General features: G+C 41.9%; 1 protein-coding gene and 1 long non-coding RNA gene across 5 annotated transcripts; both read right to left on the bottom strand.

Moving 5' to 3' along the window:
* Positions 1 to 51945: 51945 nt before the first annotated feature.
* Positions 51946 to 55912, bottom strand: LOC111924364 (uncharacterized). Its single transcript, XR_002861628.2, has 3 exons — positions 55880 to 55912; positions 54777 to 55069; positions 51946 to 54153 (listed from the first exon to the last, which is right to left on the bottom strand). It is a non-coding gene; the product is annotated as an uncharacterized LOC111924364 (long non-coding RNA).
* Positions 55913 to 62187: 6275 nt separating this feature from the next.
* Positions 62188 to 68836, bottom strand: TMEM74 (transmembrane protein 74). Of its 4 annotated transcripts, none has more exons than XM_086880316.1 (2): positions 68741 to 68836; positions 62188 to 67541 (listed from the first exon to the last, which is right to left on the bottom strand). In XM_086880316.1, exon 2 carries the CDS (start codon positions 67396 to 67398, stop codon positions 66433 to 66435), a length of 966 nt encoding a protein of 321 aa, XP_086736442.1. In that variant the 5' UTR covers positions 67399 to 67541; positions 68741 to 68836; the 3' UTR covers positions 62188 to 66432. The 4 variants fall into 4 exon arrangements, with proteins under 4 accessions (XP_086736442.1, XP_086736447.1, XP_023776310.1 ...); XM_086880321.1 differs by having other exon boundaries at positions 68737 to 68800; XM_023920542.2 differs by lacking the exon at positions 68741 to 68836 and adding an exon at positions 68159 to 68467.
* Between the last annotated feature and the right edge of the window lie 3253 nt (positions 68837 to 72089).

Below are 72089 nucleotides of genomic sequence, written 5' to 3'. Positions count from 1 at the left end.
CAGGAGAGCTTTAAGGTGGGACCCATGCAATGAGCTTTGCAAAGCAAGCCTAATTTGTCTGGTAAAATGGGTGATGGGCTTGCATGTGTCTCCCTTGTACTGAGGTGGTGGATTAATGTGCACAAAGTATTGTAGGGCAGGTTAAAAGGATCTGGTCAACCCCCCAGCCTGCAGCTGGGGGAAATCCAGGCCCACAGCTTAATGCAGAAACTTGGCTCTTAGAGAGTTTTCTCAACTAGGAGCACATATGCCATGGGGGAACCTTTTCTTGATATTATGTTAGTTAATCTTGGGATTTGTTCAGCAGGTTTCTTTTCATAAGGTCCCTGCTCTACACATTTCCTTCCACCCCCTCCACTCTCCCCAGCCATAGGGCTGATTCAGGTTGGCTCTAGCACAATAGCACTAGTCTGGAAAACTAAATTAGTCTGAACAGCTCCTAGTAAACTAAACAAGACACAGCACAACTGTGCAGTCATGCAGTGTAACTGGTAGCACACTTTCTAGCCAGACCTGGGCTATGATAACCATTGTTTCTCCATGGAAGCATGTCCATGGAAAGAACATCCCTGAGAGTCTGGGGAACAGGGAAGCCAAGGAACTGTTCCAAAAGCCAGAAGGGATGAGAGGAGGGAGGAAGGAGAGAGGGGCAGGGTACAGCTGCACTGACATGGGCTGTGCTGTGCAAAGTCAGAAAGCACTCTGGCACACTGTATGCAATAAAATAAGCAACAGATATGTGTGCATTTAGGGACAAAAAATTGTCCTCTGGTTGTAACCTGATTCTGTTCATTGAGACTGTATTTAGCTGAGATATCTTGTGCCCTTTGTACTATGAAGCAGCCTGCCAGGCTGAGACTCCACTCTGTCATTACTTCTGCAGACAGCAGCACCTTATGGCTGTCACACATAACCAACACATCACCTCCCCACATCTTTCCAAGTTTTCACTCCTAGAAAAAGGACTGAATTTTCAGAGCGAAAGAAGGATTGAAGATGCCTAGCCTCTCTAAGATATGACTGGTCCTATTTAACTGCATGGCTAAAGCTCACCCTGTGTCTTTCACCACCTCATGTCTTGATATCTGCACGCTTTTTGATGAATGCAGCCTTGCTCTTTGCTTCCATTGAGCATATTGATGCATGGGTCATCCTTCAGCCTTGTTGCTTTGACTGTAACACTTGTCTCTGTAACCCTTCTCTGGCCCCTCTTTATCATTTAAAAAATAAGCTCCTTTCTCTCAATTTGTAAAACCTTTCCCAACTTAATCATCACCCTGCCCATTGTTCAGTAAAAAGGATTACCCCTGTGAAAGGTGCCCAGCCAGACACAGCCGAGCTGTCTCTCTTGCTGCACTGCAGCAGGGGCAGGGCTCTATCCACATCCCCATTCCTTACAGCCATATGCACATCTTCATTTTACCTGCTGCCTATGGAAAACTAAATGAATGTGAAATAGCACTGACTATCCATAGCTCATAGTTATACTGCCTTGCCAATCTATATCAAGCCATTGCCTTTGGCTTTAAATTAATGGTTGAAAAAATGAGGTTTGCAAATATGTTTAACTCTGTCAGAACTATAAATTTTAATAGGACATATGAAAATCAATTTTTTTTTCTCAATTTGGGTTTAAATTCTTCTAGAGGAGGGTTGGTTTATTATTTAAATCAGACAGGTCTAGGAATAAATTCTAAGGTGTTACTGTAGCACAGATTATTTTTAAAAAATAATAGTACTTGAAAAAATACCTGACCCTACTTCATTCTGCAAGAAATTGACCTATATTCTGCTGTCTTACAGTGTTTGTCTGTTTTTCGTATGTGCTGTTATACTTTTGTTGGTCTGGAATAGAAGGATTTGACTACTATTTCTGATTTCAAAGTAGGTGTTGATTCCAGCAATTTCCCAATAAGTCTTTTCTGAATTTAAAATCAAAACAGAATCTGGTTCAAGGATATGACTGCGAGGAAATGGTACATATTTTCTCTTTTTTACATCTGAATGCAGATAGAAAAATTTCTTTTAGAAAAAGTTACTTAAAGAAAAGATGATTTTTGTGGCAAATAGATTTCTTGCTGCTTGCTTCCTTCTTTTGCAATTACAATTAATTTTTTCAATGCAAATAATGAACCAAAAATCATACAATATGTATGATATTTTGCTAAAAATGGAACCAGTTGCCTTAGAGATTTGTAAATGTTGGAATAATATATGAGATCGTCTTTCCCAGTGCCCTGTAAGCTTAGACTTTTTCATTGAGAGATGTCAGCTAAGGTGATTATGCTGTGAGCAGACTAAGCCTTAGGATTTCACAGCAGATCTCAAACATATTTAGTAGGACTGATTAGCTCAATTTAAACTGGACTTTGGTATTTTTTTAAAAGAAGAGCACATTTATATTTTTTATAGTGTTTCTATAGGACCAGTTCAAGGTAATTAAATGGAAAAATAATGTAATAAATTCTTGGAAACAATCCCTATAAATATTGGTTTATCATTTGGCATTCTCCTCTCATTTCCACCGGATACCACTGGGATTTGTATATCCGCTTCCTTTATGTTTCTAATTAAGAAACCACGTCAGATTTGTGGAAAACCTACACAATCTGTCACTTTGACTGCTGAGGAACGGTCATGCTTCCCTGACCCCTATCCCCATCCATCTGAATAGATCCAATTTCTTTGATTTATATCAAATAGAATTTCATTGGTGGCTACTGCATAAATCTACAAAGACTTTCACATTTTGTTTCACCTAAACAATGATTGGGTGGAATGTGTCTGTCTAAAAGTGACCTTGCTCCAATATTTGAACTTTGGCTTATAACAGGAGAGAAAAGGGTTTTAGTTGTTTTTACTCCCAAAGACTAAAAAAATTCATCACTGAGTTTTCCATGGTATTTGGTTCATTTAAAGTTTTTCACCCAAAATCTGACATTCTGTCATGCTTAAAATGCAATTTATTCCGAAAACAGCCTTAATAAATGTAAGAAGACTAATTCGGATAGGGTTATTGCTATTTTATAAAGCCACGTTTCTTTGTAAAAACATGCCTTCTGCCAGCACTACACAACTGACAAAGCTAAGCTGAAGTGCTTTAAACATTTGAAGACATTCAGTTAGCTTCCTTATAAATGTTGAGATGAACATTTTCTCTTCTCTGGGCTGGATTTTCAAGATGCTCAGGGCCCAGAGGCAGGAGGATTGCAGGGCTGTAACAGTGCCTTGCACTCCATCCCCACATCACATTCATAAACCAAAGCCCAAGGGCAGACACCAGTTCCAGGCTGTGCCCACTCTTTTCATGCCCCACGCTCCTGCCTGCTGGCACAAGTCCTTGGCCCTGCAGTGTGACCCGATGTTGCCTGGGCAAGTGCTGCATGGGGTGGGAGCAGCCCAACAGCTGAACAGCATGGACAGCTGCCTGCTGGAGCTTGAGCCTGACTCCTGGCCCGACTTAATTTCCCCAGGTAGAGAGTGTATGCTTTGGGTCCCACAGAGACAGGGCTTAGGGCTGAGGAAGGAACAGAAGGGGTGATGCATCTCCTCTCCGCTGCTCCTTGGCTGCCCCCATGTCTTCTGACACTCGCATTTTGAAGTGATACGTTACATCACTTAATCATATTGTAATTGTTGGCTTAGACAAAGCATGTGGACACCCAGATTGTGGTGTGAATCTTGATGTGATGCTGCCTTAAATCCTGCCTTCGTTTGCCCTGATCTCCGGTATGTCTGTGAGAGATCTGACTGGTGAGCAAGGATGGCTTGGCTGCCCAGCACTGAGTGCCTGTGTGCACACCACTGTCACCTGCAAAGAGGAACCACACTGTGTTTCTGGAGCAGCACAGTGTCTACAGGTATCTCTATGCAAGTGAAGTAGGCTGCAGCCAGGGCTCCCCCTGCCTCAGAAAATTTTGGAGGGCCCCTTCAGCTGATGCAGGAGATGTCACAGGCTGGATATCACTCCCAGTGCACAGCCCAGAATTCGACAGTATTCACTGTATATAATAGTCACAGACAGCAAAGCATCTGAAACATTCAGTGTTTCTACCTTAGAGTTTTAGCCACTACTCACCTCACCACAGGGACCACATTTATCATCCACAGCAATAATTAGGGTTCTTTTGGAACCAAAACCCATGCTCGTTTATTCTTGCCCACCCTTCAATTGCAGAAGAAGTTGGGGTATCTGCAGAGACAACCTGCTGAACCCCAAAACAAGCCAAATCAAACTACGGCTCAGTTTAGCTTAATTACAATTTAGTCTCCTCTGGACTGATTTGAATCACACAGTAAAACCCAGCTTGCCATGAGGCATTTTTTGTGAAGCCTTCCGAAGCACTTCTTTTTGCTTCTAAAAAAGAATATTTAGGTAAATCTTTGGTATTTCTGAAGATTCCTTTTCTCCTTGGTGTTTTATTCAAATACAGTGGTTTTGCATACTCAAATGCCTTCCTTTTGGTCACTCTAGGGCTAACTCCCATCCCAAAGCACTGACAAATATCATTTTTGCTAGAGCAGGGTTTGCTGCAAGAAGAATTTTTGTAATGCAAGATTTCATTACAATAATCTGGAAAAGTTAAAGCCTATCTATTGTTTTTAAAGTGTGTAGAAGATGGATCACCACTGGGTTCCTCAGGTTCCATGAACAAGCTTCCCTGCCAGAGGTTACTTATCTGATATTTAGCATCCTATCACTCTCATTAATTATGGGTACTGCAAAATTCCTCATCTAAATTAACACATTACATGCAATTACTTACCTTCTGGAGTTCTGTATCATAAACTGCACATTTTAAGATGTTTGAGATGATACATAAAATTTTTTATTCTAGTGTTGTAAGTAACATCTCCAGCCACTAAACTGTAAGGTAATTTTAACCCTTATGTTTTTCTGACTCTGTTAATTCCCTTAGTGTCTTCCTATGTTGGTCATATGTCTTCTGTGTCTGATGCTGCTTCGCAAACATACACATTATTGAATTTTGACCAGCAACAGATCACAGGTTTTATCAAATGGCTGCATGAACATGCCTTGATATTTTAAATACAATTTCTATATTGCAGTCTTTGCATTCTTTAGTCTTTGGCATCAGACAAAAAAAGAGGACAGAAGCAGTAAAGATTAGATGTAGATGTTTCTTTGAATATGCTTCATCTCCAAACACCCGTGGAGAGACCCTGAGCAGCCCACCTAGGGCGATACAGCAACAGCCAGAAATGGCACAGAAGCTCTTGCAGATGCTTGGGAACGGTGTTTGAAGTTGCTCAGGAATGTGCCATGTGTGCAATCTGCCTGACAGATGCTCAGCCACCAACTGTGCCTGATGAGACACTAAAAGGGTAAGGCAGAGAGAGGAGCAGAAATACAAACATGAGGTAGACCTTGTGTACCACCGTTCATGTACCCTTGCCCTGGCACCTCCTGCCACTGCTTGGTCTGGGAGCCACTGGATGAACCAGTGGTGCAACTTCCTGACAGTTTAGAGTTTTTTTAGGTGCTGTTTAGGTTTTTTTTTAGGGTGCTGCACTGCCCAACCCTCCTGCATGAGCAGAGTGTCACCGGGGGCCAACATTACAGGATGGAATACATCCTCCTCCAAGGGACAGGTGTCCCTGATACCTGCTCCTTAGTCCCAGCCACAGGGACAATGTTTCAAGTGGAAGTTTGCACATGGCTGGAGAGAATCCATGGAAATCTTGGTAAATGCTTTGCCATTTTAGGTACAGATGGAGCTTTTGTTAATGCCTTGGGGCTGGGTGATGGAAGCTGAGAAGATTTACTCTTTCTTTGCTGACAGAACTCTGAAATATTTGGATGAGCATGGAGATTACTTCTATCAAGCTGAAAAGTCCAGGGTTGTGTAATATGTGTGGACTCTTGACACTGAGGAATTATCTGACACTTTAGAGGGGAAGAAATCATATATTCAGGACAGTGCAAATGTTATGCTGAAGACTTGAATTTAAGTGCATGCAACAGTGATAAAATAGCAGAGTCTGTATCAAGATGACAAAATTTCTATGTTTGTAATCTCTGTGTAAAAATGAAAAGGCGTTTCCAGTTTACCTGTGGCCAGAGAGAGAGTTTCACCTGAAAACCATTGTGCCCCTGTTTGCCCACAACAGAGAACAGTGGCACTTGACCTTGGAACTACTATGTTCCCAATTTCTGTGTTTATCAAACATATGCTGGCAGGCCACAATCAGAAAATGTAAAGTCTGACCATGAAAACTGTGCCTCCAAACCAAGCAGGTGCAAACTAGTACCTTTGATTTCTGTGTTTGCTAGAAAGTAACCCAAAGCAGGGGAGCGAACATTGCCGCTAGGGCTCACGCCCTCAGCGCCTGGATGCCCAGCCAGCAGCGCTCACAGTCAGCTCCAGGCGGCTGGGCTGGAGCAGGGCCTGACTCAGGGCCTGACTTCCCCCCTCAGCTGCTCTGCAAAGGGGTGCCCGTGTTCTGGAGGACAGCGAGCTCATGCGGGGTGCACGGTGCCCAGGCAGCTCTGCCCCTTCTCCTGAGCCGCAGACCAGGCCGCGGCTGGGGCTCTGGCCAGGATCGTGGGGGATCTCGGGTGGGTGACAGAGCAGGTCTGAGCAGGCTGCTGGGAATCACTGTAGCACAAATAACACCCCACTACTTCTGCAGTTCCCTATGCTCGCAAATTACAGATAGCAACAGCACAAGAACAAAACAGTATTGCATTCTTTACTGGGTAGCTCTGTGGGACACGGCAGCAGTGTATGGAAGCTCATTCCCCATGTGGGTTAGACTGGGTGCTGTGTGTTCTCAACAAGGTGGAGAAGTTGGGCAGTTTGTGGATCAGACCAGGTTTCTGTGGTGGCCACCACAGCAGCTGTGGTTAATTTTCTCTTCCTATTTTACTCTTCCTAAGTTTACTTGCTCCCCTTCTTCATCTCAGGAGGAAATCATCTTCCTTATTGAAGGCTTCAATGCACCTCTGGGCATTAACATAAATACTTCACAAAGATTTTTGTGGAGAATAATACATATTTTTGTTCAAAAGTGTTTTGTCTACATATTTTTCAATACAGAATCATTGAGACATTTTAAGTTTTAATAACAAAAGTTGGACTTCCACCAAATAATTTGTTATTAATTACCTCTAAGCCTGGGGGATTCAAGTAAAGCACCAGAATTATGTCACCTGTGAGAGAACAGATCATGAAGCTGGGAGAATGAGAATTAGGTCATTAAAGCATGCAAAATACATCAACAGAGAATCATGGAGTTATTAAGGTTGGGAAAGACCTACAAAATCATTGAGTCCAACCATTAACCTAACGCAGACAGGTCCAACACTAAAACCATGTCCCTAAGCACCATATCTCCATGCTTTTTGAACACTTTCAGTGATGATGATTCCACTACTTCCTTGGGCAGCCTGTTCCAGAGCTTGACCACTCTTTCAGTGAAGAAATGATTCCTAATATCCAATGTAAACCTCCTCTGGTGCAACTTGAGGTTGTTTCCTCTTTTCCTGTCAATTATAACGTGGGAGAAGAGACTCACTTTCAACTCATGTTCCCCAATATATAATCCCTCCTCTGAGCAAGAATTTGGACAAGGTGACTGTCATAGGTCCTTCCAAACTTTCAAACATCTTCCCATCCATGTTCTCACTCATAAGAATAAAGGCCATGTGAATGTTATGAGTATCTACAGTACGTGTAGTGTTTGGGAGAGGAAGGCTGAAAATGACCTGTTTGTTAGGAAAGCTGCTGCTTGTGATTCACACAGGAGTTGCAGGGTCCATGCCCTTAAGAAGGCTTAGGAAAAAATGGTGTTCAAGAGGACTTCATCATCTGCACAGCTAAACATTTGTGTTGCAGTTGTTTTATCTCAAAAAGTGGAACTGCCAAGGATTCAGGGAGTCCTAGATGTTCCTCAGCCTCACCTTGTCAATACTTTGAGAAATTGAGCAGGCTCAGTGCTTGGTGTGTCCTCATGGCCAAAGAAGCAGGGCAGAAGCACAGCATGTTGCTCCTCTCCAGTAGCAATCCACAACCAGCTGACCTTGGTGTCAGGTCAGAGCCACTAGGCAGGATCTGCTGCTCCTGAAGTGACCATTTGCCCTGCAGCCTATCCCAGCCTGCAGTGAAGAGACTGGGTTTCTGAGGAGCAATAGGCCATGGGATAGGTGCATGACTAAGTCCAGGCATGGAATCTGGCAGCAGGTCAGTCCCTTGTCAGGGTAAGACCCAAGTATGTACCTGTGCCTCTCCTGCACCAGCTCTGCTAGAATGAAAGACTGTGGCCTGGAGAGAAGATATGGTATATTTAGATCCTAGTTGCAGTGGGACCCCAAAGTGGGTTGTGTGGTGTTCAGCCCCCAGTAAAAAGCATGTTGTTTGAGCTGCCCTGTAGCTTGGAACTGTTTAGGTCTCCAAGTCTGCAAAGAAGAGGTAATGGAGATGGTCATTTATGGCACTGCAAAGTCAGAAGACCGTTCCTCTGCTCAGGTGCAATAGTGCAGTCCAGGAGTGATGAAAGGCTTTAGCTTAGTGGTTCATTCCACAGACCTGACAAGCAGAGTGTTAGTGGGAGGGTCAGTGTGCAGTGTGAGTTAGACCAATCTGGGTATCAGCACAGAGGGGACACCATGTCTCAGCCAGGTGGAGCAGAAGGGCACATGACACTTCACTGCAGGGCAGCTTTGCAAGAGATCCAAAGAACTTTAAAAGTCTGTGAGTCTTTGGATGAGACCCTGGTCATACTGCATGATCATGTCAGAGACTAGATTGACATTGTTGAAAAAAATCTCAGCAACCTATGGCATGTTAGTGAAGTTCACAAAGTAAAAATCACCTCTGCCTTTTTCTCAATGGAAAAAGGAGCTTCAGCTCTGTGTCTGTCTGCACACAGTATTGCAGGAGAGCCTGTCATTACTGCATCCCGCATCCTTCAGCACAAATGCTACCATTTCTTTCTGTATATCACTTGGCAACTGAAAGTGCTACTAAAAACAAAACCCACACACTGTTCAATAATTTAAAATTATAGTGGTTAGACTCAAGTATTTATATAAAATAGGAACCTAATATTTACTTGAAAATATTACACCTTCTTCTAATTTTAGTTGCAAACTAAAGGTACCAAACTTCTGATATCAGCCCTTGCTCTTGATTACTGTTCACTCTTTACTCCTGATGCACACTTTTAACTTTTCAAAAGCAATTTTCCTTAATAATGTTTTTTCTTAAAAATTTCTCTTAAGAAATACTGTGCGCAGCAATATTGAACACCAGTCCAAGAACTTAATTTGATGCAAATTTTTGCAGGTCCATTGACTTCAACAGATGATTGACACCAGATGGCCCACCATGTTTGATATTATTACATTAAGGTATTAGCATATGTATAATTTTATTTGTACTTTTCTTTATCAGTAGTATTTTCTTTCTGCTTCAGTTGACTTTTTCAACCTTTATTCAGGGGGATGAAATACATTCCATGTGAATAAACATGTTCCATGATGGATAAATATCAAACTGCTACTTACAAATAAAATTTGTTCGGTGCAGGATTTTTTAGTCTTAAGCCATATTTTGGAAATATTTATTATAGGAGGAAGCTGTGATTCTCATTGTGGAGTATTCTTTGTGTAAGAATATTTTGATTTTTCTCTTTTATAAAAAATGTGTCTAATTTAAAATGGACAGCTCTATAGTAAATGCAGGCTATGTAAAATTGTACATTTCTCCTACTTTTCTCTTAGGCATGAGCCCTGTCTTCATTAATATAGTACCATAGCTAGATCATTTTACACTATAGATAAGGAATTCTGTCTCTTATAGTAAAGACAAATACAGTTAAAGTATCTTCATAAATAGCCTACAGCTTTCCAAAGATGGGTTTTGGGTTTGGCATATTGACTTTGCATTTATGAGGCAAATGCAAGGGAACATCTGGTTTGTTTTATCATTAATTCTGGGAATGTCCATTAATAATGCATTTTTGGGAATTGTTTTTGTTATTCCTGGAGAGCACTGTAATGAACAATCCTATGCTTGTTCTGCCGAGAGACACATTGCAGTTTAGAGGTTGTTTTGCAGTCTTAATTATATTAGTTGCTATCTCCCTTTTTACTGCCAGAAAGCGTGTACTATTAAAATGAATTGCTGAGAAAAATGCCAGTGGACATTGTAGAAAACTAAACTTCATAGTAGTTTATCAAAAAGGCATTTTGCCCTTTAATTTTTTTTTTCTTTTTTCAAAATTAAGTTAAAATATTTTTTCTGTAATTCTGGCCTAAATTCATACAACCTTAGGAAAAACACAGTATTAGTAACACACACCTTTTTTTATTTTTTTACAGTTATCAGCCTAGCTATGAAACAATTATGAGTGGATAAATTGTTCTTGGTGTTGGCAGGAAAATGAGACATCAAACACCTCAATGTTCTTCTAGAATTCCTTGTTCTAGTGTAGCCGGATCACATAACTCCATAAATTGAAGCAAGATTTTCCCAGGTCGGTTAGGCAAGCAGTGCTATATGTTGGGTTGTGATTAAAGGCCCCACCTATGGCAGCTTGGCATGGTTAAGGAAAATCTGGAGCTCCCATCAAGTCCCTAGGTGAAGGAGCTATGAGACTCAGCACCGGAAAAACAGGATTGTCTGGTGGTTCAGAGTTCAGTCAGGAAACATAGATTCTATTCCCCATTTTGGTCTGACATCTGATCCATGCAAAGTGTCTCTGTTTATAGCATTGCAATTATGGATCTAGTGTGGAGCTAATTAAAATAATGTGAGAGTCTTTCCCTTAACTTCCTGGGTGTCAGATCCAAGCCCCACACATACTCTGGAGAATTCTAACTTGTGTCTGTTGCGGGGTACACATCAAGCCTTCATCCCCTTTTCTTAATGTTTTCACTCTGTTTATTTACCTGAGAAAGAACCTTTTCCATGGGTATTAGCAGAGCAGCACAGGGCAGGAGTGCAGTGGTGGCCTTTGTAGCACAGATCTGTGTGCACTTGTGGGAAACAACATAAAAACACAGCTGAACTCCAGTGGTCATGCCTGGGCTCAGAAACAGTGTGAAAGCCAGATTCAGACAATTCAAACATAATTTTTTTAAAGAAACAGGGATTGTTTTTTTACACTGTCTGTTTAAACCCAGACTCAAATCAACAGCCGTCTCTTCACTGCATTTTTCCTAGAAAAAGGGGAAAGTTTCTCCAACTGTTTATGCATTCTACCAATCCAGCAATGTATATGGCATCACTTACTGTACTGATTTTCTAATTTTCCAGGACCAAGTACAGCAGCCTCTGAAGAGATCAGCAGCTGGGGAGCATTTTGGATATCCAAATTCCTAATGACCCCAGAGTAGTATTCCCAAACCTCTTGGCAGTTCCAAATTTCATGCCAAAAGTTGCAGGCATCTGTCTTACATTTTGAACATTTGTCATCAATATTCTTACTTAATTTAAACATCCGCTTAGGGGGGTCATGTATTCTCAATGAATAAAATTAGCTGCATGTAACCAATCTGTGAATTTGAGTTTAATCATAGAGCTCTGGTCTGGTTACAGATGTCTTTGTCCAAGGACTGTAGTTTACTACTGAATGCCTTCCCCATTAGCTCGGGGATTATCAAGCAAGGATTTATACCGTGTAGAAACCTTTTTCCTTTCTAAATACAAAACTGAATGCTCTCACTGGGGGGATTAAATTCAGACTCTCTGGAAGACCTACAGCTGGTTATCTCCTTTAGCACTGATTTTGCAATCCATACTAAGGTGAGGGACAGGGCATGGTCTCACTGCCTTGGGAACATAGCAAAGATCAAATTGCCAATGTAAGTCACAATTCAGTTCCTGCTCCCTCTTGCTCCTGGGGGAGAAACAAGGTTGCCACCACCTATTTTTCTGGGTCAGTGTTGGCTGTAGCTTTGAAGTTGCGCAGTCAAAGCTCTCCCACCTCTCACTCCTTTGCTTCAGCCTTTGCTGCTCACTTTGCTTGAGGTGCCCACTCACTGCCCAGTGCAGGTGTAGAAAGGGGGTGAACAGCTGAGCCTATGGAAAAGGACATGGTTGCCCCTCTCTGAAATCATCATTATGATGTGGTAATTCATCACAAATGTCTCAAATCCTTCTTTGTATCATAGATGTTCTGCACAGATGTGAATGCCAGTTTCTCACGTAGCACAATTTAATTAATTCATCCATTTTAGCAGAACTGTAGCTTTGATCTGACAGCAATGGAAGAATACTAGCAGTGAATAAACTACAAACATTTTAATTATTGTTCTTATTTGAATCATATCAACATAACCAAGGACAAAGCAGAAACAAGATCTGAGATTCAGCCTCTGCTCCTGGTCCAAACAGTGTGTATTTCCATGATATTAACTTGCAGCACATGTAAGCCACTGTGAATGATGACCTATTCAGCAGATGAAGCTGCAGTCCATAAGCTAGACTCTCCCACTTAAATCATTACATCTAGAACCAACCCTCCTTAAGGAAGAAATAATTCATATGACTCTTGGAGCTAAAGGGTTTCATTGTGGTCCTCACATCCTCACATCTCCAGAATCCAAGAATAAGTCCACTGAACTAGATGTAAAACCATCTGATTTTAATGTTGAATTAGTAAGAGGTAAGGATAAAATGAGTGCAGGCTTTCTTTCCCCAAAAGACTCTGGATTCCTTGGTCAATACTGTGAAGCAGCACAGCCTCATTTCTCTTCAAGCGTTTAGGAAACATGATGGCCTCAGAGAGTCTGAGCTGCACTGTGAAGGCCAAGTGTACCAAAATGAATCCAAATGACACAGAGAATACTTGCTGTATATTTTTCCTGAACTCTTTCTATATAAAAAGAATACAAAGTTTTCAAAGATTTTTGAAATACTGAAAAGGATGCAAATATGACAATTCCTGTTTTAGGGGTTGCTCTGGATAATTCCTGGTATTAATTATTCTCTTGTGATAATAAATCCTTACAAAAAGTAGAAATCAAGGGTCGTGAAGAATACTTTGATAAGAGATCCATAAGAAACTAAATAATTGATGTGTGTGAGCTGTGTAAAGAACTAATCCTTCTTCAGGTAATCCTGATATGCCTTCCAAGACGCATACTCTTCAGCCATTCATTAAGATCACCAGACCAAATTCTTGAAGTTTTTTTACTCATTATGGTGGATTTAATGTAGTTCTGGCTTTTGCACTGTCTGTATTAAAAAAACCCCAAACTCTCAGGAGCTGAACAAAGGTTGCTTGAAGCAGCACACAGGCTCTTGGAGGCCAGAGGAATAGACACTGTATTTCCCTTTACCAGTCACCTCTGTCTGGCAGAAGAGTACAGAGATATAATATCGGATATGGGGTGGAAGCCTCCCCTAGAACTCAGCCGGGCCACTGCGGGTAGTTTTAGCTTGTGCATCTTTTCACAGACACTTTTCTAAGATGAACTGAAACTGTAACTGGGGATGGTACTTTTCTGCACCCTCACAGCCAGAGTGTAGTTTGCAGTGGCTGCTTCAAACCTGAAGCCCAAAATACATTTACTTAAAATTCCACCTGGGAGTCGTTTGAACTTGCCCTGCCAGTAATGCCCAGCAGATATCTGATGTTTTGCACCCAGTATGTGCTGTGTCAGGCTGTGTGACACCTCTCATGCCCCAAACAAGACATTTCCTTTCCTCTCCACAATTCCCTATTGCCTGATCATGTCCTGTTGAAAGCACCTAATGGTCTTCCACCCATGAAATTTTTCCCTCTTGTCCCAGCCACTGCAGCTGGGACATTCCATCTTCTGAGACATGGGGCTCCGGTTTGCACATCTGTGTCTGCTCAACTGGACATAGCCCAAAGTTTCCTACCTCAGAACTGCTTTCTCTGTTTCCACTGTTCCACTTTCTATCAGTTTTCTAAACAGTCATTAGCATTAAGCTTGGACACTTTTTTATTCCACTAACATTTTCTCTGACAAGATTAAAGCCAGTCCTACTTTTTGACTTCTTTGCCTCCTCCAGCTTCATCACACTATGACTAATACAAGTAACTTAGAATATGGATTTGGTGTTCTCCTTGATTTCAGGGTGAGAACACCAGCATTTCTAGTACTGCATATAAAACACACAGGTCTCCTCTCATTCCTCACTATTTTCCTGGGGAAAGAAAGGAAACATCTTAAGAAGTACTTTTATTCATTCCGTGGTTCCACAGAAGAGATGGATGCCATCCAGTAATTTTTCTGAGGGATGGAAATTAGTTCACACCCTTCTCTTCTACTTCTTCTGTTATATTAAGCATATTGGAGCTGGAATTTGAAGGTTAATGCCAAGACACCTGAAGTGTCTCCATTTGCTGCTGAAGGCAGCATGGATGACAGCTCAGAGAGGGGACACCAGCACCAGGTAGGAGCCACCAACAACACATTCATGCCTGCTGGCCTGGCTCTCTGCCTGCTGTGACAAGGGACACAGGTCACCAGGAGCAAAAGTGACAGTGACCAGGGGCTGCAGTTATCAGGAGTACCAGGGACCATGTTCTGCCCCATCAGAACTACATATGTGCAAAGTCATCTGGTTGCCAGAGGGTCAGTAACAGAATCAGCAAGGGCTAGTGTTCTCTTTCCCCCCTCCCAACCTGTTTTACAGGTATGCATTCTGCTCAGACAAGAAGCAGAAACTGGTGAAAGAGCAAGCTAAATCCTCTTCCACATCAGCCTGTTCTGGCCCAGCAGTGTTGAATCAGAGAGAAGCTAAATAAGAGTTCTCCTAACGTGAGAGAGAGAACTCTGTGAGCCACAGTTTTGCCAGGCCACCAGGGCCAGGGGTAAGGATTCTGGCTATCTACTGTCCCAGGCAGTGCTGCAAGGGGGGGAACAGGATGCCTGTGGCTGGGGCCTAGAGGTTCAGCGAGGATCACTGAGGGCATCTGCAGCAAAGTAAGGTCCCAGAGGCTTGTGAAGGAAAGGAGCTTTGAACATCAGTGGGGATGACATAAGCTAGTATGGCTCAGGAAAGCTCTGGTGCACAGGGCCGGAGAACCTATCCTATCCTTCAAGGACACCAAGGAGCTTTGCTTTAAAGCCTTTTACTTAAGCAGTCTCATCCAGACATTCTGAGTTTTCTCCTATTTACTTATTTTAATGTTTGGCTTGTTTTTTTGTTCTGTAATAAAAGAAAAAAAATGCTTTAGGGATTGGAGGTCTTCTGGTATGCTGGCTTCACAGAAAGTCTGGAGCAGCTTCAATTCAAACCTCTTGCCAGTTCAAGTCCCATCACAGCATTCAATGGGGAATTGAAGAACTGGATATGTTTCTCCTGTCTCCAAGCTTAACTCACTGTCTGGATTTATGTCAGTTCAGAGAAGCTGGGATAATTTAAAAATCTGGAAATTTAAAAAGCTGGAAAATAATGTCAGCTGTTTTAAAAGAGCCCAGTGGACCTGGGGATGAGTACATGTGGGGTTTGTGGTCTGGACAGGGTCTGTATCTGCTCTCTTTAATGTCATTCTCATGGTTGCTAGGACAGTGCCGAACTTCCAGAGACTTTTCAGACAATCTCAGTAGTCTTCCCAGTCCTGCCAAAAACTAGTCTCTGAATTAATATATTTTGCCTCTCAACTGTCAGCTTTCCTTTTAAAGCTCCTAGACAAAAAAATATATCTATTTTTGTTAGCTCTAAATAGTGACTTGGACAAGCAAGTGCAGTTTGGGTGCCCCTGGCTAAAAAATGTATTTGGCTTTGTATGCATTCTGCAATCCTTTAAATCTAATTATTTTTGCACTAATCTCCACTAAAGACCCCATTGCTACAGGACTGTAATAGCATCTCCAAATCATCCTAACACCCCTATATCAAATCCCTAGGTTGTCCTCCAAAGCATGGAATGAGGACAGGCATCCCCAAAGTGGAAAGCGTTGCCCTGGGCAGACCCCTCTCCCTGTGAGTGGAATATGCTCAGGGCAAGAATATGTCCCAGATCACTCACTTCACCCTGTAGTATGAAAACTACTCTCCCTCCTGCAGAGGGCTTCCAGCTCTCCTCTGAAAATCAGTGCCAGCAAGTCATCCGGAAATCAGCCTGTGGTCATTCCCTTCTTTCAAAATACGGCTGCTCCTTTGCCTGGCTCCAGTTGATATTTAAAAGAAGTTGGACTCTACTCTCCTACATCCTGGCAGAGGGATGGCCTTCTCCTGCTGGTGTGATGAGACAATGAAATTATGCTACAGGCAGTCCTGCTCTGCAGGTCCTGTGCACTGTGGACTGAGCAAGTGACCTCACTGCTCCTCAGAAGGACCATGCAGACACCCTCATCATACCTTTTTAGCCATGTGAGAACTGCAGCACATATAAAATGTCAGTGCCTCCTGGGACACGTAGTAGCTGAATTTTAGCTTTGCCTTGGGTATTTAGTCTTCATTTGAAGCAGAATTTGTCCCTCTCTCTGTGTGGTGCTGTTCTCTAAGATTAATTTTAACCTCTCAGGTTGGCTTTTTTTATTTTTTTCTTGTCTGAAACCAGTAGCCATAACTAATCCTTCAGTTTCCGATCTGCAGGAGCTTCATACTCCATGTAAGGTCAATGTGACATATGCCTGCAGTAATAGAAATGCTTTTCACAAAGGCTGCCCTTTTTGATTAACAATTGTAAAGGGTAAGGTGCAAAAGTCTGACATACTATAAAATGATGCAATTTTCGCACTGGGATATCTTGTACAAAACAAGTTGAGTTTCCATGACACAGATTAAGTTGTTAGTAGATAAACTAATGCATTAAGTAAGTGGAAACAGCTAATTGTGTGAGAGGACTGAGGGAAAAGTTGCAGCCAAGGGTTATGTGATTTGTCTTGTCACTCCTCATGTATTTAGTCAGCTACAAGTACTTTAGTTGCCTGTTTGAAGCTGTTTGAGAATAAGCTTTAAGGAGAATCTCCAGAGATGAGGTATGAACAAGGGGAGATGACAGTCAGACAGACAGTGCTCCCTCACTTGAGAGCGGATGGCAGGGGAGAAAACTGCCTTAGAAGGCATCATAGATACGATGCCTTCAGATTCTGATGATATCAGAGATATCATCTCTGCATAATGATAGAGCCCAAAGGGCCTTGTGGAACAGGCCAACATTATGAGAAAAGGATCATGTTCAGTTAAGGGACAGTGCCAGTTAAGTTGAAGATGATGAAGAGCATGAGGTCAGAGGTCTCACCAAGGCAGGTTGTCACAGACAGTTGTTAATGTGGCATCAGGGGCAGCCAGGGCAGATGGTGCACTTGGAGCAGCTACCACAAAATTTGAAAAAATATCCAGATGCTGGCTGCAAACAGAGATGCCAGTGCACCTTGGGAGGAATTGTGATGATAAATGCAGAATGAAGTGAAATCAATGAGCTGTTCTTTAAAAGCAGAGAGATTAACTCCCACTTTATTTTGAGGGTAGAGAAATGAAAATGACAAAGAAAAATAAGTAATATTTTTTTCTGTTTTAAGGGGACACTACAGAACTATATTAAAATCTCTCCCTGAGCTGCTATTTTGTCTTCATGGTCCAACTTGCTGTTCTGGGCTGATTTAAACCTGCCAAAGCCAAAGCAGCTCCTGGTTATGCTCGGCTTTCTCAGGGTGACTCACTGGAAACCCTGCTGCAGCTACTTCTGGTGTGTTTTCCTTTATAGTGTAAGAGCTCCTTGCAAATTAAAAGGCTTTCTGGTGAAGACATAAGCTCATTACATCTCAGTCTCCACTGAATTAAATCAATTTCTTTCTATATTAATATCGTATACATTATATTTTTTTGAAGGATGATGTTGGCTGATCTAGGAAGGTACTTGTTAGGCCATCCATTCAGACTCTTGCTTGCAAAGAAAGAGATAATATCTCTTATTATCCATTAAAGTATTCAGGTGACTTTATTTAGTCACATCAATCAATGATTATTTTAAATTGACAACGCTTTTCTCCAGATGACTAGAAATAGTTTAAAGCAGACATACTATTATTGGGTTTTCATTAGGAGAGCAAGCCTGTAAAAACCAGAATTTTTAATGGATAATTGGTGGAGGTTTAAGAGAGCATTCCAAGTGGATTTTATGATCAGGTGCTTCTTTATAGCCTTTATACTCACTGAGGGTAACAGATTCAATCTGAAGGGGGATGTGAAGGTCAAGGCAGTGCTGAACCACTGGAATGAAGGATTGACATAATGTTCAGCTGTAAAATGGTACCTCCAACTTACTTTAATTCCTTTGGGCAGCATGGTTTACTAAGACCTGTGAACAGAGTATATCCATGGCTTTACATGGCTAAAAGCTGTATCCCAGGGAGGGGTTATGAAAGGTAACTATGATTTTTATTTTGATATTTTCTACTCCTACTTTACAAACCTTTGAGGTAATCATAATTACCTGACCTAATGGAAGCTGAATAGTGTGCAGTCTTTGATATCTGAAGTTTGCTTTGCACATCACATAGTTCATTAAAGATTGCCTGACAGGTCTCCTGGAACTGTCTCCTCAGCTGGTGGAAATCGGGATAGCTCCACAGGCTTCAAAGGATCTATCTTTCCTTTCTCCTCATATGTGTAAACAGCCTCTTAAACTAATGAACCGAGATCTCAGGTTCATGACACAGTGAAAAAGGGAAAGCAGATAAGCTGAACTCGTGCAATGTTCACATCTTGAGTTTTGGTTGTTTTATTATTTAGTAATCTGAAACAGAACTTTAGCACTTAGTATGGGCTAAGGGTAGGTTTGGCTGGGACAGGCAGTTGATTTCACACACACACAGAGGAACATCATATCTAGCAATTTGTACTATGTACCCTGCACCTAAATCTGTGCATCTGAAGAGGCATCTACATTATCGGGGGCTGGAGAGTAAAATGGGAAATGCCTGAATCAATCAGGAGGTGTTTCAAAATTTCTGAGGTATGGAATGATCCAGAGCCCAAAGTGTTCCTACAGCAGGTTACAGACCCTCCACAGGGAAGCTCCTCTCCAGGGAAACCCTCACTCCTCAAGCATCTTCTTGTGCTTTTTCTGTTTTGTTCAGGTCTCAGTGCAGTGCCCATCACTTCTACCTGAGCCAACAGGCTGTGACCTGACACTTGTCCCTGCCTGGTAAAACAGCTACTGCCTGGGGACAGTCTGCCTCAAGCCCCAGGGTCCCTGCAGGGATGGTGGCAGTGTCTGGAGTGCTGTACCACATCCATAAGGGCTTTGAAAAGCAGCAGTAGAATGGTCCTGGTGTACTTAGACCATGTCTGTGAAGGAAAGCTGGAAAAGGATGGCTTATAAATGGTTTTGTGTTTACTAAATTTGATATCCATGAAGTTTAACTGGTTAGCAAATGTACTTATATGCCAATTTACTGATAGAAACTAGAAACAAATAACTGTGCATGTTACATACAGCAATTAATAACCTTTTAATAATCTTCAGTGATGGTTTTCAGGAAAAAAAGTTGTACTATTAACATTCCTGTAAAACCATTAGCCCTAAATGCCTGTAATTGATGGGACTACTAATGTTTGTAAAATGAACTGAGACTGATTTATAAGCCTGATAATAAAATAGTTCAGTAAAGGGCTTTGATCTAATAGCTGTGGAAGCAGTACACACACCTTAACGATTATCCCTGTGGATATCCATCCTCCTTTCAACTTTTACTAGCTTCAGTCATGACAATTTGGAAAGGAAAAATCCCAACCAAATGCAGCTTGATAGAGACAACCATTGATCAGTTACACTCTGTTCTCCTTCCTGATACAAGCATCCAGTAGACTCCTTGGACTATTATCAGTCTTACTTTATTTGTTGCTGTTGAGTGAGATTAAAGAAAATAAACACCCTGCCTTCTTCCTGAACTGATCAAAGATTTCCCCTATCCAACATATACTGAAGTCTATTAAAATAGTTTCTGCAGCAGAATCTTTCTTCTGCAAAAGAAGTACTTATGCATATAATATTAGCCATGGTAAATCCCAAATTGCTTTGGTCCATTGGATCTGCTCACTTTGCTAGTTTTTCTTCCCTTTTCCTCCTTCCTGATATAAATTGTAGTTTAAAAATCAAATTAAATCAATCAATATGGAAGTTTTTCCATAGTACTGAAACAGTTAATTTTGCTCACTAAATAAATACTTTCAATTAACTTCTAGGTACACTTAATAAACTCAAAAGATTACAACTATTAAGCTAGTGAGAGGCAGGGATCCCATAGATGTCTCAGTATTTATGATGTTTGTCTAAGCATCTCCCCTCTGTTTCCTAGGATTTGGCCTTGATACTGCACCACAAGGTTTTACAGGCTGATTGTCTTAACTCCCTGAGATGAAGATATTGTCCTTTGCATAGATAATTCAGCATTTTTGTAGTTGTTCAATGTGTTGACTTGCTCAGCATCTTTCTTCATCACTATCTGCCACAGCTTTTTTTCCCCTCAGGCAATGTGTAAGCAGTTTAGAGCAAAAAAGGTTTAGAAGAGCAGCTCCTCCTCTGCATACCTCCAAGTCTAGCAGGTAGAACACTCTCATGGAGAGTGGGAGATCTCACATCAACTCCCTGTGCTGAAGCAGGCAGCAGGAGGACAAGAACCTGTGTCTATCACAACCCACATGCATATGGGTTTTTATTTATTGGCAGGAGGCACCAAGCAGGGGGAAGAAGGAAGTGGGCAGCATTGCAGGTTTCATCTCTTCCTGTGCATTCAGTCTCTGAAATCAATATAGCTGGTTTAGAAAAGTTGCTGTCAACCCCTTCCCTTCCCTTCCCTTCCCTTCCCTTCCCTTCCCTTCCCTTCCCTTCCCTTCCCTTCCCTTCCCTTCCCTTCCCTTCCCTTCCCTTCCCTTCCCTTCCCTTCCCTTCCCTTCCCTTCCCTTCCCTTCCCTTCCCTTCCCTTCCCTTCCCTTCCCTTCCCTTCCCTTCCCTTCCCTTCCCTTCCCTTCCCTTCCCTTCCCTTCCCTTCCCTTCCCTTCCCTTCCCTTCCCTTCCCTTCCTTCACTTGCCTTGCTTTCCTTCCCCTATCTATGTATATAATTTTAATTTTTAAAAAATATGCAAACCAAAGCTCTGATTTCCACGGAAAATTACCAAATATGAACCAAACCCCATGACTCATTTTCCTTACATGTGTACAATTTTATTTAGATTAGTAACTTTGCTGACAAGCCAAAACTTTTGCCTGTCTGGAACATTATTCAAAAACTGGAATGGAGTTACTTCATCTTCATAACATAATTTTGAAGGTATGTAGCGTGGTATCAACCCTGAGAACTCATGTAGGTAACACACAAATATCACATTGCGGGTTGTATTTACCTCTGATGGCTTTCTGCTGCTCTGAATGAATTTCTAACAGGAATCCAAAAGTATTTCTCTGCTCAGTGAAACTGCCATTCATTATGCAAAACCACACAAAAATGGCCTTCAAAAAACCCTTTGGATTTGTCATCACTCTGAGCGATGGTACCGGGAAAAATACTTCATGGTCGAAGTGACTCCAGCCAGGAGGAGGGCTGAGTAAACTCTGTGTGCCACTGGCAAGCTGAATGTGAGCAGCGCTCGGGGCTCCAGAGCCATCCTTCGGGTCTGTGTGCCGGGCTGGCTGAGCCGCGCTGCGGATTGCCCCGGGCAGGCCGCTGCTGTGTGCCGGGCCTGACCGCCCGCCCGCCGGGGGGCTGCAGGCCGCTGCTGTGTGCCGGGCCTGACCACCCGCCCGCCGGGGGCTGCAGGCCGCTGCTGTGCTCGGGCCTGGGGACCCGGGGGGCTGCAGGCCGCTGCTGTGTGCCGGGCCTGGGGACCCGGGGGGCTGCAGGCCGCTGTTGTGCCCGGGCCTGGGGACCCGGGGGGCTGCAGGCCGCTGCTGTGTGCCGGGCCTGGGGACCCGGGGGGCTGCAGGCCGCTGCTGTGTGCCCGGCCTGGGGACCCGGGGGGCTGCAGGCCGCTGCTGTGTGCCCGGCCTGGGGACCCGGGGGGCTGCAGGCCGCTGCTGTGTGCCGGGCCTGACCGCCCGCCCGCCGGGGGCTGCAGGCCGCTGCTGTGTGCCCGGCCTGGGGACCCGGGGGCTGCAGGCCGCTGCTGTGTGCCCGGCCTGGGGACCCGGGGGTTGCAGGCCGCTGCTGTGTGCCCGGCCTGGGGACCCGGGGGCTGCAGGCCGCTGCTGTGTGCCCTGCCTAGGGACCCGGGGGCTGCAGGCCACTGCTGTGTGCCCGGCCTGGGGACCCGGGGGCTGCAGGCCACTGCTGTGTGCCGGGCCTGGGGACCCGGGGGCTGCAGGCCGCTGCTGTGTGCCGGGCCGGCGCGCCCGCCCGCCCGCCCGCGAGGCTGCCACCGGCCCGCAGCCCCAGCGCGCCCTGCCTGACCTGGCCGAGCCCTGCCGGGGCCAGCTCACTCTGTCACAAAGGCTCGGACGCCTCTGACGGCGAGCAGCAAAGCTTGTGCTGGTTGAGCAGCAAAGCCTGTGCTGGCTGAGCACTCGCGCCCCGCCGGTTTCAGCCCTGCGGAGGCTGCGGCAGCCGCGGTGCGCTGAGCCAGAAGCGCCGGGAACACGCCCCAGGCTGGGCTGACACCGCACTCGCAGTGAGGTGGATCATCCTGCCGGCTTTTACAGCTCCCTTCTCTCCTGGCACAGCCAGAATGTTAGTCTAAGAGGTACACATTCATTAAATTTGGAAGAGCTTTGAGTCTTGAATTGCATAGAGTGTAATCGTGCAAAAACAGGCAAAAAATGTAAATGTATGGTTACAAACTTGAAGCTAAATAAAGACGAAACAGATAGCCACCTAAAGAAATTTGTGATTTGATTTAGTGACCTTGCCATCTCTCCTATGTATTCTTAGTGGCAGGGAAAAGCACACCATGTAATGCCTCCTCATGAAGTATTTTAATTTTCTCTTCATTAGTTTCATCAGTGGGGAAGGGCCACTGGTCACAAGATTTGCTTTTACATAAATCTGAGTGGTAAAATTCAACATTTTCTGCTGGAACCATTCTATATACAACCTGTCCATTAGTCACCTAATACATTTTTTATCACTTCATAGTTCATTTTCTTCCTTTGACCTTTGAGGATTCCCAAGGAATTCTAAAACCCATTAGTATCTATGAACACTCACAGTAAATCCATAAATGATTGCTTAATGGTCATTGCTAATCAGAATTAAGCAATCTTGGCATAGCTAAAGCTTTTATATATTTGGGTTGTTTTTTTTTTTTCCTATGTGGTACACATTTTCTTTTCCTTTATTTATTTGCAATACTTATTTTAAGTATCAGATGATAAAATAAATGTGTGTTTCTGAGAAAAAGCCGATAAAATATTGTATGTCTCAAGTGCTGAAGTCATAAATTCATTTAAAGAGAGGCTGCATTTTTACAAATGATACAGGGACTGTTTATGAGCATCACAGGGAGCTTACATAACTTTGATAGGGATGGATGCAGCATCTCAAAGCAACAGATAATGGCAGTTAGAAAAAGGGATATATGAACTTCAAAAGATTTGATTTCATACAGATAGACATCACAGTGTTCAGATGTTTATCTGCAGTTCATCTTGTCTGGGTGGCCTAGGGCTGTTGGAAGCTCACAAAGTCCCTGGTACCTCTGCTTTCAGGTAGGGTAGAAGTGAGACTATGCACACTTCCAGTATTTTGGCACTTTTGCTTTTATTGCGTGCTGCAGCCTTTAAGTGCAGAGGTGAGAGCAAATTGAAAGTGGTGGACCAAACACAGCCCTACCAGATCTCCTCTGTGCTGGATGCTGTACAAACATAAAGGCACTGACAGCTTTGCCTGCCTCAGTGAATTTACCTTTTACAAAGGAAACGAGGCAGTGAGGAACTGCACAGAGTGGAGAAGTGCTGATTTACAAATGTTCTGTGAATTCAGCCGTCCTTTGGTTTTGCAGTAAAGTGCAACATTTATTTATTGGGGTTTTATTAATTTTAGATATTAAATTCAAGCAGAAGGTATGAATGATGCAAAGCCCTGAGACACAGTGCAAGATTCCTGGTGTTTTCAACAGACACTTCATTACACCCTCTGTGGATGACAGTGAAGTTATGTGTGTGAAATGCATATGCTGAAACACCAAAACACTGAGCTGTTTCTGTGCAACCTGTTTCCAATATGAGACTCTATGCTTGTTACCTGCTTAACCATGTGGAATAGTGAAAAGACAATCTAATCCTGGAAATTTATTGCTGGACTCAGAATTGCTGGTTGTCTTTTTAAAAGCCCTCTTCCCTGGTGCCAAGTGAACAAGGGAGACTCTCAGCTGCATTTTAAAGATGTCAATTTCCAGTTCTATTGACTGAAGAGGTAAGAATGACAAAATAGGAGAAATTAATTTAAAAAACCCCAGTTTTTATTATTTTTAAAAAACTCAGTTCTTATAGCCAAACACTTGTTTTCAAGGCTTGAATCATGATTTCAAATGTCTCAACACTGAAAAACATTGGCCTAGTTATTTGTGATTCACAGGGAAATTACAAAACTGCAAATAGATTTTGCTTAGTTCTGAATTTTAGATAGTTGCATTTCCTTTGAGCGCCAAATAATCTCTGCCTGTGCTTAAGATAAACGTATTGGAACTCATAAATTGAGGTTATCTCTTGTTGGGTGTCTTGGAGGAAAGGCAACTGAATTCAATATAGGAATTTCTTGAGCCAGAAGCAGATGTCACACTCTAAACATCTGAGGCTCATGATTTTTTGGCTGCCTCATTCTGTGCCTTTGTCACGCATTGTGTTCCAGTCTTGCTTTGAGGGGAGCAGTGAGGGAGCACCAGGGCTGCCTGATGTTGTTGTGTATTGTCATGTTCCACCATCATTTATGGTCAGGATCCTCATCCAAAGCCCTATGAGGTCCAGCAAGAGCCTTCCCCTGGTCTCCATGGTGTCAGAGCAGCCCCTGCTTGCCCAGTGTGTCGCTTCTGCCAGAGGGTATGTTCTGCTCTGCTTAGCCTTTCATGAAAAATAATTGTTTTCCTTTCCTCTAAGGAACATTCTAAAAACAGAATTTTCCAAATATTTTAATGTATATTTAATTTAATATTTCAAAAGACACATACTCCTAGAGGAATACCTACATTTGCTTAAGCTAATCCATTGTCTAGTGTGTATTTAAGTTGGATTGCTTTCACCTCTTGTTATATCTCTTATTGTATCTGTTCTGTTATTGGGGTTTTTTTATGCTATGAAAAAGGGATCTTTCTTTCAATTTCATTTCTCGTTGGCTTCTTTTCCTGGTAATCATGTGCTTCTGTGCCATTGTGTATGGTCTGGGGACATGAGCTGGCTGTGAGCAGAAGTCAGTGATGTCCCTTGCAAAGCAGAAGTGGAGCAGGCAGGAAAAGGCCCTCAGTTAAGGTCATGGTCGTCAAGGTACAAACCGGCTGGAGAAGTACAGCACCTTGAAGGCTTAGGCCCTTTGCAAGGAGCAGCAGGGGAAAATATTTTATTAGTACTTTAGCTGACTGATTTTGTTTCAGGAGACCATAGCAGAAAAAAACAGAATAATTGAGGAAATTACAATAATAGACCCTTTTCTGAAATGGTATTTAACTACTGACAGCTGATGAAATGAGTCCAGAAGCATGCATAAAACAAGAAAGGAAGAAAAAGAAAAACATGTTCTTGTTCATGGACATTGAGCAACTTGGCCCAGACCAGTCTCCATTTGGCTTTATTTCAGCAGGAAATTTTTTGGTAAATCATAAATTCTTTCCCAAAATATACAATGCACTAGTTTAAAAACAATCAATCATTCAATCGAAATTGAGGACGAGTTTGTAGAGGCGGCCGTCTCATTTTCAAGTAGCTCGTCAGAGATACCAGTGGGATTCCTGCCTGCAGAGCCGCCGGGGAGCCGCCAGGCTGGGCCCCAGTGCTGGGGCTGGGCACAGGGACTGTGGGGAGGGAGAGCTATGGGCTGCAGCAGCACATTCTGCTGGTCAGCTCAGGGCTGGGGGGCGCCCCTGACCTTGCCTTGGGGTATGTGGCCTGGCTGCAGACACTCTTTTCCCCAGCTCCGCTGTCTGCAGTGGCATTTCCATATATCACAGGCAGCCAAAGAGCTTCCAGTAAGCGGAGATTGGGTCCAGCCTTGCAGGTACACTTTGCAGAGCACCCATGGACACACACGTGGAGTATGTCAGTGAGGTCAGGGTGATGGCTTCCAGGCACAAAGGCATTGCTGGTGTGGCTAAGGGGTGCTAGAGGGGGGGTCTGGGAACTGCTCATGACATCTTCAGAGTTTCTGGAAAAATACGTGCTTATGTAACTGGTATTTCCCAGTGCAAAGGCAGCTGCCAGTCTGTGTCACTGCAAGCTGCCAAATTGGTCTCCATCTTTCCCACACACCCTGCTTTTTAAGAAACCTTTATATTTGTTTTTTTCTACGTTGGTTTTCACATCTGGTAATTGTGCTAGATTAATGATGAATGCTTTGATCTTCATATGCAATAAAGTTTGTTATAAATCCATTGAGAAGGGTGTAACCAGAAAATGGAAAACTCCAAGTTATTTGGAATAGTGAGACAGCAGAAGTGAAGAAGTAATAAAGATGGACCTTTAAAAAGTAGAAAAAAAATAAAACCCTTCCTATTTAATAAAACGAAACAATGTTTGAAGCATATCCCACAAAGATCAAACAGAATTCTTATGTCAATATTACTGAAAAAGGAGATCTCCCTTTTCCCCCCCGCCCCGATATTAAGGTTTTGAACCCCAGGCTAGAAGGTTTTGGAACTACTTTGGATTTTCACCAGTCTAACAAGATCAGAATCTTGTCTTGTTTAAATAAATTATTTGAAACCATATTCCCCAATGGCCCAGCCTTCAGTAGATACTGCTGTTGAAAGGCTGGTCTCTTTGTTTGTTTGCCAGAAATATGACTATATGCATGTGCTTTGTTTTTGAAGTCTTTCTATTAGTGGACATGAGTCTGCTTGTCCTGTCAGGTTCTCAGCCAATACTGAACTTGAACTTTGTTCTTCTGTTTCAGATCTGGTGAAGCCTCTCCATTTTGTCCAGATGTATCTTGTGGCCCAGAAAGAGTGTTTTCTCTGCCCACACACATTATCTTCCCCCAGCTCTATCAAAAGGTTTTTATAATTTCTCAAATAATCATGGGAGGAGATTCCTGGCATTTTTTTCCTTTGCTTGCTGTAATCATATTGTCTTTTGGATCTCTTCTTTTACCTTTTTGCTTCAAGTGTCTAGAGTTGTCTTCTCAAAGTGCACCTTCATCCCAGGTGGGAAACTCTGCTGTGACATCTGCAACTGTGACACTTGTGTTTGCAGATACAACATATGAGGCTGCCCACAAAGCTTTCACAGATAACTTGAGTTGAATGTGTTTTTCCTGGTGCCCAGAGATCCCAGGCAAACTGGCTGGACCTTTTAATTGCACCTAGTGGATGAACCTGCCTATAATTTGAAACACTGGCCTTTTCCAGAATAACTTTATTAATTCCCTGGTGACAGTTTCTTACTTTTATGTGTTAAGAATGTACCTCTTGTAAGGAATTTTATAATGCTGGTTCCAGAAAAAAATATGCTCACATTGCACTAACATGGAATTGCAGAGCAATAGATCCAATACATTAATGTACAAGAATTATTAATAACAGCATCAGTGTCTTACTGATTTTTCTCAGAAGTGGCAGTTGTATCTAACTATAATCTCTGCTGCAGTGATGCAAAGTCCATGAGAATGTTCCCCTACAGGCAAATAAACTTACATGTGTGAAGAATCCCAAGAAAATGTCTTAGAGATGTGTGAGTTTTCTGAGTAACACCAGGTAAGTGGTGGCAACACAAATGACCTCAGTAACCCTATTTTGTTCAAGGCTGACTCTGCTCTCATGGTAGTCCTATTTAGGTATCATATTTTTCCCATTCAGTGGCTCCTTCTGTAGCGAAAGCACTAAGGAATGGTTGAAAGTCTTAGTTTTCAATTTACTGCAGTTAAGCCATGTGGTTTTCTGAGTATAATTTCATAGGATTACAGAAGACTGTAAATCTTCAGAACATTTTGCACAATTCTTTAATGTCAAAGACAGCATGTATTCTGAACTGCTGAGTCTGCAGCCTAAAAGGAGGTAGGTTTTCTTCCAGACTTCCTACTAGGAATTCGGGAAGAATTTTTTCCTCTGATCACCAAAACCCTTTTTATTTTTGTTCAGAATGCATTCATAGCAAGTTTTTGAGTTTTAATGTGAGTCTTGCCTGGTATCTAAATACTTTTCCCCGCCTGTCCTTTCATTTAAAATAGCTTCTAAACAACAACCATATCTTCAGAAATACAGCACACTATTTTTTCATTTAGTCTGCTACAACAAATTTATATTGTTTTCTTGGAAAGCTGATTCACCATTTTCCTCACTAACCTATATGGTCTAGACAGACTCATTATCTGCTATAGGTTGGATTGATCTTGCATGACTATACCCATCCTGCAGGCACACCTGTTCTTTTCAGGGCTGCAAATTGTTAATGGTCTTAGGGATCCATTGCCAATTACCACTGCACAAAGTTCTGTTTTCATTTTTGGGTTGCTTTGTTTTCTAAAAAAATTTAAACTCCACTCAAACGTTCAAAATTTTAAATACTAGATTTTGTTACTGGAAACCTTTCAATAAATTAGATAGAAAGTAAAATACAAGAAGTTTCAAAACTTCGAAAGTTTCTTAAAGTTTTTTAAAGTTTTTAAAGTTTGTTTTTAATAATTTTAACTTTTTTAAAACCTCAGACAAACAGCATTACTTGAATTGGTTAAATGTTGACAAATATTACAAGCGTGGATAATATTTTTCTATAGCATTTTCTGCAATGGAGATCAGCAATATCTGAATACTTCAGTTGGTGCAGGACATTTAAAAAACTGCACCAAAATAACAATTGTCTGGGTTTAATCTCTAAGATTCCACAGAATATGGAAGTTTATTAGTCAAAATAAGTTGTAAAATACAATATTTTTACATACTTGTTGGATGAGGAAGAGGAAAAATATTGCATGGACTTGTGAACTGTATGTCGGATAAAATACGTTCAGAAGTACTCCAGCCCATTAATTCGACTTCGTGAAATTCCTGTGACATGCATGTCAGACTTTAAAAACCCCACAAACATATTTTAAAAGTATCCAGAGATCACAGAGACATCAACCTGTTGTGTGAATTGCAGCAAGGGAACATTTGGATTCTATATAGGCAACTCTTGTATTGTCTCTGATGCTTAGCAGACACCACACATGATTTACTACAATTTTTATTAAAATAAAAAGCACACTTCAATAAATATCATCTCAGACTAGGTATTATCCCAGATATATTTTTATTTCTTAGTCTTTGCTGCCTCTTCAAATTTTGGCATAAAAGAGGAGGATATAACACACTATAAAGAAATAGTTACAGAGGGTCTTCAAGTCTGTGATGAGTGAAAAGGCTGCCTCAGTTATCAGTGCTACCTAGACATGCAATAATTGATAAGAATAATCTCATATCCAGGAAAGGTTTGTCACAGCGTTTATGGTAAAAGTTTATGAGTGAATTTTTCTTCCACTCCCTTAAACTTGATTTATCCAACAGATTGTTACTATTGAAACTTTATGGTGTTTTTTGAACTTTGAAATAATTTCTTATAGTGAAAAACTTTGAATGCACAACATTACTGAGCAGCACTGAACTTCATACCAAGTGCCTAGGAGACCCTGGGAGAAGAGAGACAGAAATCGAGCAGAAGAGAGATGCCTTTTTGCATCTTATTTTGTTCACTTATGAGGGATCCTCATTGCCATCCTGCTTACCTGTAGGGTTGCTCAGCCTCCTCTGCAGGCTGTGTAGGATATATGGGCTCCTACTTACATAAAGGGAGGGGTTGGCCATGGCTGGCTGCCAGGTGTCCGCTAGAGCCACTACATCGCTCCTCCTCTGCAGCTGGGCAGGGGAGAGAGAATATAACGTAGGTCTTGTGGGTCGAGATAGGGACAGAAAGAGATCACACTGTCATTAGTGCCACAGGCAAAACAGACTTGACTTGGAGAAATTAATTTATTTTATTACCAATCAAATCAGAGTAATGAGAAATAAAAACAAAATCTGAGAATGCCTTCTCCCCTCCCCTTCCTTCTTCCTGTGCTTAACTTCACTCCTGAATTCTCTGCCTCCTCCCACCACCATTTATCACACGTTGTCTCTGCTGTTCATTATTCCTCAGGGGGAGACTCCTCACACTATTCCCATGTTCCAGCATGGGATCCCTCCCACCAGAGACAGTCCTCGATGGACTACTCCAAGATGAGTCCTTCCCACGGCTTGCAGTTCATCATGAGCTGATTCGGTATGTGTCCCTTTCCATGGGGTTCCTTCAGGAACAGGCTGCTCCAGTGTGGGTACCCCATGGGATCACAAGTCCTGCCAGCAAACCTGCTCCAGTATGGGCTTCTCTTTCTGTGGGGCCATAGGTCCTGACAGAAGCCCTGTGAGCCTCCAGCACAGGCTCCCCATGGTGTCACAGCCTCCTCTGAGCACATCCCCCTACTCATTACACAAATCACTTTTATATTGGCAATAAATTAAATTTATTTTCCCAAGTTCCAACAGTTTTGCCCATGATGGTAACTGGTGAGTGAACTCTCTCTGTCCTCACCTTGACTCATGAGCCTGTATTTTCTCTCCCTTGTCCAGCTGAGGATGGGAGTGATAGAGCAGCTTTGGTGGACACTTGGCATCCAGGCAGGGTCAGGATTTAAACACAGAAACATAACAATTTCTATACTAGATCATGTCTTTAAATTTTAATCTATTTAATTTAGTATTTAGCTTTAACAACAGTGATCAGTAGCAGATATGCTGGAGAGCAGACTATCTATGAGATAATATGCAAGGAATTTCTTAGCTCATGTGAATAAGTAGCTTGTACTGTGCTGTTGTTTTTTGCCTGTAATTTTATATAACTACTATTCTGCCGTCTCTTTGATATGGCTTTGAGAAGAGGCTGAGTTATGTTCTTGCACCTAGTCTGGGACCTTTTCTAGTTTGATGTAATAATCAAAGTACACGATCTTAAACCAATTATTTGGTGCTGCTGTCTGGTAAAGTAACTTGGTACAGTTTATCATATTAATATGTGTTTGATTGATTGCTGGTTTTCTCTTAATTTCAACATTAACAAAATATTTAATCTTAATATTATCTTAATATTTAAGAACATAAAATCTCAGAAAATGTGTTGTTAAAATTTAATTTCTATTTTCTCTTTGGTTTGATGACACCTGTTGGTACTGAACTCCACTCTGTGGGAAGAAAACTTATCTCTTATTATCTTGAATCTTGCTCTTTGGTTTTGCTGAAAGTCCAGTGTAAGTTGCTAAAGGACATGGAATAATTTTGTAACTTTGTGGTTATGACTTTGACTCTCCTCTCTCCTAAAATGACTTTTCCCTTTAATAACTCTTGTCACTAATTTTCATATTTCTTTGAATATATCTGTATTTCTGTTGTTCAACACAAGAATGGGTTTTATCCTCCCCTATAGCTATCTAAAAGGTAGTGCCTAGTCCGAGATAATTATTCAGGTTCTTTCAAAAGAATGACTGAGGGAGTCATTCTCAGGGAGAATCTCACTGCACTGTAAGATAAGTGTAAGATTTTAAGATAAGTGTAGCCTCCATTATGAGACTGCACACTGACATTTTGGACAGCTAAAGTTAGGTGAGATCAATCTGGCACACATAATCATACCTGAATCATTATTATGGATTTGTATATCACTCAATATTTTCAGTATCATATATCTTACAATTTTTTAAAAAACTCATAAAATTCACTTTCTTTTTACCACAACCCCCCCCCTGAACCCCCCCCATCACAGAATGATTTTGATTAGATGAGATGTCTGGAGATCATCTAGCACAACCTTCTACTCAAAGCAGACCAAACTTAGGTTAGATTGCTCAGTGCCTGTCTCAGTTGAATGTTGAATATCTCCAAGGATGTATAATCTTCAGCCCCTCTAGACAGACCTTTCCAGTGTCATTATGAAGATTTTTTCCTTATAACTATTTTATATTTCCCTTGCTGTTACTTATGTCTCTTGTGTCTCATTCATCCACTGTGCACCACTGAGAAGAGTCTGGCTCAATTTCTCTATATCCTTTCATTAAGTAGTTGTAAATAGCAATGATATTTTCTCTTAGCCTTCCTAAGACTGAAAAATCCCGGTTCCCCCAGCCTCTTCTTGAACGTCCCTCCTTGCTTTCGCTCCTTAATCACCTCCATAGCCCTCTGTTGGACTTCCTCCAGCCTGTTGGTGTTGTTTGCACAGAGGAGTCCAGAGCAGGACACAACACTTGAGATGAGCTTCCCCTCTTAAACCAAAGGGAATAAACACTTCCCTCAACCTGCTGGCTATGCTTTTGCTAATGCAGCCCCATCTGAGCCTGGCTTTCCAGACTGCAAGAGGCTTGCTATGCATTCCTAGAGCTGAGCGATGCGAAGCCTGGGTCCTTTTCAGGGTGGGTGCAGTAATTGCAGAACTCACTTGATGTAATTCCAGTTGTGTCCTCCAGTGTGAATCACTTGACACCATCAGCATGAAATGCTAAGTGCCATTGCTCTGTCACTGGGAGTGGGATAGTTTCATCCAACAAATGTTAGGTGTTGTATCTGAGCTCAACATCTGTGCTTGCTCTATGGGCAATGAGGAGAGAGAGAAATCTGCAGAGACTGATTCTTCTCACCTATTTTAGACCCTTGTTTTATGAGGAAATTATTCTTATTGGAAGGGTCTGGCTATTTTCCTTGGTTACAGAATACGCCTAGAGAGTTGGCTTATATACTATACTCCTAAACATTTGATAGATTTTCTTAGGTCAAGCAAATCTTACCCTTACTGCAGGGTTTTGCAGTCTTCCCTTGCACAGGCTAGGCAAAATGTGTTTATAAGTAATCTGATGCCCATATGTGCAATTTTTCTGCTGTTACCATTCTAAATGTTTTCTGCAAGTTTGACCTCCAGAGTAATCAGGTGTGGTGAGATAGATGAGCCTACTTAAAATTTTATTTTACTAAGCAAAACAGATAAAACTCATCTAATTGCTCTAATAGCCTCATTCATCACATGACCTTGGTGATCTGATGTTTTCTAGTCTATTTCACTCTAGTAATTCTTGTAGAGGAATGGAAAACCAATGCCAAGTCTGTGAAAGAAAAAATCCAGTCCTGGGAAAGATGGAACTTTCCCAGAAGGAAAGTTCTTTTCCCCAGCTGGAAAGATATTGACTTATTCTTCCTACTTCTTGAAAAAGCAGTGGCCATTTGGTTGACCAGTGAAGATAGCTGCATCAATACGAGAGCTGCTCAGAAGTGCCTGATACCAGACAAGGAAATGGAAGTTGTGGTAGTGTGACTCTGGCTTTACATTCAAATATTTAAATTTAATCATCTATTTTGAAGGATTTTTCTATTTTTATTTGTATCTTTACCAAAGGTATTTATAACACTTTAATATTTGAAAGAAGTGTTGAATATTTGTTGGCAGAAGCAAGTATAGGTTTTCAATTTACGTGACCATCTTTCAAATTCAGAGCACTGGCTACGTCCTTTGTGGATGAAGAAGGTGAGGTGTTCTATATAAGATGGGCCTGTGCTCTCCTGCATCCTTCAGAAGCTTCACACCACTGGCTGAAAATGGAAATACATCATCTCACTAATGAAACTGAACTTAGAAATGTCGCAGTCTGAATACTCAAATTCCCCTTTCAGAGGGAACAAAGAAAAGCGAATGGTTAAGCATCTCATCACCTGACATCAGTAATTTTTAAACTAAAGCTTGCAGTTCTCTGAGAGTGGGAGAGAACTTTTCTCACCAGAGGACCTGATATTATAAGAATTAATATTGTAAAATTTATCACCAGCTTCAAAGGTTCTGCTGTGCATCAGTACTTTGTTCCCTCAGTCCCCTCTCATGCTCAGTAGTTAGAAGCACAGCAAGGCAATTAGGCTGTGTTGTCTTTAACCTACAGATGATATCCAGGTTTGAACTCCAGTGGGGCTCACCTGAGCATCATTCAAAATCCACAGCTGTTTCCATTTAGTTAGTGACACATCAGAGGACATTGTACTGATCCTCTTTGATCCATAGAATTATGTATATTCTTAATCTGAGAAATAAGTACGGTTTTGAAGCAAAAAAATTACCCTCAGCGTGTAAATGTACAAGAATACAGGGAAATGCTCACTTTGCTATAATTTAATCCTGCCTTGAAATAGTTTGAATAATTTATTCAAAGACTGAATAGATTCATACAGTCTATAGGCAGTCTCTATCAGCCAAACCCTGCTGAACAAAAAAGTTCCTCGTAGCTAAAATCTTGGGGATGTACAACACAATTTGCCTCATGAAGCACAGACTAATGAGGCTAATTAGGTGTGTCAACTGCTTGTTATTTTCACATCTTCATGCCTCCAATGTATTGTTTTGAATGTTGATTTGCAATGTTGTATTTTGAAAGGATCCTTGACCAGTCATTGCTATTGTGAACTTTCGAAATGAGAAAGCAAAAATGTTTGAGGCCAGTGGAAGACACACTGTAAAAAGCACACATTCTTTATTTGGAGTGGCAATCCATCGCCTACTTGAGGTTAAAATGAGAATAAATACAGGGCAGTTTAGGTCAGAGACTTAGGGACAACTGTGAGGTCAGAGGGCAGAGTCAAGCAGTCAATAGGAAATGAAACAATCTTCTTACTGTTATTTTAATGCCAGTTAGTCAAAATAAATAGAATTATTAAAAATGCATCATTATTTAGTGTCACTGTAAAAATAGCAAGGTTCCAACTAAAGGCAAGAGTTCCACAGCCTGAGTGCTGTCAAAACAAATTAAATGTAAAGAAATGAAGAACAAGAAAAAACAAAAATTTTGTGCCATTTAATATGCAATACATCTACAGAGGAGTTCATGTAGTTCAGATGTCCCATCTCAAGAGGATGTGGTATTAAAAATTAAGAATCACAGGAGGCCAGCAATCATGATCAAATGTGTGGAAAAGCTTTGACATGAGGAACAAATGGTCTAGGACTCATCAGCTTGGAAAAGAGATCAATGAGCATAGATAGGTTGTACGTCTGCAAAGCAATGACTAAAGTAAGCAGGAAATGGCTGCTCACTGCCTCTCCACATTACAAGTAGAAAACATCAAGTTAAATGACTGAGTGATAATTTCAATTAAGGAGAACATGAGATTTTTTTATCCCATGCTAGGAAAGCTGTGGACCACACAGTTCTGTGTCAGTGGCGGATGCCAAAAGGTTTACGTAGCTTCTAACTTGAGTAGCCAAACTTGTGAGAAAAGGAGAGGAATCCCACAAGGAATATTTAACACATAGATCCCTCTTCTGGAAAGGAGGTTTCTGAGCTGCAGACTGCTGTAGGCTGGAAGGGGAGGCTGGGGAATCATCACTATATGCTTGACCTGCCCTTGGGCTCTTCTCTTGGTCTCTGTTACTGGCTGTTGACAGAGTTTGGCCTCCAGGTCTTTTGTTTGACTCCTGACAGCTGTTCTTAAACCACCACACAGAGACTGGCAATGCTGTTATACCTATCACTGTGGCCTCTGTAAAAGTCTTCAGCAGGAACACTTTAATTTTGAGTGTGAACCTGCAGTGTTCTCAAAGTAAGCACAGCAGATCACTGCACTGAGAGTGGCATCTGTGAAATTATTGAAATAGATTTATGGGCAACTCCAAGACTATCTGTTGTTTACTGAGGACTTTGAGGATCTAAAATTCTTAGTTAATTATTCATAATAGGCTTCTAGGCACTATAACTCCCTCCTGTTCATAGCTGAGTTTTGATTTTCTGACTGAGTGTCATTTGTTACACCTAATTCACCGGGGTGTTTAAGTGGTTACTAAGTCATCAAATGCCAAAACATTTTCTTTGGTAGTCCTTAGTTAATTTCAAATTGAACAATACCATTTGTCAGTCAAGAAATACAGTACCATTTCTTTCCTCACATCCTGCACCTCCGATAATTCTCCTAGTGATACTGTCCATAAAGATGTTTGGCAGAGGAAGCTGCTTTTCAGGAGGTGAATTACACCTTTGGCTTTTACATTATTTCTGCCATCCATAAAGCAAAGATGCAAGAGAAAAAAAGCTCCCAGTGTTCCAGCAATCCCAGACTGCATGCATATTTCTACTTGATTTCCCAGCAACTTAAAATCCTAATATTTGCCTTGCGGACTATAGCATACTTCAAATTGTGGGTGAAGGAGCTCTGGGAGGACTGAGAATCCAATCAGCTTTAGGATTATGTCTTGGCAAACTGAGCTGGAATCAACTGTTGGGATGCAGAAAAGGCCAATATGAAGCAGTTTTAAGGAGAAGAAATCATGAAATAGGTAAAAATAGGTGAAGAGTGGGGAAATTGGTTCAGTAGTTTCACAGAGTGCAAGTAGGGTGGTAGTTGCTGAAGATAAATTAAACAGAGGTCAATGAAGACTAAGACACTGTCATAATAAATTGTTCCCACTGGAGGAGTAATTGAAATGGCTCTGTTAACTTCAGTGGGAATTAGATTAGGGTCTGTAAACTGATGGAGGAATATTTAAATTAGCTTCTCACATTAAGTCTTCATGGATATAAAAATGCTTTAAAAGGAAGATCCTAGAACTTCTACCATTGTGAATAATAATGCTTTATTTAAGCTAGTTTCAGGCTAATTGAACTAACACTGCTGAAACGTAGAAATACCTGAGTTCCCCTGAAAAGCACTTCGGTTGTTATGTTAAATATGTGAATTTCTCTATCCTCAAGCATCAAAGCCAAAACTAAACAGTGCATTTTATTATATGAAAAAGATGCTTCACTTATATATGGTGAAGATATAATTCTAAAATCATCACATCAAATGAATATTCAGTAGGTCCCAATCTTGAACCCGCACCCTTGGAAAAAGGTTGCCAATATTAGTGCAGCCATTTAGGTGCACAGTCTTGTTCTTATCTGCTGGTAAGGTCATGCCCAATAGTTTTGACCAATTTCCATAAATGTCGAATGTTGCCAAGTGCCTTTTCTGAGCAGGTGCTCAAGGGGCAGATGGGATAGAAAGGAAAGCACTGGCACAGAGCTGATGAGCCTGACAGCAGAATGTTAAGTCAGATGAACAGTTAGAGCAGGAGGAATGTCTTAATCATTGGTGGACATTGGGCATCAATTTATTTTTTCCTCAGGCTTTATTAAAATTGTAAAGCCAGGGCCAGAGGAAGACAGGCAGCAGGGTTGCATTTTATCCAGCTACCATGTTTGAAATGACTTCCAGTTGACAAGTGGGTTTTGATTTTATCCTTTCGGATGCCTAGTTCAACTACTGGGACATCTGTTATTTCAACACCACATCCACCCGGCTATGCATTCTAAATAAGCCTTGTCAACTTGGTGTACACGATCTGAGAGGAAAACAGAAACACTTCTGTTAAAAGGAAAAAAAGTTGTGCTAGCAGACATTAAAAGTGCTGTTAGCTGAGGACCAATGACCCTTAAAATCAAAGGCAAAACTCTTGTCCCTTTAACTGAAAGCTAATAAGTTACAGTCATTTCCTTTTGTTTTGATGAAACTGTGTCTACAAATTCTTTGTTAAGGAAACAACACTGGATCATGAAAAGGATGTATACATAGGATAACGAGAAAATTTTAGTATTGTCATTGCTAACTGGAATATAACCAATACAAATGAAAGGCCACTTCATTTTCTGAACCCGTATGTCCCACAAAACTACTCTGCTGATTCTCCAATACTTCCATTCAGCTTCAGAGAAGCAGCCTTTGTGTTTACACAGTCTTCCTCTAAAGGATTGAGCAAAGTAGATTAGATACATGTTAGATCAAACAAAGGAAATGGCATTGTGGCAAACCCCAGACATTTATTCTGTGAGGCATCCTTGTCTTCCCAGAGGTGTGGAACTGCATCAACTTAGATTTACCTAATGTGAAGGTGAAAATAGAGGGAATATATAGAAAGTCTGTGGACAAGATTTACTTGTAGGCAGTCTCTCAATAAAAACATAGTGCACTGCATGCTTTTACATGTTTGCAACAGGAGGACAGAGCAGAAAAACTTCACATCTAATCAAGATGACAGATAAAGGACAGAGTGAACGCTTCAAGAATACAGGGGAATTTGTTTTGCTGGGTTTTTGTGGGTGAGGAGGGGTGGAATTGGGAGTTGTAACAAAATAGAGTTCTTTTTTAATTAATTTCTTTGGGTTTCCTATTCATTTATGGATGTTCTCTTCCAATTGTCCCCCCATATGATTTCAAGCACAGGTATTAGTGCATAACTGAATGAAAGAAAAAGAGAAAAAAAAATGGAGAAAAACCTGTGAATGACAGTCACCAACAATTGCCAATTTGCTGAAGAAACAAGGACTCAAGAAAACAGATTTTTTTTTTTTAACACTGGGGCTTTCAAAATTGTATCCAAACTCCTGAGGCAGCAAGTAACCTGGCATCATTTGGCATTCTAGCTGATTCTAGGAGGGGGAAGTAGAGAGGTGTATGAATGTGAAAAGCACATTGATTTTTTTTATCCTGAAAACATTTCCATAGTGCTGAATTATGGTTCAGGCCAGTTTGTAAGTTATATGAGCCAGTTTGCTGATCCCTAGATATGAGACTCCAGGGAGATAAAGCCAGACTCCAAAACAATCATTCAAAAATCCAGTCAGAAGAAGGATGAATATGATACGTTTGGGGATGGTGGCCTGTGGAGGGAAGAAAAGGAATTTTAAATGGGAAATTACTCAGAAGACCATAAAAATGAGCAAAGCAAAAAGAAAAAAATGGCAACTCTTTTGCATTATGGAAAAATATTTTCCACTGTGAGACTTCACAAAATAAAGAGGTATCTGTCTTTTTAGCTCATTCTTTCCTGAATTTCAGGTGTCTCTGCCAGAGTGTGGCAGAACTAAATGAATGTGCTTCCTGCTTGTCCCAAAGATCCTCGCTGCACTTGACAGTAGCAGTGTCACCAAAGATCTGTGTCAAAGGCTTGCTTCAGTAGTTCACCGAACACATAAGGATTTGGTGAAAAATAAGTATATTTTGGTAGTAAAACAGGCAGAGTCATTGAAGATCTCTGCAAGGCTGTATCAAATGAACCTACAGATTTCCTTCATGACCTTATAGACTGCATGCAGTTCATGAGTTTAGGGATTACAAATATACATACTTTTTTATGTATATTTTGGCCAAATAGCAGCTGGGCGTGGATTAAAGTGACCATTTATGTGTTTGGTCATCTCCACTTGTAGTCAGGGAAATTAAGAATTGCTTTCAGAAATATGCCTGCATTGTGCATGCACATTTCTGCACCAAAAACATCTGAAAATCTGGCCTGTGACCTCTTTACCAATATTTCTATTGGGAATGTGATGAAATTGTTCCTTCAGTAAACACCCAGTGATATTGTAAAGCTAAATGAATTCTTTTGGAAAGCACACTAAAATCCTTGGAAGGAGAGCATAATGTAAGTACAAAGTACACTTTTTATATAGACTGAGTTACATTCCTCTATTTTATGTGTACAGCTGAAACAGTTGTTTAATATCAGTCTTAATTATGAAAAGTCTGCAAAATGTTCAGTGTGCTGTATCGTATGATCATCACCGATGTAACAGCACTGGGTGCTTGAGGTCCCATGTGCTGAGTGCTTTCATAGGAAAAAATCCTCAAAAATGAAAACAGAACTGGAACACAGGTGACAACTTTATTTATAAATTGTGTACATCTGCTACAGTAGCCTTGGACCTTGCAATTATGTAGACTTTCTTCACAAGGAAGAGGAATGTGAAATGTGTTTGTTTGTTTGTTTGTTTAAATCAATTATTTATTCAAAAGGTACCAATTAGGAAAGTATCTGATGTAGGCCACAGGCCCTAAAGGAGCAGCCAGATAACTTCTCCTTGTAACTCCTGAAGCATACTATAATTGCAACAGCCACAGCATCACTTGAGCTTCATCTCTTTGGGCATTATCCATGGACTGGCATAGGAAATGAGCTGTGCTTTAGTGGGCTCCAGTGTCAGTGATTGTCTCCTCAAAGTAAAGCTGAAAATGGGAATGGGACTCGGAGCTATTAAGGGGAGAGGTGAGTTGGGGAGTCAGATTCCGTTGAACTTTTGCTGAACATTTCATCAATAGATGTGTGTATTTGGGTAACTAAATATTTCTTCACTGAAAGGAATGGCAGACATTTGAATAGGTTGCCCAGAGGAGTGGTGGAATCACCACCGCTAGAAGTGTTAAAAAGATGTGGATGTGGCACTTGGGGACACACTTTAGCATTGAACATCAGGGGTTAGCAGTTGGACCCAATGATCATATGGGTATTTTTCAACATGAAGAGCTCAATGATTCTATGATCCCTATAAGCCTGATTTTAAAAAATGCAGTATCAATTTCTCCATCTTTTTTGTATTTACTTAGGTTTGTATTTACTTAGCCTAAATATTGTTATCATGAGCTAAACAGGGTCGTAAAAACCAAACTCATTTCTTATCTACATTAAAGCACCATAAACTCATTTGACATGGCGTACTTTAAAAAATAAAAAAATAGAGAAAACCACCCATCTAGGAGCCAAGCTTTCTGTGTAGGACTCTGTTTGGCTTCAGTGCAGCTACCTGCCAGGCTGATTCCAGATTTCAAGCAGTCTAGTGAATTGTGACAGACTGGCGTCAGTCTTGTATTCCTATCTTATGAAACATTTCCAATGGAATATTTTAATTAAGATCAGCTTTGCTGGCATCAGAAAATGCATAACCTTCCCACAATCAAGTATCAGCTGGAGAAAGCAGTAAGCAGTTGACCACAGAGCTGTTTAACTTCAAACCAAGGTGGGAACCTGCTCTGGTTTGTCAAACAGTGTCTAGCTGCTGTCCTGCTCCTCAGGTTCAGCTTTCACTCCTCAGTAAGAAAAACAGTAATGTAGAAAACCACCCATGTATCTTTTCCACAAATATTCAACTCACGCCCTGGATTCAGATGGATTTTCTGATATAAAACAAGTAAATCTGTAATGGAATAGGGAATTAAAATTAATAAAAAACAGAGCTGTTCAAGAAATTCAGTGTCTGCACTGATTTGCTATTATTGTTTTCCCCATGGATTTCAGTCACTGAGCACAATGTCCATGTCATCAGCATTCACTGGATCCCTGCACAGGCTGGCTGAAGAAATCAGGTTATTTTAAAAAAAATATGCAGAATGTGGTCATTCAATTTTTTCAGCTTATAGATTTCAGGGTACTTAGAGTTCCTTTGAAATGGAGCATGGAGCAGTTGTCTGGGCAGATACAGTGGCCAATCACCACTTCTCCTGTTAATTTGCATATAATGAGTCTATTGTTCATAAGGGATTAGCATCCAGAGACTGCTGGCTGCTCAGGCTGCTCTTTGATGGATTACTTGGACCTGTCATGACTCTTTAAGGATCCCTGCTAAGAGGCAGAGTAAATTACCCTCTGCTGAGCACTGTGCTGCTGTGGCTAGGCTGTGGTTTATTTAAATCGAGTTCAGCCATTACCACACCACAAGGCAGCACATGCCGCAAGCGAAGAGAAGTTTTGTGCAGCTTGGGCAGTGGGGCTCCTGGGGCTCCTCAAGGCTTGACTCCTGCACAGATCCATAGGGGCTGGTCATGGTCATAGTCCAACGGCTTTGGGAGCCCTGAGGAAAGTCAGTGTCCTTGGCTGTCCTTTTCTTAGTGTCTGATCACAGCCTGTGAAGGATCAGCTAGGTGTCTGCAGCTTCCTAAGGAGACCACGGAGCAGTGGAGAGTAAAGGGATCTCCAAGAGCAGTAGGTGGACACATTTTGACTTCTCTCCTGGTGCAGTAATAGGAGATATCAAATGAAGCTAGCATGTGATGAGTCCAGGACAAAGGGTGCCAGCTCATTGCTCAGGGTGTGAGGGAACTGGGGAACTCCTTGCCACCAGAGACTAAGAATGTAGTTCCCATGACTTCACGGAGAAGCTGGATCTATTCTTTAAGAAAATAAATTTGAAGATACAGAGACAATGACTCTTCCTCAGAAAGGTTCCCAGCTATCAGATGCTGAAGACTGTGAGAATGTTTGAGCATGTAAAACTTGATCCTTGTGCTTCTCCTATGCTCTTCCTCAGCAATCTGCAAAATCTCTGTCTCTGTCTGATGGAGACGAGGCACTGGGCTGGACTTGGCATCCACCCAGAATGATTATTCCCCTGCTTGTCACAAATGTGCCACTTGCTCCCAACCACTTTCAAGCCACATGTTAGCCTACTGTTCACAGGCCTCACAGGTAATTCAGGTATTTATATGTGTTTTCCACATTACAAATTAAGAGAGAGATTTGCCAAGGTACATTAGTCACTTCCTAATACCAGTGTTGACGAGTTTCTGCCATTTAAGAAGTATTGGCTGATGCTTTTTGGAGAATCTTCTGTAGCAATAGATCTACTTCTCAAAGTTGAACTATAAAAGGAATTTAATACTAAGTCTACCAGTTTTCAAACTAATCAAAATACTCTGTTGGTACTGGCTTTGGGCTTCTCATACAGAGAAGCAGTTATATATGCAGTTTAACTATTCTAAAATGCCTGTGAAGAAATCTACATTAATCTGGAGTTACTGCTAAAAGGATAAAGTACTTTGAGGAGTAAAAAAATGTTACAGGAATGTTGCTATTATCTTAGAACCAAACATGAATCTAGGACATGTAAAGTTAAATTTAGACAAAGTAATCTTATACTTTGCAGATTAATCTAGGCAAATAAAGACAAGCAAATACATACTTAAGACAACTGAATGTTCCTAATAATCTTACTAAAACAAATCTTTAGCCCAAATTTGAAGAGAAAAAATGTGATTAAAGAAAAGTGAGTGTATCTATAAAATTTAATTTAAATTAATTTGTGACTATGTGAATTCTGACTGCAGAGAAGACCAAGGTAGTAGAAAGCTATATAATATTTTAGCTAGAGGTAGGATGAAACTTGCTGTCATCTTAACTCAGGGACTGAAAGCCTGAGGTGCCAGTGGCACACCCTGAGAGTCCCAGGATCCTGAAGAGGATCACACAAGTACATGGTGTTCTAGCTCTCTTGTAATCTAGCCTGAGGTTTAAAGCCAATTTGGGTATTGGCTACAGACTGCAGTAGTTACCTAACTCTGCATGGACTGATTCACCCACTCTGAGACTGCACCACTGGGACACAGCTGATCTCAGGGAACAGCAGCAGGAGGCTGCTGTGCAGAGCTGGTACTTAAGGATAGGCAGGAAGAATTCCAGAAATAACACAAATGCTGTCAGTGAGGTATATGGTTTTTATAAAGTTATTTTTAATAGAAATTCGCTTAAGCAGTGAACAGGATTTTTTACTAGGTTTTAAGTACTAAAATATTCTCTTTTGTACTTGTTCACAGCTTGACTATCTCTGTGGAGGCTGATTTCAAAGCTGTGACATTCTGAGACTGTGGATTTGAAATTGTTAACATATCATGATAAGAAACATCTTTAGAAGAGAAATTTTAAAACTGAAAGCTTTCAAAACAGACAGTAGCCTATATGCTATATATAAAACAATATGCGATATTCTTCGGATTGTGATAATATTATGCAAGCATTATTAGCGAGACCTTAATCCGAGTTTCCAGTACCTTAAGTAATAATTCCGAGCCAGGGATAACACTGAAATTTTTGATGAAAATTTTTCCTTAAATGGGAATATTTTGATCCAGCTCATCTGCTGGCACTGCCTCTGAGCCTCCAACTTCCCTAGTCCTAAATACCAAGCCATGCTTGCAGAGGCATCAGGCAGATGAAGAGGATGAGCGAGGCCTTGTGCCAAGTGTTTAACCTGCCCTTGCTGCTTCACCCCTCACACTGCTAGCTGTCCATCCATCTGCAAACATTGCTTCTTAAGCAAGTGTTTCTGAGTTTGTATTTCAGCTTCGGGTGTCTGGTCCTTTTGAGGCTGGAGCTTCTCCTTCACAAATGAATAAATGCTGCTCCCTGCTGGAAACTCGCGGTACGCTGCAGTCTGCTGACATTTCCCTACTGAAAAGAAGCTGGTGGAAAATGCAAATAGCTATTAAAAACCAGTCCTTCTGAGGGCAAACTCCCCAAGGATTAATGTTAGTGCAGTGCTGATGGATCTTTTAAGGTCCCTCCTGCGCTGCTCTTCTGCAGCTGGAGTCAGAGCCACAAGCACTGGGGCACCATGTCTACCATGGACTTGGCATCACAAGACAGGTATGAGAGAAGCCATGCAGACACCACCTGGCAGCTGCTCTTGTACCTCTGGTGAAATCCAAAATGCCTGCACAGCTCTAAAGGCAGATCTGTTCCTACTGACTTGATCCATAGGGAGCCACTTCACCTCGTGAACGGAGGAACTCTGCACTGCCTATCTTGTATCAAGCACTTAAGTGCAGAGAAGCAGGCCAAGAGGAAGTGTTTCTTCTGTCACTGATGGACCATGACAGAAATTATCATCCTGGTCCCCAAACTATTCAAAGCACACCCATCCATGTCTGTGGATGCCATGTGGTAGAATTCACTAAGAGGAGACCAGGCCATAGGAAGGTAACAGATTTGATTTACAAGAGCTAGCTTGACAAGCTTTCATTAACCATTTTATGCAGGTTAATTTAATAGAAAATATATTCATATGCTGTACTGGATTAGGCCATATTATGAACATCTCTCCCAACCCTCTTGACTAAACTTCAAATAAGGTGCTGGGAGCAGCAGTGTCTAGTTCCTCATGGGAAGGTCCAGTGTACTAAGACACTTTCAGAACCTAGAAAGACATCCTTATTACTCTGAATCTAAGAGCTCTCAGGTCTGGGAGATGTTGCATCCCATCACTCATAGTACTCTCATCTCACCTCATTGTTGCTTCTCTGCACAAGGGCTGTGGTGTCAGTGTGTTTGGATGTGTTCATGCCTACAAACTGAAGGACTGAAAAGACTGGGAGAATTCTTCTTGAGCAGATTCTGTGAAACAAAGTGTTAATTTAGCAGGGTGCACAGTGCAGCTGCAGTAAAGAAAATATGTCGTCAATATCAGCTAAGGATAAAGAAATTTGCAAAGGCAAATTTGAAACTATTGTGTATTCCTTGAAACTATTGTGTTTCAAGGAATAAGAAGCACATCAGAGTACAATACCACACTTGAACAGAAGGTGATCCCAGACCAACTTCAATCTAACTTTTATATCTTTAAAATTCCTTTCCACACCTACTTTGGTATAACATCCATGTGTTTTCAGTCTTCACCTCTAGCAATCATTGCCTCAGTCTTTGCCTCTACTCCTTCCTCAATTGTGGTTTCTGAATTATTGAGACATCTTTTATTTTTCACCATCAACGTACAATGATTCCTTTATAAATACTGTATTTACTAAGGCCTTAAGCCAGTACTTGGTGACGTTGGTGGGATTCAGTCCACTGATTTCAGAGGACTTTGGAACACACTTTCTCTGTGAATTAAAATACTAGTTTCATTCCTTAAACCTTTTCTTAAGTTCTGTAATATCAACATGGAAGCCAATATATTCCCAACTGCGAGCTTTGCCTTGTCAGTTCCCACAACAAAACCTGGAGAAGATGTACCCCATTGAAGGGAAGGCAGCCAAGGCAATATGAAAGAAAGCTGAGGTTCTGTTTTTCCAGTTTTGTGGGAAGCAAATTATAATTGTTAGTTTCAGGACAGGGTTACAGTTCCTGAGCTGTGTCTCAGTCCCTGGTTCCTCTGAGGTCAGTTTGGAAAGGATGAATCAGAGGTGAGATCCAATGATGCATTAAGAGGTTTCCCAGCAAAAACAGATTTAGAGGAACAAGCAAAACCAAATCTACTCAGTTAATGTTCTTTCCTGAAGCCCAAAGAAAAGCCTAGGACAAAAAATTAAAGAGAAGTAGGTGCATCATTGTGCTACTGTACCCTGAAATGACAAAACACTGGGACTGAGCATGTGGCACTCCTTTCTCTCTTTCACCTGAATCTTTCGGTTCTCTCTGAAACTTAGCTTTTCCCCTCAGCAACCCCTTCTGTGGGCATTCTCTGCCCTCTTCACTGGGCTGCCATAACTCACAGGTGCTGTTTGTCGTTCTCTCTCTTGTTCATGCCACTTCCATCATTTCTGTTCTCTTAACCATTGCCCAGTCAGTCCTGAGCTATCTAAGCTCTTTTCCCCTGCTATAGTATTCATCTTCTCATTCCTTGTGTAACTCCTGGTAGCTTCTTTTCCACATGAGACCAAAAATTCTCCAGAAGGTGGTATGAACCATATCCACAGATTATATTAGGCAGGTTTTACCTGCTCTTTAACACTAATTTTCCATTAGCGGGAGCAAAGTCTGTGGAATATATAAGATTTCTGCATCTGGAAAGCAATTTCTTAGGTATTTAATGTCTCTGGTTTTATTTGGGGTTTTGTCTTTAAGGCAACACCCCTCAGTGCAACATTTGAGCATTTTCCTTCTTAATGTGCAGCAGCATCTTTTTATTGGTAAACGATAAAGTGATTACTGATTGACTCAAACAGAATATAGACAAGACGGGTTTGCTTTTTCTTATTTTTTTTTCCACTTGTAATTTAATGAATATTTTTACAGAAGATTAATTACAGATATAATCCATTTTGAAAAGTACAACTTCAAGTAAAATGTTAAAACCTCATTGTTAAATAAAATTACTCAAAAAATCTTCAGGGAGAAATATATGTTTGGCTGATGATGATTGCTTTTAATATGACATCAATAACTCACTCCTTCCTGTTATAACACTGCTTCCTGTTTCATTTGTGGCAACTAAAACACATCAGAATGTAAAATAATGCAAAGAAAGTACAAGAACAGAGCTGCAGAGATTTTATTTTTTTTTAAAGAACAGCTGGGTGGTATGGAAATTGTGATGTTCCAGAACTAATGCTCACAGTAGGGAGAAGAGAAAGCTCACAAGCTTCAGTCAGTATTAAGCACTCAAGAAATGAGATTAGAGGTGGTGGTATAGGACAGTTCTGAATACTTCAATAAATCACTTTTATTGAGGTAAGATTGTTGCTCTTCTGTTTTAGTAGGATTTGAGACAAAAGGAAATCAGGTCTGTGCTGACAGCCATATTAATGCTTTTGGTATGTTTTGAGTCCCACCACTGAACATCTAGACTCCTACATTCAACATCAGAAATTATTTCTAAATGTTGTATTAACACTATTTATCTGTTCCAAATTAGAAGTTAAGCCTTGCTGTAGAAGTGGGTCATGGTGCCCATTAGAGAGGGCAAGATGATACTGATTGCTTTTCTGACCCTTCTTTTTCCCTTTGAAATGCAGCAGCTCCTGCCAAGCTCAGAAGAGGTGTGGGCTGTACATCTCACAGATGCTTTTGTAAATGCTTTGGCTTTAGATCCAGGGAACTGCTCTGTAGTAAAGAAGGGGTCCCAATAGGTGTCTGCAGCTACCTAATGGGGTGATCAGAGGGGATGCAGACAAGGGGACAGAGGTTCAAGTTCTCACAAGTTGAAACATAGTGTACTGTGGTTACATATGTAAGGAAAGCGTTCTTCATATGTGGTCCAGTGGTCAAACACTGGAAGCAGCTGGGAATGTCGATCTTCAGAACTGAGCTGGACATGATCCTGAGCAGCCAAATCTAACTTTGAAGTCAGAAATTCTTTCAGGAAGATCTTAGCCAAAATAACTTCAAGAGGTCCCTGCTAACACAAATTCTGTCATTTTATTATTATGTCATATATCCTATATAACCCAGGCATCCACTCTGAATACCTCTACCTGATCTGTCAGTCACAGGTAATAGTAAGGAAGAAAGAGATCAGATTGAAGTGATAAAGAACATCAAGAAGAAGGAAGCAACATATCAGACAACTTTGGTTCTGAAATACTTTTCATTGACTTCTTAGAAGAAATTGGGAATTCATTTCAGGATAAGACATTCTACAGCAGTGCAAACAGTGACCATGTAATCATGAATTATGGCAAAGGATGACTTCAAATATTGAGCTGTTTTCTCTCACAGTAGCATTGGTGAAGGGACAAATGAAAGATGTTGTGCTCCTGATGTGAAACATAGAGGATAATATAACCAAAGTAAAACCTCAAGATAAAGACCCTAAATTCTTGTGTGATATCTATTCATATTATTCAAACACAGAATACTACCTGTGTGTGTTGATGAAAGTATTTGATGAAATGAATTATTTTGGCTTGGATGATAGGAAAGACCAGGAAACCCCCTCTAACAGAAGGTTTGTAACACAACTGAGAATATCACTGAAAAGGGACTGGACATAACATCAGCAGAAGTATTGAAGAGATTCATCCTACATTTTTGAGAAGATTAGTAGAAAATCAAAGATGTTAGCTTTATTATTAAAGCAAGAAGTGATTTGTAAAACTGAAGATCAGCCTTCAGAAATGTCTGAGCACGTATGTGCATCATGTAAATTGTGAAATGCATTCTGTGGCATAATATAAGCGGTATGGAAAACTAAAAAGTTAGAAAAATTACACTGCTCACATGGGATATGCTTTTTTGCATGCTACTACATATTTCGCCTTCCTTTTTTCCCTTCTTTTATTTTTTCTTCCCTCACACTGCCAGGATCACTGTTTTCTTAATACATAATTAGGAAATTTCATTTTGTAGCACTTCAGAGATACTATTTTGCTGCATTCTTAATGTTCAAAGTGCAAGACTGCAATTCATTATGTCCCTGACTTCTTCCTAACTTTATACAAAGGCAAGAGTAATGAATGTAGATATAAGATTTAATCTTTCATGTCTATTAACACTTTATTGGCATGGGTTTTTTGCTCAATTCTGATACAGTGATTGTGCTGGGATTGGATAATTATCTAGGGACAAAATCCACAAAAACCCAAACTCCAGCAATCCAGTATGAGTTAAAGTAGTTAAATTGATTTAAATTAATAAGAGATGCTCTGACACCTATTTTCCTACTCACCACCATCACCTCCTTCTATCACACAGGTAATTAATTCCTTTTAGTAAGAGTTTGCATTTTTGGGTTTTTTTAGCAGTGTTTATCTTATGGCTTTCTGTGGTTCTTTGTATACTTGAATCTCACAAACAGTATAGCAGGGTTATAAAGGCTTTGCAATGAAATTGGCCAGTATGCCATTGTAAATAAGTAAAACTAATTCCCTGGACAAATAGATGTTGTATAGCATTAGATGCACTTGAGTGCAAAAAAAGAATTTGATTATGTTTCTCCCTCCTGCCTGTGAAAAACAGTTCCCTTAAGTCTTTTATCTAATATCATATGGCTTAAGTGCTGAGCCTCCTGGTAATTGCCTTGCAGGACTGTTCCTCATCTAAGAGACATCTGCAACCCGTGACTCACTAGCAGTCTACTGAGAATTCCTTTACACTAATTTCCATCCCTAGCTCCTAATTTGTCTCTCAGGCTACTCTAAGCAGTATCTTTCAACTTTTTATTTCTCCAAGGAAATTCATCAAATATACTCATGCACAAGGATAGGAACCAGCCTACTGCTCAGAGAAGGACATCTCAGAGGCCACTTTTGATGTCTCTTCACCATCCTTTGCTGAGAAATCACTGTTATTTGAAGCAGTACTTGGGCTGTTCTGTGGGTGTCAGCTTAGGTGTAGATGCAGCATGAGAGAAAGGGCCATAAGCAGGACAAGTCTCTTATAAAAAGTTGTTCACCATAAAAGATGTTCACCATAAGCCTCTGCCTCTCTGCACTTGCTTGGAAGAATGTAGCATAGTTTGAACTCTTGGTTTGAGACTGGAGCATCTCTTTGTCAAGTCAGAGGTTAATGCAAGGAGCTTCTGTTCATCCTTTCTGCATTTCACATTAGGCGCAGGGAGAAAACATGAAATTTGTGTTTGGCATTTGCAAGCTAATGCTTGTGCAGAAGAATGAGGGAGGTTGGAAGTTCTCTGCTACCTGTGGCTCCCATTCCTATTGCATTGCTTCAAGAGGTGCAGAAACTGCTAATCAATGAAGTGAACTGAGAAAAAATAAGCGATGTTATATATTAGTTATGCTTAACAAAATGAAAGGCATCTTCAAATCAAGTTCTGCATTTCCCAAGAAGTTGAGAAATAACTAATACGAAACTGCAGCAGAGGCAGTACAGAAGTCCTGTTTTTGTCAACAAAGATGTCTGTATTAAAAGCATTTTTTTCTGAGCTGACATTAGGCTAATTCCCTCCTGTCTATTCCTAATAGACTGAATGCTAGGAGTCAAAGCCACTTGACCTTGTAAAAATTGGATCACCCATTTAAAGTAAACAAAATCTAACAACGCAGAGTCTTTCTGATATAAGTAAATAAGGTTCTCATATAAGTAAATAAGTAGACTACCTGTTCCTACTACCTGTTCCATGGTGCTGCTTTACAGAAATACTGAGGCAGCCTTTTCTGTAACAATCATTTAACCTAAAAGAGTGCAAGATAGTTGGAGCACTCAATAGCAGCCTCTGCTTCTGCCTGTTCTCAGGGGTTTGAACAGAAGCAATTTGTTTTATGGGACATGGCATTTCTCTTGCCCTGCTCATGCAAAGAATTGGCCTTTTGTACAGCCCCTCTGTGCGTGCTCAGCGCCAGCAGATTGCCTTTCTTGGCACAGACGGGTGTTTCAGAGGGAATGTACACGTCTCTGTTTCGCCTGACAGACATTTTATTCATGTAGGGCTGATTTGCCTCATTAGCCACCAGTCCAAGAAAGTGTGATACATCAGAGTCCTGGCTCCAAGTTAACCTAGGGACACTGTTATCCAGAGACAGCTTCTTGGGAAATATCCTCTCTGCCCCTTTTCCTTGAGAACAAGGGGGGGATGCATGTTGTACTTCTCCCTGCTGAGGGAAGGCCTTACTCCACTCCTTGTGTGCAGTAGCTCATTTGGCTGATGCACAGGAGCTAAGGTGCACAGGCTGCTCCTTCCACAGCCTTGCTCTGTGAGGCAGGGTTATAAAGGGATGGAAAACAGTAGTGTTGAGAATTGAAACAAAGTGTTTATGGGACATGACCAACATGAGATGACCCCATGGCTCTGATATAGGCCAATAAGGCATGCTAAGGCTTCAAAGAAGAGTAATTACAATCAATTACTTTATCTAAGGTCACAAGAGACTGTAATTAGCTCACTGATCTCCTGTATTATACAGCACACAGGCCATCTATAATGATTATAATAATTATTATAGTTGTTAATGCTATTATTTCAGAAAAAGCATCCATCTTCATTTCAAAACTTCCAGGGCTGCAAAAGCCTTGGTATTCACTTGGTACTTACTCCAGCTTGCTTAATTACCAGTGCCAGTCAGGATGTAAATTTATCTGCTAAATGTGGTAACCCTCTACTATCAATTTCTGGTCTGCAGTAAGTATTGATAGACCTGGGCAAGAACATCTTGTATGTTTGTGTATGTCTACCTGTGGTTAAACAATGCAGAGGAAAGGTCTTCACTCTGTCATGACAAAGGGCTTGAATTGATAGAGCTCTGCTGATAAGGTTCTGCTCTACTGGTGCTGCTTGAAAATGCCAGGTCACGACCCTCCTTTTGTCCTTTGCTTGGTAAAGGCCAGTGTATCATTTTCTGTTGAATTGCAGTTAACAGTATACCCTGCTTTCCTAGTTCTGTACAGGATAACACAGAGATCCTCTCTGCATCTTTGTCCATGGGGGTATACAGTTACACTGGAAAAGAACTTAGAGGCAAAAGGCATTAATTAACGTACCTATAAATTTCCCAGGAGGGACTACCATAAGAAACCTGGTCTTCTAAGTGCCTTTGTTTCAGATTTTTCAGATTTTGTTTTAATATCTACTTTCTTCCTGGTTGCACTGATATAATTTTCACGGGTAATTACTATAGGAAAATAGACTTTCTCTCTGTACAAGTTTTATTAACAAATCAAATATTCCATCAGAATGGGAAATGCACATAAAAAAAATAAGTTCTTTATATTACAATTACATTCACAACCAAGAATTGTTACTAAAATAATCTGGAAGCCCAGAATTGTTAGAACAGTGAATATGATCAAAGCACAGAATCTTTAAAAAAAAAAATAAAATTTTAAAAATGCTTGTTCTAGTGATACACAGAGACTTTGCAGAAGGCCCCTTCCACACAGGGAAATGAGGCTCCTTCACTTGCTCTATATGTATATGTTCAAATGTACATTTCTGTTAGCATCTTTCCTTCCATACACTTTGATCCTATTAACCAATCTACCCAATCTAATTTTTCTGGGCTGGAGGGCGGGGGACAGATAAATGCTATATCCAGTGAATATTAGCAATTGAATGGGAGGCAGACACCTCTAAGTTCTCCAGCTGAGAGAACAGCACAGTGACAGCTCACACCTTATTAGACACCAGACAATACAAAGAAGCAGAATCAGCAACGACATCTTTGGGAAAGCTTCAATTAACGATGGGACATAAATCTGCTGGAAGCAGCACTTGCTCCATCCTGGTGCTCCGGGGGTTGCTTAGCACAGCTCATCTCTCGGGGCTTTGCTGGAGGGGCAGCAAACACAGAGTGTTCCCACTGCAGTGGAGATGTCTCCTACAAGTTTGGTCTCTATATCAGTAAGATCAATTGCACTTGTAACTTCAAATTTCATTAGTGCTGTATCTGTTTTTACAGCTATGAAAAAAATACTTTTTCCTTTTGGTGAATTTTACAGACTGTGGGCCACAGCTGTTGGCAAAGCTCTCATTGATTCACGGCCAGACAAGAAACCTCATCACATGTTGTAGTTATTACAAGCTGTTTGCATTTTTAACTCATGGGAACAATTCAGTTGAAGGATATTTTTTATTATTATTTACAGATTTTTTAAAAATTGTAAGTCAAGAAAACACATATTAATATGGAAGTGTCTGAACATCTCCTCTGGCAAAGAGGAAGAAAAAAAAAATTGCAGAGGAGAGGGAGATTTTAACATGTAGTCACCTCCTGCACTGTAAAAAGTAAATAACAAAGTGGATGACATCATTTATGACCTAAACAAGTGGCAAAATAATGAAATGCCTTTGCTGATAGGAAGAACTGAGACCTCAGATATCTGACTCTGTTAATTTAAAAGTTGCTATCTTCAGCTGAAAAAAATGTTAAAATGCCCAGCGTCCACGTTTTATTTCTGGTGCTCATGAATCAAACCCACACAAAAATGAGGTGATCAGAATGCACCAGATAGATGGAGAACTGAGATGGGGATGCTTAAGTGTCGTGATGAGAAGTAAAATTGTCAAAGATTGCAGTTCAGTAGTTTTATAAGAACTACAGACAGGGAGAAATCCTCAAAATAGTAAGATTTAATTTTCACACAAAAGGCTCCAGCTTCTCATTTAATATGTTTTAATTTCAAACTGACATAAGCTAGGATAAATATTCTGGTTTTGTTGGGGGGAGGTAAAAACCTGAAACTCCTACTAAAATAAAGCATCTTGTAGTGTGGATTGGGTCAAGGACAAATACCTTTCTTCTTCAGGAGACATCCGTCTTGAAACAGTGTTTTCCTTTTCATCAGTCTAGAGGCAGAGATCTCTGACCCAGCCAGAAAGTGCTACAAGTTGTAATTGCAGAAGGTCTGAGCTCCGCCATATGTGGTGGCTCTAATGTTCGGTGCTCTGGTTTTATTGCAGCCAACTGCTCAGCCTGGAGAACAGAAGGCTCAGGGAGATCTTACCAAAGTGTATAAAAACCTGAGCTGGGGCTGGGGGAAAAAAGACAAAGCCAGAGACTTCTTGGTGTTGTGCACTGACAGGGCAAGAGGCAATAAATTCTGGACTACAGAAAATTCTGATAATTATCATAAAGTCTTTTTTTTTTATTGTGCAGGTGGTCAAACACTGCAAAATGCTTCCCAGAGAGGCTGTGGAGTCTCCTTCAATGAAGATATTCAAAAGTCAACTGGATGAGCTATGGGCAATCTTGTCTCCCTGACTTCGCTTGAGCAGGGGCTGGATCAGATGAGCTCAGTGATGTCCACCAGCCTCTACCACAATTCTGTGATGGCTTCTTCTCTACCAGCACTTTTTATGAAATTCTGAAAACAGCCTAACACACTGAGTGCCATCTAGTGATCAGCTGAAAGGGAACAAATAGTCTTTGAGACACGTTTCTGAACAAAAAAAAAAAAATTTTAACTTCTAGGCAATGTCTGTTTTGTCAAATAATTTATCTGCCAGCTTGAGAAATAAGATCAGACTATGCCTACACTTCCCATATGTTTCTTTTGCTGCAGATCACTTGGCACCAAAGTTTTCTGAATATCCAAATCTGACTTTTAGATTATTAATTTGAAACACTTGGGTTAAAAACATATGAATCCCAAACTTTTCTGCAGGGCATATAGACAATTTTCCCACTGCCAGGACTATAAAGATAAATTAGCTTCATTGCAGAAGAACAGAAGACATTCTGACCGTTTTCTAGAGGTTAGTTTAATTAGCTAATAAACAAATGGAATACACTTATTTCATTGCGATAGCAGAAATGCATTATCTCAAACAATAAGCCAGGCATTTGCATGCAGCTCATGACAGCAAAGAGACAGTGAGTAATACAAGAGAGATAAATTTAACAGGAGAGGAGATGCTCAGCAAGGAGAGGAGTGAGGATACAAGCAGAGCTGGCGGAGCAGTGAGGACAACTGCCGTGATGATTAAGGACATGAGGACACAGAGGCAATTGCACTCCACTCAAGCTACCTTTGTCCAGACCTGGATGAAGCACACAGGAGACACTTCCACTCCACGAACCACAGAGCTGTGTAATATGCTGAGAGGCACAGCACAGTGTTCAGGCACTGTGCCCTCCTACAGCAGCTCTGTGCTGCCTGGGAGCAGAGCTGGCTGCGTCCAGTCACCTCAAAAGCCTGCACAGCTCAAGCCAGGGTCTGTCTGTCCCCAGGAACACAGGTGTGCCCCAAGAGGCAAGCTCCCAGGAGCATCTGTTTCTCCCCAAGATGCTCATGAGTCTCTAACTAGTTCTGAAACTAGTTCTGAAACAAGATGAGAAAAGGAAATACATTGTAAAGTAAATGGGTCATATAAAATGGAAATAAGTGATAAAAATTATGCTAACAATCATCAAATAGTCTTCTGCTGGGCCTGCCATTGGTTTATAAGGGGGCTGGAGCACAAGGCAGTGAGGGACTGCAAGGCTGGGAGAGGTGGGGAATAGTGAAAGTATAAAAATGTAGAAAAACAAAATCCCTGTTTTGTACATCACAAGATGGCTGGATTTGTTTAGTGGTTCATGAAGACATAACCTAAGGTTTTCAGGTGATTTGTGCCCTTAGGGAAACCTGAAGAATATAGAGTGTTCCCAAATTAAATGCAAAATCAGCTTTTATTCTGAAAAACAACAGAATGATGTGAGAGAGAATTTAAGGTCTGTCCAAAGCAACTAAATTTTAAAAAGGCACTAAACCTAATTGATCTTATACAGGGTAATGTAAAAAACTCCTGGCATCTGACTACCCCTCCCATTAAAACAGACAAGAGATAGGCACTGTCGAAAACACTGGATGTAACTAGAGGACATATTTTATGAAAATGAGTCATTGCTTTCAAAATCAGGACCTTTTATTACTGCTGATAAATTGGCTTACTGGTATAAAGAATGACTAATCTGAAAGGGCTTGCCTTTGAATTTTGGTTCTTTTTTTTTATTCCCAGTCTTGATTAGCCTCCTGTATTACAACAGCATCAATCAAGCTGGCTACAATCAATTCAATATGAATTGTGAAATCTATTTCCACAATAATTATTGACTGTAGCTATTAACATTATGAAATCCATATTCCTACCTGCTTGCTGACAAGACCTTCACCTCCCTTCCAAGACCTTCACCTCCCTTCCATTTTCTTCTTTTTAGTTCCACATACTTTCCCTGACAAAAGAAAATAAAAATTAAAACCACTTTTCTTATTTTTCCCCCTTCTGTTTGCTGAGGCAAAATAGTAAGATGCATGGGTAACTGTAAGGTAAGATACCTTATTTCAAAGAGGAACTAAACCAAATATTGTCCTATATAAATGACAGTAAACACCAAGTGATCCTGTGTGAACATAGAAATTAACTTAGGGTTCCCACAAGAGCTCAAGGTAAAGAAAGATGGTATTTATGTGACAAATCCACCTCCTGTGGTGTTTGGATACAGACCTCCTTACTTGCAATGCATTGGTTCATCCTGTAGTGACTGTAGTTATGTATGTAAGCTTATTGTTACAGGTCCTGGAACTTCTAATAGGATGTGGGATAAGTTCAGTGAGGGATTCTTAAATAGTGTACAAATTTTCCATGTCTGTCTTCCATGGCCTGCATTCTAGCCTTCACCTTGAAAAAAAAAGCCACTATAACTGGCTCTGTTTACTGTAGTTAAGACCGTGATTTTAAACCACAGACTTGAGCTATTACTGCTGTGTAGTGGAGCTTCCCCAGGAGCTGTTTATCTCTCCAATTCACAACTACTTTCCTTTCATCTTTCTCTGTGCAGGAGTAGTAACTTTTTACTGGCCTGAAATTTTATCTCAGGCTACCTCAGCCATCCAGCTGAAAGGCAGGCTTAATCCCATCTGAATTGAAGGGGAGGTATAAAAGAATTGCCTTTTTATTCCTATGCACTGGACACAGAACCAGATAGTAGGTACGACAGTCAGAGAGGAGGAATTAGTTCTTTGTTGGGCCACAGAGTCCACACACAGCATGACCATAGACAGATAAGATTTGGGCTCTCAGATGACAATGCATAAATGAGATCTCCATGTATATTTAAATGATTGTTTAAGGCTCTCTGTGAGAACAAGTATTGCATTTCCAAGGTTTGCACGTGCACTCTTGGAGCTGCAGCAGTGCCACGTGTCACCTGGACACTGCCCACTGCCACCAAGCAGTGGGGCTGGAGTGGTTCTGTTTGCACACGTGGCTGTGTGAGGCTGATGAAGAACTGCAGAGCTGGCAGCAAAGTGAAAAGCAGGAACAGCACAAGCAGAAATAATGTATGACCCTAAAACACCCCAGACCTGAACACAAATGGGAGTTATCTGGATAGAGGAAGATTGACAGCTCTTTGAATCCAAGCACTAAATAAAGATAAGCATTTGTGGTGCTCCTAGAAAGACTCAGTTTCCAGAAATCAATGCAAAGATTTGTTCAGCACAGTGTGCAGCGTTTGTCTCCCCTTCTCAGACAGATTAATTTTACCTAGAAACTTGCTGTCTGCATTGTATCTCCTCTCCATTTTTTCTGCAGATGATAAGGCATTGTCCTTATCATTGTCCTATCAAAACTGACTTAATAACAGCAATGAGAGAGATGGATTGTCACTTTAGGTTACTCAGGCAGTGGTTAAAGTTAATAAAGGTTCAGACTGCTTCTTTGTGCTATAAATGCTGTGCAACAGATTAGCCTGCTGGGGAGCACAATTGGAGGTGCTGGTTCCCCAGTCACTCCTCAGACACCAGGGTAGTGGCTAGAGCATTCATTTTCTTATGAAGCCATCTGACATTTGCTTCTTTTCATACTTCTCTATCCCTGCTGGAAAGCTGCAAGCGTAACCTCAGCACAGTTAATTTTCTTCTCTCACACATTAGGACAAGAAATATCATTAGCATGTGAATGATATATGAGGTGTAGGGTTCCTGAACCCCTCCCTTTTTGTTCAGGGGTTGAACATGAGCTGTTCCCGCTCTCCTTCCCTCCCACAGTCCATCATGGATCTAAAGCTTTGACCCTCACTCTCTGAATGCACTTCTCCTATGCGCAACTGCTTCCTAACAGGGCTTGCAGAATTAGACATAAGGCAGCAGCATATGAAAAATGATGCTTTTTTTGTAGACTGTGCAGAGCTGGAGGTCAAGCACACTATTAATAATTCTCTGACTTTTTAAAAGCTGTATTTCCTCCATTTGTTGGCAACATGATTTGAAAGGTCTGTACAAGCCACTTAAAACAGCAGCTGAACAGAGGCATTTCAGCATTGTCCAGTATTGATTTTTGCTTCTAACTCGTCTCTTTGCTAAGACTGGTTTCAATATCCTGTGAAGTTTAAGTGAAGACATTTCCCATCTCAATAGCCATGCATTGTAATTTGATCCCATAGACAAGCCCACAGCATTTTCCTTAGCAACATGGATTGGCTCAAAGAGCAAGGCCAACACAAAATCTCCAACTTGGACCAGTGCTGCCCACACAGAAGAAAGTCTGAGTGGAGAATGAATGGAGGTGGGCAGGAGTAGGGATCACAATTGTCAGCTCAGCTCAATAAAAAAAACAAACCACAATATAGGGCTACTGCAACAGAGTATTTCTGCCTCCAGGGAAGTCGTCCCAAGGAACAAAAAACTTAAGCAAATTCAAAGCACTAATTAATATGCTCCCACATAGCAGAAATTTAAAGGAAAAAGGAATTCAGGAAAATTTAGCAAATTCTTCACCAAAATCAAGAAAACAAAATACCGTATGTGAAATGTGAAAATGTGAAAGAAAAATAACAATTGTAAACATGGATTTGGCTAACCATAACAGTAGTCTAAAATTTTAGAAATTTCCCCACTGGGGAAATTAGAACATATAAATAATAATTTTCATTTCTTTTGTAAGGGTTAGCAAGTGAGATCCTCATAGAAGAGAAAGAAAGGTCATGAGGAAGTGCTCTATATTTATACTAGAAAGAAGAAAAAAAACAAAGAAAGAACAGGTTTTCTGCTTGGTGGGGAGTGAGACAGGACACAATTGAAAATGACATTGAGAAGGCTGAAGTGCTTCAACCTTTCTTTACCTCAATAAAAAAATCCAAAAGTATTCAGACTATCCATAGAGTTCAGAACTTAAGAACTTCGGCTGGTAGAGAGCAGAAGAGGCTGCATAGATACATAATGTATCTGCAAGTCATGTGAGCCTTATGAAATTCACCCCAGAGGGCTCAGAGAATTGAGCAGCAATTTCATGGCCGTGAGTAATCATCTTTGAGGACTGATGGAGGGTGAAAGTTCCAGAAGACTGGAAAAATGACCTCTCAAGAGCTCTTCCAGCCATGATTACCATTCCTGAAAGGAGGTAAAAACAAAGGTAAGGCTGTGATCTGTTGATTCCTTCTTTATGAAGACACAGCGGCAAACAGTGACTTAGTATTGCCCCTATAGGCAGAGCACAAAGTTTTGAGAACACAGGGTCAGTCTGGATCAAATCAAAGGTCCATCTGTCACAAAATAGGCTCAGATAGTAGCCTGCAGCAGTTACAGCTTTATCTAAAACCAAGGGAAGGGCAAGCATACACCAGCACATTCTCTCAGCTCTTAGCATTCAGAAGCTTAGGGACTTACAGAGCTAGACTTGGCATCCTTCTGTTAATAGCCCTCCGTGACCTTTAATAGCCCTCAACAATTACTAATGAAGAGATCTTTAAAGTGCTGTCCTTATTGCATGAAATCAGAATACACAGAAACTGAAACAGTCACACACTTTCTACTGCTCTGCCTTTCAGTGACTGTACTTTTGTTCCCAGCCTGGATATATTGTTATCACATATACATTCATCTCATGAACAGCTAATCCTTGAGAAAAGCAATACCAAAATGTCAGGATAGCTACTTGATATTATTTACATTCAAGCACAGTTACTCTGGCTAGTTTGTCAGAAGCTGCTTCATGTTAAGAGTTCAACCAAATTTATTTTAAGCTATAAAGAGACGAGACAATCCCATGTAGATGGATACACTGCAGTTAGAGAATAGTGATTAAAGAACTTTATTTACATTTCTAGCTGATCAACATCTTTTAGATCCTTCTAATGGAAAGAATTGATTTTTTTCCTCTGCAAAAGGGACTTAATCAATTTTGCTTCTGGAAATGTTTTATTCAACAATAGCTAAATTTCCCTGCATACACAGCTGTCAAAACAGAAACAATTATTGGAAAAGAAAAGCTTTTTTTGCTGATATAAATATATGTTTTATTCTTTCAACAGAAGCCTATTGATTTTTTTATGCCTTAAAAAAAACCAAATGTGCAAAAGCGTATGCAAATACCTCCAAATATTAGCAAATTTAGTTTGGGTTGACTTTTCAAGATTTTAAAAAAGATTATTTTGTACTTTAAATTAAATGTAAATGTCATCCGTCAGAAAAAAAAAATGCAGTCCTTTTCAGATTAATTTATTCTAGTGGTTCTGTACTAATTTAGCTTTTTCTGCAGTGCTGGACCGGGACTTAAGTCTTGGTTCTCCAGCTCTCCAGGAGGTATCTGTGCACAGAAGACTTTTTGAGAACATTATGCTTTGTGCTACTCAGCATCTCATTTTTCGACGCAGATGGAAGAACTTTCAGTGATCTCTGGGTTACACACTGGGTGCAGGGGAACAAAAACCACACTTGTTAGGTTGTAATGCCCTTGTTCAAAACAATGGCCAAATGCCCATGAGGTGCAGCTCAGTTAATGGCAATTAACTTTCAGTAATTAAATTTCAGTATCTTTTACCATATGTAACAGTGGGCCAATCTATACATAAAAAAGCATAGAACTCTTTACAAGTTTTTAATACAGCAAGTCTGAAGAAATATTTTAACAATGAATTTTTATTGAAAATCTAATTAAAATATGCATTATTCATCTCAGTTTCTACCATGGGCACTGCATTTACATTTACACAAACAAATATTAAGTTGGTTCATTTCAAATAAGAGGTTCTTGTCTTGTTTGGTTTCATGCAGATTTATAATATCCAGGATTTAATTTAAACTGAAAAGAAAGTCAGAGAAATCTCACCTTCTTGCAGTCTATAGGACTCTTGACCTTGCCAGGACTCATAAACACAGGGAAACAAAGCCCCTGTGAACACAGTACGTGACATTGAATCCTTCAAAATTTAAAATGGTAAGATTAAGAAGAAATCTGTAAATTGAGTAAAAATGAATTTGTGTGTGTTTGCTTTCAGTTAGAAAGACTCCCAGTTCTTTAAGCTGATGGATGTCATATCTATAAATACATCTACTCTCTTAACCTCTTCCTAACCATGAGTTGCACACCATAGTCTGCATGTGACATCAGTGCAGTCACTGCAGCCAATTCGTCCACTTGTGGGACACCTTTATCACTCCTGTAGCAGTAACAGCCTGAATTGTGAATTGGGCCCCTGTTGTACTCTGTTCTCTGGTAATAGGTAATATGAGTAGACAGTCCCTGCTCCAGCCTGGATCCACACCCACCACAGCGCTCCCACCCACATGGTGATTCACACAAAAGTGGCAGGGAAAGGTCTGATTCTGTCATACTGGAATAAAAAGTGACCTTACAGGGAATAACCTGTGTGGCATACCTTCAAATTGTGTTTGGGAGGGAGTACAGGTTGTCAAAAGTGTTTACAGTGCTTAACTGACACACACCGGAGATCTGAGAGAAACAAAACCAAACCAAACCAAAACAAGCCAGTTGAGAACTGTGTTTCCCTGGAGGTTCTGCTTAGCTGCTGGTGCCAGTCACTGCTGGCACTGCACCAGCACCCTCCCACTGCTGCCCACTCTGACACAGCTCTTCAGGGGGGAGAGGTGAAGCTGACACTGCAGTGGCCATGCCTAGCCCATAGACCTCCAGGAACATAGCTCCTGCATCTCCCTGCATCGCCCATCACCTCCTGTGCTTTCTGGGAGCCGCGTGCCCACCCACCATGGCCATGGCTGCTGCTGGGCCCAGCGCTCCTGCCCTGGCCACGGCCAAGCCGGGCTGAGGGGAGGATGTGATACTGAAGTGGTCATGCATGAGGTGATGGTGAGCAGGGGCTCAACACCCACCATCTGACGCAGCACCTCCTCAGCTGCCTGCTCACACAGCCATGGCTGCTCCCACACACTTTTTCTCTTTTTTGCTCTGGTTGCATGGAGTTGAAACTGTATTGCTTGACACTTCTGTCTGGGAAGGGCCAGCAGCAGGGACACGATGGAGAGGGGAGCTGGGGGTAAGCTTGGTGTGCCGGCACAGCTCAATCCAGCACCGCCTCTGCCAGGTGGCCCTGCTGCCTACATGGGCTCCCTGCAGCTGAACACTGCGGACTGCACCCATGGCACGGAGAGAAGAGCCAGCCACTGGAATCAGCAAAGAGCAAAGAGGACAATGGCAGTGCTCAGCTTCATAGACTTTTATTTTCGACTCCGTACAGAACGCGGCTGCGATTGTAATAAGGCATCAAACGCACTATTGAACAGCTCATGATGTACTGTGATGTTTCACCCCGTTGTGGGTCAGAGTTTTACAAGATTAAACCAGTTGCTTTCTTAGTCAGTAAACTCTAGAGTCACTGCAGACAGATTTTTAAAAGAATTACAAAGATTAAAAAATTGTAAACACGTAAAAACCCAGCACCAACCCAGCGTAGCTCCCTAGGAGAGTCTTGGGCATTTGTGCCACGGGGCTGGCTTCAGGCTGGCAGGAGCAGGCGAGGCTGGAGGGACACGCTGGGCACCCACAGCGTGGGGGCTGGGACCGTGCAGTGACAGCCTCCGCTCTGATGAGATCCCCAGCAGGTGCCATGCAGCTCCCAGTGTCCAGCCTCAGCCACAGCGTCTGACTGAGAAAAAGGAACTGAGAACATGGGTCAGCAGGGAGCTGTTGGAGCAGCAGGGAGCTGGACACTGGCAGCTGTCGCCTCGCTGCAGGGAAGCCTCCCTTCCCACAGTTCAGGGAAGCATGGACACCTGCAGTGGGAAGGGAGAGACCAGGGCTGGGCCCAGCTGGCTGACGTGTCATGAGGTAGAAACTGGGGAAGTGTCATATTTGGCAACTGGGACTGGTCAGAAATAGACTGACTAAGGGCAAAAATCCTGTTCTGTTTCCAGGGTTCTCAGAAATCCACACTCAGAATTGAGATATATTTAGAGGGCACCTAAATCCCACTCGGTATATGCCAAAATTTAGTTCCCACAAAAAAGGAGAAAGCTCTCCGATGAATCAAGTGACAACTTTAGCCCAGGCAATGAAAAAAACACCACCAACTCTTCTCCCATTTGTACCTTTAAAGCATTTAAATTTCGAGCAGGGGAAATCAAATTGCAAAGGGGCATGAGAAAGCAATAAACATCTCTTGGCCTCGCTCCCTTTGGTACCATCTTACGTGAGGTGAATGGTGTGAAGGCCTGTCCACTGGCCAGTGGGCTCATACATTCATTTCCACCATCAGCCACCAGACAGCAAGTGCTTTGGTTTCTGTCTTTGGTTTCACAGCACGAGAACCTGAGAGTCCAGAGGTTTTATATTGTGCCACCAACTCACATCATGCTGCAATTTCTAAAGGTGATCAGAGAAATGTTCTGAGCATTTTTATCTCCTAAATTCCTGTGCTCTGAAGGCCTTCCTTCACCTCTTTCACACCACACACACCAAAATAAAGAAACTCTGTTAGTCCTGTTGTTTAAGTTTTATTACTCCTCACACTTCTGCAGTGTACATTTAGTTTATTAGGTTGACTAATGTTTCCTTAAAATGCTTAGGGGAAATTTGAGGGTTCATTAAAATATTGCAGGTTCATGATCTGTGACAGGCATTTTACAAAGTGTCAGAAAACTTCTCACTTGACAATAACATACTGACAGTCAGGGAAACGTTCCTTTTTCTAGTGCTAATAATCAGCATTAAGGCATGTCATGGTTCCTACAAGAAATCTGTGATCCATACAGCTTAAGCTGTCATCTTTCTGCAGTAATGGAATGTACTCCAATTTCATGCATATGTATAATTAAAAAATAAAAATAATAGCTCTCAAAACCACCAGCCTCAGAGCTTCTGTCATGTAGGTGAGAACACAGGGCTCAGGCAGGTGAAAGGGTTTTTCCATCCCCTGAGTTATCTGTGCCCCCCACACACCATCTTGCTGACCCAAGCTCAGAAACATTTGCCCTCTTGCTCGGCATGGCTTTCCCTGAACCTGTGGAGGCCATAGCCAGCCCCTTCCCATCCTCAAGGCAGGATGAGAGGAAGGGCTGCTCCCACCTCCCCCACATCAAGCAAAGCTCTGCAGGCAGTGTCCCCATACTCCAGCAGCTGGCCAAGGCCAGCAAAAGAGGGACCTTCCTGCTCTGCATCCAGATTCTCAGGCTACCTCCTTCCTCACTTGTACTGATTACAACAGGCCGAGGTAGCTTCCAGATCTAAGAAGACATTTCATGTATTTATCCTAGAGATTCAGTCAGGAATCCCTGATGACACAGCCAGAAGGATGTATGCTCTTCAAAGACAACTGTGGAGATGCTGGTCACTGCTGAGTTACTGCCTGTGAACATGCTGTGTATCATAACTTAAACTGGGAGAATCATTTACTGGGCAGCAGCACCCTCTAATAAGGCAGCTCACTTAATTATGCAGAACACTGACCTAAAGCTGTGGTTGGAGCAGAGAACACGTGAAGCAGCATCTGTTCTGCGAGGCCAGTGTTAAAGCCCGGGTACCACACTATGGAATTTACTGACTGAAGGTGTGAATCTGGAGCTGGGCAGCTCCTTGGGCCCTTGGTCACAGGCACCTGTGCCAGCACCTGCAGCCAGCAACCACAAGAGACTGAACCAGTAGACTCAGACTTGGGTGCTGCACTCGTCTCCTGACAAAAATAGCCAGAGAATGGGAATGAAGAACCAAGTGACAAAATATCATTCAGTCTCTCTGTGAGGAACACACGTTTCCACCATCCACTTGTTCTTCTGAACTTTGTACTGCCAATTATTATTGGTTAAAAGGAGTATAAACAAAATGTCCTCACCCCTTCCCAAGAGAACTCTTCTCTTGTGTGTCACAGTGGCAAAAAAAGTTTATTTTTAAATTTTAAATTTTAAAAATAATGCATATTCCTGATATTTTACTTAACTCACAACTGAGAAGGCTGTCACAGTGAAGCACATTTCCAAGACTGCAGAGACTGTGCAGACAGAGCACTTCACCCATGTTTGGCTTTGCCAGAGACACATACGTATATAACATACATATACATATTAACAAGACATTTTATATATATATGTATTAATGTATGTATTAACCATTGCTCAGTAAGAACTGACAGTGGTGCACTGAACAATTTTTGTCAGTTTTCCCAGCACTGCAAGAACACATCAATGTTCCCCAGAAATTGGCTGGTAATAAACCAAATAGCATCAGTGGTACAGGTTTTTGGCTACAGTGCCACAGAACTGAGATTAATAGCAACATGTACCCTTGATCATTCCCTATGTTAAGTGAGTCTCTTGTCAGCCAGTAAACTGCCTGGTACTTAACCTCTGTATTTCCTGATGATTTATTCTTTACAAATAAATTGGGTTTTATTGAACGAGTTTAGAGAGCTCCTTCCTGACCTTTCCTTGCTGGTTATGAGAAGGTTGACAGACTACTGAAATAAAACTGAAGTTTCAGAAAGGACTAATAAGATGCAGACAGCCCCAGTATAAGCAAAGCCCTGCAGCTGAGCTTGAATTTCTTCTGGCGTGTGTACTGAAGGAGAAGTGTCCAGTCTCAGCATCCCCATGCTTTTTCAGTCTTTAGGTCTTTTGAGACTCCAAACAAGAGGTCTGTTAATTCTTGTTACGGCAGTTTTCATACAAAGACATCTGTCCACCAGGAACTAAACTTCTTTTATATGGGTCACTATAGCTATCAGAAGTTAATGACAATCAATCATTGCTAATCTGAACTGAAATGGAGCCACTGACCTCAAGCTGAAAGAGTCTTTTGTCTCCTACCAGTACCATGAGCCATATGGTTTCCTGCCCTTTGCCTCTTATTTTTTATTTTAAATAATTATCACTAATTGTACAATTGTTTGAAAATATGGGAGGTTTGTGGCCAGTCATGACCAAGTGGTGTTCTTTCTTCCCATAGCTGTCACTTAATTGAAGAGAAGGGATCTGCTTAAAATTAAAGAATAAAAAAGTATCTCTTAATGAAATATTAGCCCTACTGTTTGATTATTGGTCCTGCTTCTTAACATTCTGTCAAGTAGACTGTTAATAATTCTGCAGGCTTCAAAAATAAGCAGCTTCCAAAGTGTCAAGGTCATTCTTGTTCTATATGGGAGTAATAAGAAAATTATATAGGCAAGACACCAGTGGAATGTTTTATATTAGGATAAACGAGTATCTGAGGAACCTACTTATCACAAATCTCTTTTTATTCAGTGGTTTTCATTATTTTATATCATTTGCATTTCATCTGGCACAGTTCCCCTTTACAACAAGTACTCATATATTGAAAACATTTGATTATAGAGCTTAAGATAACACCATTCTTGTCAGACAAATAAACTGCATCACCAGCTATCTTTAGCTGCATCTGCTTTCTTTAATGAAACATATTTTCCTGTAGAAATGCTGCCTTAAAATTCACGACCACACTAATTATCTATGGCAAGTACATCTTCCTCAACTAACGACAGCTCGAGCATATTATCATTTGCACCAGACTTCATTCTAAAATTGAAAGATCCATACAGCTTTGCAGACTCCTTGGAGGATGCAAACCTGCTCCTCCGGTACAGCTCCCCTTTCCACATGGACATCATCAGCAGGCTGGAGAGCACCACGCCCCCCAGGGTTAAGAGACACAGCCCAGCGATAACACAGCGGTCCAAGTGAGCACCGATCCTTGCGCTCTCGTTCTCCAGCCTCTCCATCTCCCGGGCAGCCACCGTGTTGGGATCCACAGTCACATCTCTGGGTACCACGTAGGAAATTATCACCAGCAAAATGCCACTAACCAGGAACAAAATGGCACTAATGAATCCATAGTCAACGGATTTCCCAGCTGCTGCCTCTGAGGCAGCATCGTCCTCCTCGGAGACCAAGGAAGGAGAATCGTGCACCCATTCAGGCGGCAGCTCCCTGCAGGAATGCTGCTGCAGAGGGGCATCCTGGCCACCTGTAGGAGTGGGGGCACTTCTTGCATGCTCCAGATTTACATTTTCATCCACACAGGTGAACGACGTCTCAAGTTCCTGGGCACAGCAGCAGGCTTTCTTCTTCCCTCCATCCTCTTCCCTGGGCAAGCGCTCGGCTGGGTGGCAGGGCTGGGAGGTGCTGGAGGGTGCAGGGTGCTCCTGGGGCGAGGTGCCCAGGGAGGGGGGCTGGGGTGCCAGGGGGGGCTCAGCCACAGGGCCCCTCTGCAAGGGCTTGCAGTGCCGTTCACAGTGCAGGGCTGCCACGGCAGCGGCTGCTCTGGGGTCCAGCTCACCCCCCTCACACTGCTGCTGCTCGGAAGGATGGGAGGGCAGGCTCCAGCCAGTAGCGGTGCCCAGGGGCACCTGTCTGCTCTCCTCGGCCAGGTAGAGAAGCTCCATGCAAGCCATCGACCTCGTCCCCATGAGCCTCACCTCCTGGGCTACGGCATCCTCCAACAAATGCTGCTCCTGACCTGCAGAAGCGGCTTCACAGTACTGGCGCTGCTGTATCCCAGAAATCTTCTACTTTTTCACCAACGCTTTGTTAGGGACATGGCTTGTGTCAGCTGTTAAATGATTAAACAAATCCTCTCTGACATTCATTTCTTTTCAGTCTGCAAATGAAATAGCAAAGGGGGGAAAAAACAACAACAACAAAACCGAACCCGACAACCTCACAATGATACATTAATAAACCAAAGGGAAGATAACGCAAATGTAATACATCAACCCTCCTCTCAACTGTTTGAGGGGAGACGGCAAACACGATTGCTTTAACCACACATTTAAAACTGCAATCTTCTTGCAGATCCAAAATCTATTAGGGAATCTAATCAACCTTTGACACCACCATCCAATTAAGGCAGTAAGTATACACGGAGCACAAGGATAACCAGAAAAACTGTGTAAAATGTCAGAGAAAAGATATGTCTGTTCTTTTAGAAGCATATAACTCCCATCCCCCCCTTCCAAATAAAGAATTTTACACTCAGATTCACAGACTAATTAGAAAGAAACACGCAAATCCCATGCAGCTCAGTAATCCAGGATCTGTATTCTCCGGTGGAAATCTGATAATCCTATGGGAAAAGCAGCGCTTTCCTATGTAAGATCTACCATCCATCTAAGAGCTTTTGGAATGAAATTATGCCTCAAAGACTGATGACTCAAAGACGGATATTACCTCTCATCTGCAATTATTTCGTTATTACCCCTTTCGCCCGGGCCCCTTCCCCCTCGAGGCCGCCCGGTGTCACGGGGCGAAGCCCGCAGCCCGACAAATGTGTTGCATGCGTAGGAAACACATGTGCGTCTATAGCACATACGTGATCGCTCCCAGCCGCTGCTCACTCACGCTCTTCCCGGGACCTCAGCGAGAAGCGGCCGCGCCGGGAAAAGCGATTCCCGCCGGCGCCGGGAGCGGCTGGAGGCACCGCCGGGAGCGACCCGAGCGATGCCGAGGAGAGCGGCGCGCAGACACGCACAGGCACACACGCATCCCCGGCAGGCAGGAGCACACCGCCTCCTCCCGCTCCTCCCGCTGCTCCTCCCCTGCCCGCGGGGCTCTCACCTGCCCGCCACGGCGCCGGCCCCGCCCGCACACCCGGACACACGGACACCCGCACACCCGGACACACGGACACCCGGACACCCGGACACACGGACACGCGGACACGCGGACACGCGGACACACGGACACACGGACACCCGGACACACGGACACCCGGACACACGGACACACGGACACACGGACACGCTCACCTACCGCCCGCCCGCCTCCGCCACCGGCCGCGCCCCCGGCCGCGCTGCTCCCAGCCGCTCCGGACAGCCCGGCCCGGCCCGGCCCGGCCCAGCCCAGCCCGGGCGGGCAGTGCCGGGGCGGGCGGGCCCCGCTCGGCATGCCGGGAGCTGTAGTCCGCGGGCGGCTGCGCTGCTGCGGCAGCGCCCGGAGCCGCGCCCGCCCCGCCGGCCCCGGGGAGCGCTGCCGGGGCTCCGGACGGCCCCGCCGGGCCCCGCGTCCTGACACGGCTCCGGAGAGGAGCTGCCCGGCAGCCTTAGGCGTGGGTCTAGCTCAGTCATCTCCCGGAGTTGTTTTCCGTAGTCATGGGAGCTCACGATTTACTCCGGGGAAAGATAAAATCAGATTCTCAAATAATCCCAGAACTGCTGGAGATGAGACGTCAAGAGACGTACTCTCTGTGCAAGACTTACTGAAAAATCTCAGGAGCTCACCCATGTTGGCAGATTGTCCACACACTTCCTCTGGCCGGCATAAATGACTATTAAAAAAAAGACTGTTGCCAAAAAATACATAATAAATGAATGACCATTTCATTTTCAGTATGAACCTTCACTGAGTTCTCTTGCCAGTGCTTTTCCTTTGCCAGTGTTAGTGATAAACTAGAATATGCAAATAAAGTATGGAGTAGTCTGAACTAAAGGTTTATCAGAGCTGAATACTGTGCTGCAGTGGAAAGACCAGGCTCTGGGGAGATAGAAAGCAAGCATGGTCAGAGGGACCTTGGTCATGGAGCTGAAATTAGGATGCACGCAGGAATTAGTAGTGAGCAGCACCTGCCTGCGTGGCTGCTGGGCAGGAAACAGAGGCTCAAGATGGAAAATGAGCTGGGAAGGAACCAGAAGAGACAAGCACAGACTGTCTGAAGTTGTCCTAACATCAGAGAACAAGGTGCTTCTCTGTAAGAACTCTATGCCAGTTCTGAAGCAATGAATTAGGAAATCAAATCAGTTTTGAAGATATATCCCATTGCTAAGACCCAAAACACCCAGCACAGAAGATTCAAATCTTTGTGGGAAGAACTCCCATGAATGTCATACCAGGACATGGCAACAGTAGTGCACTCACAGTGCCCATCACACACAGATTGCTCAGTGCTCTGGGCTGCCTTGGTTATCATTTCAAAGCAGCTCCAGGTAGTGTTCCCATTAGCAAAGTGCAGTTTCAATGCATTGGATAGTGTACTATTCATTCCTTGAAGAAAAATTGTAAGGAGAAAATTATGGACTTGGGGAAAATGGTGTAGGCTGACCTTGGAGCTTTTTAATAATAGTGCTGTCTTTGAGATAAATATAAAGGAGCAAATAAAACCTGATCAAAGAAACAAAAAAGCCTATCTGCAAATTGTTCAAACAGTTTCGCGTAAAAGACAGAAACGAACTCTCTTTAAGTCTATTTTACATTTCCATTTGGGAATTAGCAGGATAGGAACATACAGAGGTTGTGCAAGATGCACCTGCTGCATCTGATAGATTAATCTTGATTAAATGACTGACAGGAAAAAATATGGTGCTCAACCCTGGCAATGCAGCCTGGAAGAATGCAAACACCTTTCCTGGGCCATGGCACAGCGTACCCTGTCCTTGGGTGGGCATTATCCTTCTGACAGCTGATACAAATGCAGGAAATTGTGTGCATACAACAAATGCCCGTGTTGTCATTCCTTCAAAACCCAGGAGCTACAGCATGTGCTCTTGAGCACTTACTAGAGCCTTAGTTACTTGTTATTTAACCACACAAACATCTTGCTGCTCTGCCACCCACTCTCCTCCCCCTTTTGTGCCAGCATGTGTTGGGCAAGTATATTAATTTGTTGCTGATAATTGCAGTCCCACAAACTATGGAGCAAGCAGAGGGAACAACTCTGTCAAGCCAAGCGTTGTCTATTCTTATGTGCCTTCCCATGTGGTGCTGTGTCGCCTTTGCCTAACACAGATCACTCACTCTTAGAGCAAAATCACCTTCTAGTCATAATTCATATTACTGACATTTCATTTCCTTAACTTTGGATGCAACGAGTTAACAGCATTTTCTTGTAAGGAATGTGATTGTTGCCAATGCTCTGAGGTGTGGAGGTGGTGGAATGAATGCATAGCAACGCATACTCTGCAAACACAAGTACAGCTGGTGAAAAGATTAATCAAGTAAGGGCGGGAGTAAGAATGTTTGTCACAGGAAAAAAAAGTGGCTATGTAGAGCTAAAAGCCAGAGTGATGGACACAGAGTAGGACAGTAATAAAAGACTGGAGTAGACTGTCAGTAGACTTCTCTCTGCTGCAGCCTACGACATCATGCAGCCCTTTCAGACACTGAGCAGGGCTATGGTAGCAACACAGTGATAATATGGAATCTGACAGTAGGCTGATAAAGGTGTCTCATTTGAGATACGTGCAATTAAATTTAAACCATGCTCTGGAACATCTTGTAAGCTCTCTTAAAGTTGGTCCAACTATAAATCAGTATGTGATCTAGATGTATATTTTTTTTTTCTGTTTTCAGTAACCTATGGTCACCATAAAAGTGGAAGGAGCTAAAAGTTGTTTCACACTTTCTGTTTGAAGCTTCACTGAGGGCCTGACCCTACCTAAAGGTTCAGAGGAACCAGGAAAAACTGGAAGAAGTTTTCCGAATGATGCATCCCATCATGGTCTGGTAGGGGATGGGTTTTGAGATATTCTATTTGCCATCAATAATACAGGGAATTTTCCAGTGTTATATGGGATCCTCACTGAAGCATTCCCCTAAACATTTTTATTATTTTTTTTTTTCTCTCTCTGCCTTATAACATGTATACAGAGCTCTTCAGTGATCTTGTTTTCACAGAATCTTGGTTGAGAGTTCTCCTTTCACAGAATCTTCATAATTCTTGCCTCGCAGTCACAGGACTTCAGGTTTCCAGTGGCTCTTGTGCAAGTGTTGCAAGACTGCAGAGCTTCTAAAATAAAGGTACACTCCAGCCAGTGTGGCTCAGAGAATAATACATTCAGAGAAGTCTAGAGAGAATATTGCATAAACTTCCCATTTCCACTTGAATAGATCATGCTGTTGAGTAAAGTAAATTGGCTCGGGAGCCAATAACATGGGACTGCAGAAAAAATTAAAACCTATCAGAGAAATACATGGACCTGTGTACTGGTCTGTGAAAAATAACAAAGGTAATAGAGGGGAATGAAGAGGCAAAGCTAAGCTTGTATAAAAAGTGCAAAAGAAAAAAGTGATACAATAATTTTTTGGCTTAGAGAATATAAGTATTCTGAGACTAGCAAGCAAATAGTTGAACAACTCGCTATAAAAATAAAAATCCAGCTTTTCTGTG

This window comes from Cyanistes caeruleus, chromosome 1 (assembly GCF_971803275.1).
Source record: "Cyanistes caeruleus chromosome 1, bCyaCae1.hap1.1, whole genome shotgun sequence".
NCBI classification, from domain to species: domain Eukaryota; kingdom Metazoa; phylum Chordata; class Aves; order Passeriformes; family Paridae; genus Cyanistes; species Cyanistes caeruleus.
Note: the sequence above shows the minus strand (reverse complement) of the source record. Positions and strands in the feature narration are given on the sequence as shown.

Bases quoted from the DNA above. Each gene is read 5' to 3' on its own strand.
- TMEM74 (XM_086880316.1), bottom strand. From the start codon at position 67,398: ATGGGGACGAGGTCGATGGCTTGCATGGAGCTTCTCTACCTGGCCGAG.